The 71,292-nt window shown below is 39.2% G+C and overlaps 7 protein-coding genes across 11 annotated transcripts in view; 3 read left to right on the forward strand and 4 right to left on the reverse strand.

Moving 5' to 3' along the window:
• Positions 1-17,734: 17,734 nt before the first annotated feature.
• Positions 17,735-20,188, forward strand: LOC147868715 (uncharacterized). Its single transcript, XM_087322710.1, has one exon. The coding sequence runs from the start codon at positions 17,805-17,807 to the stop codon at positions 20,148-20,150; it is 2,346 nt and encodes a 781-aa protein (XP_087178836.1). The 5' UTR covers positions 17,735-17,804; the 3' UTR covers positions 20,151-20,188.
• Positions 20,189-25,484: 5,296 nt separating this feature from the next.
• On the reverse strand, positions 25,485-27,232 carry LOC147868716 (uncharacterized). Its single transcript, XM_087322721.1, has one exon. It carries the CDS (start codon positions 27,202-27,204, stop codon positions 25,765-25,767), a length of 1,440 nt encoding a protein of 479 aa, XP_087178847.1. The 5' UTR covers positions 27,205-27,232; the 3' UTR covers positions 25,485-25,764.
• A 7,748-nt stretch (positions 27,233-34,980) lies between these two features.
• On the reverse strand, positions 34,981-40,552 carry LOC147868717 (uncharacterized). 4 transcript variants are annotated; one of them, XM_087322761.1, is made up of 10 exons: positions 40,406-40,552; positions 39,407-39,469; positions 39,020-39,150; positions 38,807-38,944; positions 38,314-38,711; positions 38,118-38,234; positions 37,914-38,041; positions 37,363-37,792; positions 36,836-36,942; positions 34,981-35,524 (listed from the first exon to the last, which is right to left on the reverse strand). In XM_087322761.1, exons 2-10 carry the CDS (start codon positions 39,448-39,450, stop codon positions 35,518-35,520), a joined length of 1,500 nt encoding a protein of 499 aa, XP_087178887.1. In that variant the 5' UTR covers positions 39,451-39,469; positions 40,406-40,552; the 3' UTR covers positions 34,981-35,517. The 4 variants fall into 4 exon arrangements, with proteins under 4 accessions (XP_087178887.1, XP_087178879.1, XP_087178861.1 ...); XM_087322753.1 differs by having other exon boundaries at positions 38,118-38,231; positions 38,807-39,150; XM_087322735.1 differs by having other exon boundaries at positions 38,807-39,150.
• Positions 40,553-44,398: 3,846 nt separating this feature from the next.
• On the forward strand, positions 44,399-49,963 carry LOC147868718 (uncharacterized). Its single transcript, XM_087322774.1, has 6 exons — positions 44,399-44,548; positions 46,143-46,274; positions 46,362-46,500; positions 48,422-48,544; positions 48,631-48,736; positions 49,362-49,963. Exons 2-6 carry the CDS (start codon positions 46,174-46,176, stop codon positions 49,514-49,516), a joined length of 624 nt encoding a protein of 207 aa, XP_087178900.1. The 5' UTR covers positions 44,399-44,548; positions 46,143-46,173; the 3' UTR covers positions 49,517-49,963.
• Positions 49,964-50,701: 738 nt separating this feature from the next.
• Positions 50,702-53,166, reverse strand: LOC147868719 (uncharacterized). 2 transcript variants are annotated; one of them, XM_087322787.1, is made up of 3 exons: positions 53,016-53,166; positions 52,696-52,790; positions 50,702-51,139 (listed from the first exon to the last, which is right to left on the reverse strand). In XM_087322787.1, exons 1-3 carry the CDS (start codon positions 53,092-53,094, stop codon positions 50,975-50,977), a joined length of 339 nt encoding a protein of 112 aa, XP_087178913.1. In that variant the 5' UTR covers positions 53,095-53,166; the 3' UTR covers positions 50,702-50,974. The 2 variants fall into 2 exon arrangements, with proteins under 2 accessions (XP_087178913.1, XP_087178921.1); XM_087322795.1 differs by having other exon boundaries at positions 52,696-52,787; positions 53,016-53,159.
• Positions 53,167-61,264: 8,098 nt separating this feature from the next.
• LOC147868720 (copper ion binding / methyltransferase) lies at positions 61,265-67,432 on the forward strand. Its single transcript, XM_087322807.1, has 12 exons — positions 61,265-61,482; positions 62,170-62,429; positions 63,291-63,364; positions 63,674-63,768; positions 64,113-64,213; positions 64,466-64,549; positions 65,025-65,105; positions 65,187-65,288; positions 65,884-65,979; positions 66,069-66,148; positions 66,234-66,319; positions 66,412-67,432. The coding sequence occupies exons 1-12, from the start codon at positions 61,338-61,340 to the stop codon at positions 66,960-66,962; spliced, it is 1,755 nt and encodes a 584-aa protein (XP_087178933.1). The 5' UTR covers positions 61,265-61,337; the 3' UTR covers positions 66,963-67,432.
• Positions 67,433-68,973: 1,541 nt separating this feature from the next.
• The window catches only part of LOC147868721 (uncharacterized), a 4,180-nt gene continuing 1,861 nt past the window's right edge, over positions 68,974-71,292 (reverse strand). The window contains exons 4-5 of the mRNA XM_087322820.1: positions 71,281-71,292; positions 68,974-70,468 (exon numbers count right to left, since the gene is read on the reverse strand). The exon at positions 71,281-71,292 is cut by the window's right edge and continues 555 nt beyond it. Coding sequence (XP_087178946.1) covers positions 69,227-70,468; positions 71,281-71,292 — 1,254 coding nt within the window. The 3' untranslated portion in view covers positions 68,974-69,226. The remainder of the gene's footprint in view (positions 70,469-71,280) is intronic.

Below are 71,292 nucleotides of genomic sequence, written 5' to 3' on the forward strand. Positions count from 1 at the left end.
AATCAGCCGGGAAGCGTTCGGACCCACAGAAGGATAGAACGCCCGCAACTCACGCCAAGGGAGGCACCGAAACCGGTTCGGAGGGAACTGGTCACAGAAGTCCCTGCACAACAGGCAGCACCAGTTGTCATGATATGGCAAGACTCAAACCCATGACCTTATGCTACATGGGTCGAGCTCTTACCATTAGACTATGAATTGTAATTTGTAGGATATTATTTTCATTTATGCTTTATCATAGAAAACTGATGTATATTCCAGATCTCGCACAAGGCATTGTTTTGAACCAAATTAGTTCAACGCCAGTCTTAAGCCTCCTTTTATAGTGTTTTTAGGAATAATTCTGAAGCTTCTAGAATGTTCCAGAGAGATCTGGAATATACATCAGTTTTCTATGATAAAGCATAAATGAAAATAATATCCTACAAATTACAATTCATAGTCTAATGGTAAGAGCTCGACCCATGTAGCATAAGGTCATGGGTTCGAGTCTTGCCATATCATGACACCGGCAAGTCCCGTAACTCAGGAGCCGGATATACAAAAACCAACCGTCCCAGCCGGCCAAGACCAAGCAGACAAGGGGCGGCTAGCTGAAACACACTCAAAGCCGGAACGGCAAAGGGGTCAGCTAGCAGAACATGAAGTGCAGCTCGACACAGTAAGGCGGGACTAGCCACCGGCGAGTGAACCCATTAACCAACCCTCCGTGCAAGCGCAACAACAGTGCACCGGCAGCCAATGGCTCCGGTGGATAGGAGAACAAATTGCCGGAGTAGTCGGATGCCATAGAGACGGAGGAAAGAGTGCAAACGGAACGGTTGCTCGTCACAACCGATGAACTGGAGACGGCCCGGTCAAGGATCCGGTGCCTCAAACAAGACTTGGATCGGATCACGGGAGACATGGCCAAAATGGCCTTAACCGCAACGCATATCCATGCACCGGTGACTCGGTTGATGAACAGAGGAATAAGACCCCAGAGACTCAAACTGTCCCGGAGAAAGATGCGGCGCAAGCCCAAGAGCTTGCGGAATTACGAGATGAGCTCGCCGCACAAGAAGCATTACGGAGCCGCGAACGCGACTTGAAGAAGGCGGTCGAAGAAGAATTAAAAAAGACTGTTGAAAACCTTCACCGGGCAGAGGAAAACCTACGTAAAGGACATCATGCTTACGACCGGCTGAAGGAGGAAAAAGAGAAATTGCTGCAGGAAAAAGACAAGCTGAGACGGAAATCGAGAGGCTGAAGGAAGAGCTCCATCAACAGAAGGACCGGGAGGACCGCGCGCGCCGGCAGATCAACCAAAGGCTGAAGCAGAAGACCGATGATTTCAATCATCTGCATCGGGACTACTAGCAGCTGGAGACGGAGTATAAGCAACAACAGGAACGGATGGTTGAGCTCCAGCAAGAAGTTGATAGGGCCACAACGGCACTCACCGAAGAACGAGCTGAGAGTTCCAAGCTATTGGAGGAAGCGGCGAACGACCAGATGGAGCTCCACAAACAAAACCATGAAGACAAGGAAAGAGCGACAATGGTATTACAGAGGTTGCAAACAACCTATCAAACTCAATTGTCGCATTATAGGGAGCAGGAGGTGGACACGGTCCGGATCATCAAGCAATTGAAAGAAGAGCGACAAGCCGCAGAAAATAAATCACGGATGGGAGCCGAACGGATCCAGTGCATCCTCCGGTCATGGCTCACTAAGACCAAAAGCTTGATTGACGACAGCTCTGTGCGTTGGTGGGCGAAATGGGTGCAAAATACAGCGGAACTCCAACTACTCAGGGCGGACGTGGAAAACCGGCGGAAGGAGGGCGACGACTGTTATACGCTGACCTCAGAGGACTTCACCACCATAAGGGATGAGCTGGCTAAAGATTTCACAGCCCTGGTGGAGAAACAATTGGTACAGGTTTGGCAGCTCGTAGCTCAACTGGACGACGATCAGCTGGAGGCTCAAATCCAGTTCGAAAGCTATGAGCAGTCCCGGCTTCGAGAAGAAAAAGCGAGAAAGGCGGCAACGGTCAACCTTAGTGATGAGGAACCGTCGTTGGTACTAGGACCAGACGGGGACCAGGCCTGGGTCAGTCAGCCAGAGACAAGTTCAACGAAGGAAACGTCGGTGCCAGAGCAACAAACGGAGCCGCAGCCCCAAATGGAGGAGGCACAAACGGAGCAGCCACAACCACAAAAGGAACAACATCAACAACAGATTCCCGACGAGCCATTGGAAATTTTGGAGCAAAGCATTCTGGACATTTTGGACGAAGCGTAAAAGGGCCGGATAATGGGTTCGACGTACAAGGTACTGTCCCACGGGCGTGCCATGTGTTACTGGCTGGCAAGAAGGCTTAAGGAGGTCCAAACCAAAGTGTGAAAGGAATAGTTTATTCGGGAACTGTTGTAATTAGTAGTCTTAAAATATATAGTAATTTATGAGAAGATATGGACGGACGGACCGGAATCGGTATGCCGATCGGGATCCGGACTGATCCCGAAAAGGTGCTTGTTGGCACCATTTTGTATTTCGCACCGGAGACCTATATAAAGGCCCGGTTACAATGCAATCAAGAGCGGATAATTAATAGAACTTATTGCTTTAATCTTTCAGCATTGATTACCGTTCTGTGCTTATTATTGTATCTTGCGCATGTTAATGATGTGTTGCTAAGTAATCGATTAAGGTCTCATTAAGCGTTGTGTCGTAAGTCATTCTGTCGTACCACCCTTTGGTGAAGTGTCTTAAGTGGACACCCTGTGTTAGGCTGTTGTCCGGCCCTAGGATTAATAGTGGCTGCAGATTCTATGTAACCTTTATTGATGATTGCTCAAGGAAAACATGGGTGTACTTCATGAAAGAGAAAAGTGAAGTGTTTGAATGTTTTCGTAAGTTCAAATGCATGGTAGAAAAGCAGGCAGGTACAAGAATAAAATGTTTAAGATCTGATGGAGGAGGAGAGTATTTCTCCAATGAATTTTCGGATTTTCTATGCAATCAGGGAATAAGAAGATAGTTCACATGTAGATATACTCCACAGCAAAATGGAGTTGCTGAGAGGAAAAACAGAACATTGGTGAACATTGCAAAGGCTTTGATGACAAAGAAGAATATGTCATTGTACTATTGGGCAAAAGCTGTAAATACAACAAATTATATTCTAAATAGATGTATAACATCGGGAGTACATGAAGCAACTCCTAAAGAGTGTTTCTATGGAAGGAAACCTAGTTTAGAACACTTAAAAGTGTTTGGATGCCTTGCATATGTACATGTGCCTGTAGAAGTAAAAAGTAAGTTGGATCCAAAAGCAGAAAAATGTATTCTTGTTGGCTATTCAAACGAACAAAAAGGGTATAGATGTTATAACCCTATAACAAAGAAGATTGTGACAAGTAGGGATGTAATCTTTGATGAGTTAGCCAGCTGGTACAGTCCAAAATAGAATCCAGAGACTGATGAAGACAATGAGATTGAAGACAGAGACAAATTTAAAAATGTAGAAGACTGCAACAGAGATGGAAGCAAGGTTGGACAGCAAAGTCCAACATCAACAAAATGTTCTGGACCATCAAAAAGCTCAGATGGTAAATCTGATTCGAATTCTTGGAGTGGAAAAAGTGAAGGACACAAAAAATATGATGATAAAAAAGGAAAACAAAAAATGCCAGAGTATGAAATGTTGGATGACTTGTCTAAAAACATGGAAGATGAGGATTCAGATATGTCATTGGATGATTTTCTTGGTATAAGAAGATTGAAAATCCCTGGTATGGTAAAAGCATTGAAGGATGCAAATAAAAAACTGAGAAGATCAGATAGAGAGAAAAAAATTGTTGAAAGATTTGGTTATGATACATATATGTCTATGCATTATGCATATATGTCTAAGGTGGTACAGATCCCTGATCCAAGTAGTTTTGATGAGGCTAAAACTGAGAAGAAATGGGTGGATGCAATGCAAGAAGAGATTGATGCATTGGCTGAAAACAGAACATGGGATTTGGTGAAGTTACCAAAAGGAAAAAATGCGGTAGGTTGCAAATGGGTCTACAAGACAAAGCATGATTCCAGTGGGAATGTAAGTAGACATAAAGCAAGATTGGTTGCAAAGGGATATGCCCAAATGCAAGGAATTGATTATGATGAGACATTTGCACCGGTTGCAAAGATGGCAACATTGAGGACATTACTGGTTGTAGGTGCAGCCAGAAGATGGTTTCTTCATCATATGGATGTAAAAAATGCCTTTTTACATGGTAACTTGGAAGAAGAAGTGTATATGTGTCAACCACTAGGTTTTGAAGATAGGAAGCATCCAGATTATGTATGTAAGCTGAAAAAGGCTCTCTATGGACTGAAACTGGCACCAAGAGCATGACACAGAGAACTTTCAGATTATCTGAAAAAACTTGACTTCAAAATGTCAAAGGTTGATTCATCATTGTATGTTAAAAGGAAAGATGATTGTATTGTTGTGATTCTGATTTATGTTGATGATCTCATCATTGGAGGTGATTCCATGGATGAAATAAGTAAGTTGAAAAGAAATTTGGAAATGCAGTTTCATATGAAAGATTTGGGAGATCTGAGATATTTTTTGGGTATTGAAATCACCAGATCTGAAAGTGGTATATATGTGTTGCAAAGACAATATGCAACAACTATGTTGAAAAAGTATGGTATGCTTGGATGCAAACCTATTGGAGTACCACTAGATAAAAACTGCAAATTGAGGGCTGATTTGGGAGCCAAAATAGAAGATGTAAACATGTATAGGTCTATGGTGGGCAGCCTTATTTATTTGACCATAACAAGACCTGATTTGAGTTATGCATTTGGATTAGTCAGCCAATTTATGCAACAACCAACAAAGCCGCATTTGGACTGCATTAGAAGAATTCTGAGGTATGTAAAAGCTACTCAGAACTATGGATTGTTTTATAGGGCTGATTTGGACATAAATCTGGAAGGATATACAGATGTTGATTGGGCTGGAAGCCAAACAGATAGAAGATCCACAAGTGGATGTATGTTTACATTGGGAAGTGCAGGTATTTCATGGAGTAGCAAGAAACAAGCTATTGTTGCATTGTCTAGTACTAAAGCTGAGTACAGAGGAGTTGCCATAGCCACTTGTGAAGAGGTATGGATCAGAAGATTGCTTGCTGATTTGGGAGAGTATATAGATGGTACTGTCATAATCTGGTGTGACAATATGAGCAACATTCAGCTTGCAAAAAACCCAGTGTTCCATGCAAGAACAAAGCACATTGAAGTGCATTATCACTTTGTTAAAGAAAAAGTGATTGAAGGAGAAGTTGATCTGGTGTATGTGAATACAAATCAGCATGTTGCTGATATTCTCACAAAGGGATTGAGTGTGGAAAAGCATACACAGTTTCGGAACATGATGGGAGTTGTAGACACTGATATGATGGCTGAAAAGCATCATGGAAAAGAAGTTGTAGATAACCCCAAGAAAGGATAAGTTGAGCTTGAGGGGGAGTGTTGAGAAACAAGCTCAACATGGTATGTGATGCTTATTGGGAAATAAGCTATAATAGCTATTTAGCTACTTGTGAACAAAAAGGAGAAATAGCTAATTAGCTACTGACAGCTATTTAGCGACTGACAACTAATTAGTTGCATGTGTAAGTAACTTATTACTTAGGTTAAAAAGTAAGAGAGTAGGTAAGTAAGAAATATACAGGAAGTAGAACTCTGAGAGAGAGTGTGAGGATAGAGAGGAAGAACTCAGAAAGTGAGAGTAGAAGAGAGAAACAGACGAGCGCAAGTAGAGCTCTGCGTGTAATGAAATAGAAGAAGTTTTGGTTGCTACAGAGGTAAGTCTCCTTCCCCCTTCCCTTCTGTGTTTGAGCACCAAACGATCCAACACACCACGATCCGCCGCGCACATAAGAAGAGCCCGAGTGCCTTCTTCACGTTGTCTAGATATTACGCAAGTGCGTGTGGAAACGAGGCGGGACCGCGGGGGTCTCGAACCAAAGAGCAAGCGAGGGAGGAGGAAGAGAGAGAACCGGCTACGCAGGACCGGGGATACACAGGGACACGGCCCTTCAGCACGGAGAACGCGAACAGACACCGACACAGACAGATGCGAATGACTAAATATGTATATTAACAAAAATGGCTAACACGACTACAACCCTCGATGGGGCACAGGTTGGCTACAACCGAACAGGCCGGCGAACAGATGCCGATGCTTGTTCGCTTCGACGCACAAAGGGGGAGCAGGTCGGAGGTGCTGCCGGAAGCACTCGGGCGTTCCTCGAAACAGCGCGAGCCTCCTCGGAACCCTGCACAGAAAAGCTATGGAGCTCAAGAAGGAAGGAAACAGAGAGAGAAGCGTCCAGAAACGGTCTGGCAGCACTTCGTCCTCTCTGCGCGAGATGCCTGCAACAGCTCTTTCTTGCTCCTTATATAGGCTGACGAGCAGGCCGTCATGTCAGCTTTATTCCCTGTCCCTTTTGGACAGGGATCCGCTCCGTTCTTCACGCATCCGCGTAGTTACGCCGCCGACTCGTACAGTTCCTTAGCTCGCGCGCGCGACCGAAAAGACTGTTCGCGCGGTCTTTGTCTCCACTTGTGTTAGGGCCCGTTCCTGCCGATTATCCTCCTAATTCGCTTCTATGTACAACTTGGAGCGTGCGCGCGTGAAGAACCGGTTCCCACGCCTTGGTGCGCTGATTCCGCCTATGGACGGTTTTCTTCACGACATCCGCCCCCACCTAACCGCGCATCCTCCGGTATGCGCCAAGAGAGTTGGGACGGAGAAAACCGGCCCGTCTTCATTCCTCACCCGTCGGTTCTTCCTCGTTTTCGGATCGTTCATCACTGCTGACTAGGAGAGCCGGGTCTGGCTCGTCGTCGTGTCGCTTCTTGAACGCTTTGATCCGCTTCCCTGCAACCGGTATCGCCATTCTCGTGCCGTCTAGTTCCGCCAGGTGATATGTCCCGTTGTCATTGGCGCTCCACACCACGTAAGGCCCGAACCACCTTCGTGCGAACTTCCGTGTAGCTCGGTGCTGGTTGTCGAGGCTGCTGTCGTAGACGAGCACCCAGTCACCTTCGTCGATTTTCTTCGGTCGGAGCCGGTGCGTTCGGTCGAACCTGGCTTTGTTCTTTGTCCTCGCCACCCGGAGCTTCTCCGCAGCCAGTTCCACGTCCTCCGGTCTCCGCTCGAGCTGTCGTATACGCGCGGCCAACAACTCCTCCCGGCTCATCTCGTCCCTCCAGTCGACCGTTGCCCACGAGGAGATCGTCCGTTCTATCGGCATGATCGGCTTCTGGCCGAACATGAGCTCCGTCGGCATGTACCCGGTTACCGAACTGTGCGTGGTCCGGTCTGCCCACAAAGCATAAGGTAGCAGCCGCGGCCAGTTACCGACTTGGCCTCCGCATGCTCGAACCAGCGCCTTGACGATCGGTCCGTGTCCGCGCTCCACCTTTCCATTCGCCTCCACCTTGTACGCAGTGGTGAGCGAGAGCTTGACTCCCAGCCGGTCGAACAGCTCCGCGGCTTCTTCGGCGTCCAACTCCCCTCGGTCAACCACGATCTTCCCGACGCACCCGTACCGGCATATCACGTCCTCGATTAGGAACCGACATACGGCCGCGGTCGTTTTGTTCGGAAGGGCCCGGCCTTCCACCTGGTTCGTCAGATCCTCCCGCGCTAGGACCAGGTACCGCATCTGTCCTACCCCCATTGGCATCGTCACCAGATCTACCATCCATTTGAAGTGGATGGTCGGAGGGTACGTAGGGTGAAGCTCGTCCCGGTGTCGGACCACGGAGTGCATCTGACAGCTCTCGCAAGTTGTCACTAATCGATGCACGTCCCGGTACAGTCCCGGCCAGCAGTACTTCTCCTTTATCTTCTCGAACGTGGCCCAAGTTCCACGGTGTCCGGCCCAAGGGCTGTCGTGGTAGGCCGTCAGCAGCTCCTCCTGTTCTTCCTTCATCGCCACCACCCGGAGCGGAGCGCCGTCCCTCTTCTTCGGGTGCTTCCATAGATAGCCATCCCGGAGAAAGAACCGGTACGCTTTCTTCCGGATCCGGTTGGCCTCGTCTTTCGTCCATGACGCATCCGGCGCCATTGTCCTCAAGAACCCGCCGATCTGCAGCCACTCCCCGTCGTACTTGCTCGCGTCGAAGTCGTTAAGCGCCGGAGTGCTCGTCCCGCCGGTTGTTACGTATGCTGCCTCGAAGAAGTCCACGCCGACCTCTTCGTCCTCCGAAACCATGCCGCCCTCGTCATCGAATCTCGCCCTTGAAAGCATGTCGGCCATGGCGTTGTCTTTCCCGGAAATGTGTCGTATTTCCGGGTCCAGGGACTTGATGTACGCTATCCACCTGAGCATTGCCAGGTCCGGCGTCGCGCATCCGGAAACCATGCCGAGAATCGGCATGCAATCCGTCTCTATGATTACCTCTGTCCCGATCAGATAGTCCTTGTCGGCCTTCACCGCCGAAACGATACCCCAGAGTTCGCGTTTAACCTGGGCGTATCCTCGCTGCCGCTCACTGAGGACCTTCGCGCCGAATCGGATCGGGAACCGATTGCCGTCCTCGTCTTCTTGGTTGACGACCCACCCGATTCCGGTCGGACTCGTGTCAACCGTTATGTACACTGGGGTGCCCTTCCTGTAGACGGCCTTTCGGAGCGCCGGTGCTGCCGAAAGAGCCTCCTTCAGCTTCCGGACCGACTCCGTGTGCTTGTCTAGCCATTCGAATCTTCGCCCTTTCTTCAATAATCCGTACAGCGGCTCCGCGACGTGCGCGTAATGCGGGATCCATATGTGGTAGAAGGCGCATGCTCCCAAGAATCTTCGTACTTCCGTGACCGAGCTGCAATCAGGCTTCATCGCGGAGATGGCTTCTACCTTTGCCGGAGACGGTTTCCGGCCATATGGTCCACATAAATGTCCGACCACCATGATTTCCGACTGCCCGAAGGCTGATTTCTCCCCCGAGAAGGTGAGCCTCGCAGCCTCTAGCCTTTGCAGCACCTTCTCGCAGTCGTCGATGTGCGTCGCCACGAATCGCCGGCATCCGTCCGGCCCGATCGTCTCGTCCTTTTCTGCTACCGGGCATCCCTTGATCGGGATGTCGTCCAGAAACGGCATGGTGATGTCCGGGATGCAGTCCCTCAGAACCTTGTTCATCGCATTCACCATGTGGGCCACCGAGTTGGTCCCTCCTTGCGGCAGCGTACACATCCGCACTAGGCCGAGGGGAGTTCGCATCGTCGTAATGTCTCTGCTCTCCACGGCTAGCTGGAACTGGTCGTACCCTGAGTATAGATCACCGACCGAGTAAATCGACCTTCCGGCGAAGGCCTCCGCGAACTCGTCTATGGTCGGTCCAATCCCTGCGTTCCGAATGGTCACCCTATTGACCGGTTGCAGGTCCTGAATGAAGCGCAATGATCCGTTTTTCTTTGGTACAGTAAACCATCGGTTTGAATACGGGGCGCTCGACGGCTTGAGAATGCCCATATCAACTTTCTGCTTCAACAGCTCCATCAACTTCGGGATGTGAGCTCTCGGAACCGGAATTGGCTTGAGATTCCACGGTACATGCGGTACCGTGAATATCACCATCGGCTCTACGATCGTCGGGTTTACGCACCCGATTTCCTCCGGTGAGAATGCGAAGGCTTTCCCGTGCCTTCCGAGCATTCTCCGAAACCGGTCTTCCTCCGCCGGTAGTAGGAACCCGCCCCCACCGATTTTGAGCTCCCGGAGCGTCTCGTTGGTGAAGGTGTGTCCTATACAGGCCGGATCTCGTAAGCTGGGGTCCGATGCAACCCCTTTGATTCGCGACTCGCTGCCCTCCGGTAACGGTACCGCGACTGGCCTTACCTTCCGGTCCACAGTCTTGTACTTGGTGCTTACTCGGGCCGTCCGATCCGACTCGAGCCCCCGACCAAAGTCCGCGATGACTTCGTACATTTCTTCGGAACATACCGGTATCGTCCGGTCTTCGTTAAGGTCTTCTTCGACTACCTTCCCCAGCATTCCCAAGGTGTCGTCGAAGGAGACCGCCTCCACGGCGCCACTGATTTCTTCGTCAGGGCCGAGAACTCCGCACGCTCGAAGTCTCCCCTCCGTCTTTGTTTTCTCTCGGCCGGCGATGCCGACCATCGTACATGCTCCGCTGTCGGAGAAGCAAAATTTCCTACCTATTGTACACGGTTTTATCGTACAGATGTGGGGTTTTCCCGGAGCATCCGGACTGTCGCGGCCCCACGCCTTGGCAGTCCTCTCTAAAAATCCTCTCGGTTTTCGGAACCGAGGGAGTCGCGGTTACGTTCGTGGTTCGGCCGTACCGTCAGAAACTGGACCGAATGGCGCCCGTCTTGGCTTTTGACCCTCGCGTAGGCCGAACCATTGTCCAGCACCTTGGTCTCCATTTGCGCCGCCGTGATGTACGGCTCTCCCAGTATGACCGGATGCGAAGACGTCTCCTGCACGAAGAAGTGCTGGTCAATCTCGACGTCGCCGATCTTGACTCGCACATTCGGACAGGCCCCGTGCAGTTCCTCGGTGGCGCGCGTTGCTGCCCTTATTTTCCACCCGTGCTTGGTGTTGATCGGCCATTTTCCCTTCTTATAGAAGTCCATGGACATCAAATTGATCTCCGATCCGTAGTCCACCAAAGCTATCACCGGTTCCTGGACATCGCCGATCTTCACCGGGGTTTCCGTGGTCGCTCGGGCCCAGTGTGGTCTCGAATAGTGGCTTTCCGCTCACTCGTCTCCCAGCGCCATGTCGTCTAGGTGCGTCGTCCGCACTTCCACCGGTCTTTCCGGTTCTGTCTCCGTTGACAGCCTCTTCCGTTTCACCAAGTCCACGATGGAGTCGTGGAACTCCTTCTTGGCGATTCCCAGCACCTCTCGTAACGACAGCTCCACCTTGCTATCGAGGATCCGTTCCTCCAGGACCTTTCGTAAGTCCGTGGTCCTTTCTATCTCCGTCCCAAGACGGTACCCGCCCTTCTGGGGTTTATCTTGCGTACCGGCCCCGCCGGCTTCGTCCCGTCGTGGCCCGGACCGGGTCTCGTATCGTTGTGAGGGCCCGGTCGTCCCGGGTTTCCCCACCCGCTTCTCTTCTACCAGAGCCTCGTAGTTCTGGCAAGCGGCTTCCACGAAGCCCGTCTTTTCCTCGACCGGGTCGCTCCACCCGGTCATCTCCCGTACCCGTTTCTCCGCACGGTCCGATTCCTCCCTTTTAAGCCTTGCACCGGCAAGGCCTTCCAGCATTGTCGGCCAGAATCCGGCTTTGCTTTCCCTTCGGGCCTCGCCGCCCCCGACTCGAATGCCGGCCGACGCCGAGTAGTGGACGGTTTTCGCGTGTCGGGCCGCCGCCTCTTCCATCAACCTTTTCATACCACCTCGCCCGTCGTTTCGGCTCAGGGCCCTTCGGGTGTCGCTGGCATGCACCCGTCCTTCCCACAGGTACACCACCCTGTTCCTCAGCGCCTCCGCGAAGTCGCCGCAGTCCTTCCGAATGTGGCCGACTTCATCGCACCACATGCACCTGTTTCCTGCCGCCGGCCGTCGGTCACGAGCCGGTTCGCCACCTTCCCTTCGGGCTTGCGCGATTTGGAGGTCCTTTATCGCCCTCGTCAATTCCTCCAGCGCCGCTCCTCCGGTTGAGCCTCTGACTACGCCGGTCGAAGCCGAACCGGTTTCCAACCATTCTCGGGTCTCTTCCTTTCGCACCTGTGGCGCTGGTTCGAGCTTCCTTGCTGCGACCGAGCCCGACCCGGTTGCCCCGTTATCCGCCCATTCTCGCCGTTTGTCGAAACGGCCACAGACTTTCTTGACAGCCGCCCAGTCGGTAGTGAGCCCGTCTTCGGTTTCCAGCAAGAGGCCCACTTGCTCCCGATCCCGCTCGTCGACCGACTTCACAAACAGCAAGACCCGGCTCGTGTCCAGGATGGTTCGGTCGAGCGCCGAAAGGCGCGCAAAGTTTTCCTCGAACTCCCGGAGGAGTGCCGACGCGTTTCTTCCCTTCCCCGGGGACTCCACCCATTCCATGAACCTTCGCTTCGAAAGCTGGAGCGCGTCGTCCAGCCCGTATTTCTCTAGGAGCCGACCTTCGAACTCCTCCCAGGTACGGCTCTCCGCCCGCACCTCGAGCACCTCCGCATGGATGCTCGGCATCGCCACTCGGGGAAATCCGGCAAGACGCCTTTCTTCCGGAATGTCCCGCATCAGCATCTCTGCACCGTAGGACGCCAAATACTTCGTGGCATCCTTCCCATCGAACCGGCCGATCGTGCCGACGACCGCCTCAATGGCTCTGTCGAGGGCACCGGTGCCCTCGCGCGCGTTTACAATCCGGTCCACGGCCGAAGCCATGGCCTCTGCAAGATCCGACCCCCTCATCTTCTGCTCTTCTGCCGCCTCCTTCACGTTGGGTTCACCAGAGATGTCTAGATATTACGCAAGTGCGTGTGGAAACGAGGCGGGACCGCGGGGGTCTCGAACCAAAGAGCAAGCGAGGGAGGAGAAAGAGAGAGAACCGGCTACGCAGGACCGGGGATACACAGGGACACGGCCCTTCAGCACGGAGAACGCGAACAGACACCGACACAGACAGATGCGAATGACTAAATATGTATATTAACAAAAATGGCTAACACGACTACAACCCTCGATGGGGCACAGGTTGGCTACAACCGAACAGGCCGGCGAACAGATGCCGATGCTTGTTCGCTTCGACGCACAAAGGGGGAGCAGGTCGGAGGTGCTGCCGGAAGCACTCGGGCGTTCCTCGAAACAGCGCGAGCCTCCTCGGAACCCTGCACAGAAAAGCTATGGAGCTCAAGAAGGAAGGAAACAGAGAGAGAAGCGTCCAGAAACGGTCCGGCAGCACTTCGTCCTCTCTGCGCGAGATGCCTGCAACAGCTCTTTCCTGCTCCTTATATAGGCCGACGAGCAGGCCGTCATGTCAGCTTTATTCCCTGTCCCTTTTGGACAGGGATCCGCTCCGTTCTTCACGCATCCGCGTAGTTACGCCGCCGACTCGTACAGTTCCTTAGCTCGCGCGCGCGACCGAAAAGACTGTTCGCGCGGTCTTTGTCTCCACTTGTGTTAGGGCCCGTTCCTGCCGATTATCCTCCTAATTCGCTTCTATGTACAACTTGGAGCGTGCGCGCGTGAAGAACCGGTTCCCACGCCTTGGTGCGCCGATTCCGCCTATGGACGGTTTTCTTCACGACAACGTTTTCTTAACAAAGAAGTCGTAATTGGCTGGTGGTTGGTTATGCCCAAAGTCAACAACAAATTCAAGATTTAATAGCATTCGAAAAGCAACTTAATGGTGACAAGTTCTTTCCAACTCCAAACCCCATGTCATCAACATGCAAGAGGATGAATGCAATACTATTCAAATTGACTTGATACTCATACAATGAATTCAGTAGCTTTGCAATACATAAGCCAATATGGTCACAACACTAGTTGTTCATTCAATTCCTTTGCCCATTCAGGATATCAACTAGGAATATAATCGGTATGTCAAGAGGGTTATCTATTCCCTTTTATACAATTTGACTCTTTAGACTCCTAGGTTGCTAAGTTAGACTCCTAGGGTTCTGACAAACTTAAAAGGATTTGGCACACATGGGACCATGCAACAATCGTGAAGCCTAAAGCGTCAATTTGAGCAAAAGGGATTATCTATCGTTTTGACACAATATCTAAACATGTTGCTGAGACTATTGTAATCAAGTAAAATTCTTGTACATGAAGATTCCTTGATTAACTAACTTCCAAACTATAAAATAGAACCCCATTAGTGACATCCCAATATGGCCTAATATTATAATTTATACTTACAATGTTATCCCCATTAATCCCCTTAAAAACGGATGGCACACTGAACTAACCATTAATCCCCTTAAAAAGATCTAACGTAAAGTTATCTAAGGTGAAATGGATTGAGATCGGTAGACATTATAAAAACGGATGACATCCTTTTCAAAGCCAATCTAGTTATTTATTACAATGTCTACCAATCTCAATCTTGCCTTTGGAAAACATCTTACACATATTGTTGCTCTTGTGTTATTTTCACGAGGAATGCAACATATTGTGTCATTTGAAAGTAGGAAAAGGCACAACTTAATACGCGAGGTTATAATGTACACAACTAATTTGAAAAGGCAAGTTATTTCTAAAATTTTCCAAGCACAAAATTTTGGACAATTCCTTTGTGTTTGCATTGGTGGTGGCTCACTAGTAAAGGAAAATCACTTCTCCCAAATACACCAATCACCAAAGAACGGGCCAATGTCTAAGGAACACATCTCTTATGTGCTTTATGTTGTAATTCAACAAAATAAATAAAGTAGGTCCCATTAGTCATACCGAATAATCTTTAAGTGCTTTAATCTACTCATTTTGGATGGGAAAAGCCACCCAACTAGGCCATTAGGAGTTTCTATGGAAAAAATATTATGTGCATCAATGATAGATTCTTTTGGTTTCAAATGTCGAATAATGATTGTTTGTGTACCCAAGAGAAGTAAACATCTTGATGAAGGTTTTATGTGGAATTCTTCATAAGTCTTCCAAGCATGCTAACTGTAAATGAATTATTGAATCCCCCAAAATAATTGGGGTCAAGTTACTACTACCTATACCTTAAAAGAGGGTCATATTGAACCCATTAGGGGATAGCATTATCTTTTGAGACCACAATCAAGGTACAATTCAAACTATCTAGTTGTGGAATTTACTATAAAATAAGTTGTCACTTGAACCACAAATCGTAGGAATCATTGTCTATGAAAACCTCACACAAAAAAAATATTAAATGGAAGGTGACAAAGAACAACGGCCAGGAAGATATGCAAGCATGACTTGCTTAAGCCGTCCACCTTTCCTAACTTCCCTAGAGTTAGAGATTCACTCTATGGATTACATACTCTCAATCTTCACGTGTGCTTTTTTCTTGGAGCCAAATCCTTTTACAACGTCAACTTTATTTCTAGATCCAACGTGTTTGGTACTTGCTTGTTCACATATACTACTCACAACATACCTAAACTTGCAAAAGGTAACTTACCCTTATACTCGAAAGTTCAAGGTCACTTGATGAGATAGGTAAAAACATCCAATATATTTATTGTCTCAATAACATTAACAATTACCAACGGTTCGGTTCAGTTCGGTTCGAGAGGGTCAAAAGCAAACCGGTTTGAAACCGAATTGTTTAAAGTTTTTGAAACCTGAAGAGAATTGAACCGAACCACGAAACTGTTAAACTGAACCATTAAAAAAATTCAAACTGTTAAGCCATTAAACCAATAAAACTGTGGTTTTGTGGTTCGGTTTCGGTTTTTAGCTAAGGTCAAATTTTAAAAATTCCATCATTTGAATTTTCAAAAATTTAAAGATTTTCCAAAATATGAGAATAAGGCATGAAAATGAAAACATTGTTTAAAAACAATTTTTATTTTTTTTTTAAATTAAAAAATAAAAATACCGTTAAACCGCGGTTTCTAACTTTTGAAACCAAACCAAACCGTTAAAAACACCCGAACCTAAAACTGAACTGTTTAAACCGTTAAGTTGTGATTTCACGATTCGGTTCGGTTCAAACCGACCGTTGCCGATTGTTAAATAACATCCTCTTTTGCTTTGTTCAAAGAAGAACTCCCCAAGGATGATATGCGTTTTAATATATATATATATATATATATCAATTGTGGGATTCTTTTTTGGCTTATGGGAGGCAAAACTATGTTGTAGCTAGAGGGCATTAGGTAACTCTCTTTCAGCATGAAGTTAGCAACAACCTTTTTAGCTCCATACTTTTAAGAATAAAAAGTGATAAGCTCATATTTGTCACCTACATCTCAAACAATTGACATTCCATCACATTATTGAAATCTTGTGATCAGAATTTTACAGGGCATTAGGTAACTCTCTTTCAGCATGAAGTTAGCAACAACCTTTTTAGCTCTATACTTTTAAGAATAAAAAGTGATAAGCTCATATTTGTCACCTACATCTCAAACAATTGACATTCCATCACATTATTGAAATCTTGTGATCAGAATTTTACAGGGCATTAGGTAACTCTCTTTTAGCATGAAGTTAGCAACAACCTTTTTAGCTCTATACTTTTAAGAATAAAAAGTGATAAGCTCATATTTGTCGCCTACATCTCAAACAATTGACATTCCATCACATTATTGAAATCTTGTGATCAAAATTTTATAAGGCATTAGGTAACTCTCTTTCAGCATGAAGTTAGCAACAACCTTTTTAGCTCTATACTTTTAAGAATAAAAAGTGATAAGCTCATATTTGTCGCCTACATCTCAAACAATTGACATTCCATCACATTATTGAAATCTTGTGATCAGAATTTTACATAACCTACATATACAACTAATTTGGGTGTCTTATATTTACCTTGGAAACACTTTGATGAGATCATGAGTGAAAGAAAGAGAGGATGGTAATGCTTATATTTGAATGCCCTCGCCTAAAATTTCAATTTGTAACGAAAGATACATTAGGTTCATTATCATCCTAGGGGGCCAAATATGACCGATTAGACCAAAGTGAAACATTTTTACTCAATCTTGATGTTCAAGAATTTTACTAACGACAACAATGAGAAGTGGAGGGTACTAGTAGCACAACCTATTATCATGTTTTCAAAGTTTTATAAGAAACACGTGCCCTTCAAACCAAGCATCTCTTCCATATAATAGGCAGATAGTCAAACTAGGTGCTACTGAGAATTTTACTAAAAAGCTAGTGCGAAATGGAGACAGCTTGTAGCGAAATCTCTTGTCACGTCGTCGAAGTTTTGTGGGAAACAAATGCAATTCAAACACTTCCAACCCTAACAGCTCGTACACACAAGAGGCAAACGGAGAGACTCATCGATGATCTTGTCAGCCTTTGAATATTGAGATCGCCAAACTAAATTAATCGTGTAAACAAAGATGCTTACAAAGGGTGCAGGAGTTAGCCTTATGATATGTGTGCACATGTTGTGGTTCGATCTATTCATTTGGCCATATGACCTGATAGTTTCCATTCGATCATGAATGAGTGAAGAAAATAGATGTTACATTTCATTAATCATTACGTTTTGCTTATTATTTGGACTAAAAGATGGGTACTAGCAGAGTATCTATAGATTAACGCTATTATTTTCAAGATGTGGTTGCATTTTTAAACCCCCCCCCCCCACCCCAATAAACTACCCTGTTATTAGATATTAGATGCTATATTTATGAATAGATAGATAGATAGCCCAAATTTAAAATGTGTCTTAATGTTGGATAATAGCCGAGACACTCAGAAAATTTATCAAGAAAAAGTAGGTTTTTTTTTTGTTTCCTTTTTCTGCAATTTTAAATAGCATAATTGTATATTTAATGAAAGCTAATGTGTGATGATAATTGAGACCTTCGAATTAACTGCTATATAGGGTATATTTAAAAAGGGCTAAAAAATCATATATGCATATAAAATCTATCTAATCATTAGTTGGAAAGTTGGGTTTCTGTTTCCCTTTTCTTCTTTTTCTTTTTTGATAATAATGGAATAAATAAAAGAAAATATTTTTGTTTTTTGGAATCAGAAACAGAGCATGCCATGTATATATATATGTACAGTATTGCTCTGTTTCTGATTCAATGGGATCTAGATTAATGAAAGCTTCCCAATTACAGCAATATTTTGTATCATCTATACATCCAAGCAGTTTTGCCTCGCTATATTTATAGATATAATGGGCAGATGCAGAAGGCACCCAAATCATATAATTGTCGGTATCTGCGCTTATTGCCTCAACAATCGCCTCTTAGCTCTACTCAAAGAAGATCAAGAAGAAGAGAAATATAATGAAAATCATGAAGAAGCAGGCAACTGCAATGACTCAGACTACGCCTGTTCTTCATCTGTTTGTCTCTCTCCGATGTATAGCAGAAGCATCATACAGAAGAGCAGGAAATCTACTACTGTTTTGGATGATTTCAGACAAATTGAGGCCAAGTCCAACAGTATGGGTTCTTCTTCAATCTATCATCCTTACTCTGTTTATTCATCGCCTTGTTATTTCAAATCTTCTTCAGATTATCACTTCTTCAGAGATAGAAACGCTGAAAGTCACAATGGTCATAGCAAGAAGAAGGACAAGAAGAAGAAGAAGAAGAAGAAACCATGGCTTCATTTGCCATTCTTGCAATGGAATCAAAGCTCTAATGAAAGATGTGATGGATCCCATGGTATGAAGCAAGCTAAGGGTAAGTCTAACTATACCATTTTCAACAATTCCTTGAGAGAAGTTCATGACAGTCTCTCCAAAGGTGATGTCTCTTCACTTCTCTCTTCTCCGAATGTGTCAAGACAATGTGCATCACAGCATCAATGCTCATCTCCCATCATCACAAATGCAAGGGGCTCTAATAAGATCCATAGAAGGAGCAGCAGTAACTGTAGTGATAGGAGGAATTGGTATGATAATGGAAGCTACATAATGGATGGGAATGTGGATATTGGAGGTCATAGCATCACAGGGTACATGGAGTTGGATGGCAATAGCATCAATGGCCATGTGGGTGTGGATGCAAATGGCATAAACCACATCAATAGACATGTGGGCATGCATGCTAGAGCCAATGGGCATGTGACAATGGATGCCAATGGGATCTATCACATCGATGGTCATGTGGGTATGGATCCTAATGGAATATACCTCGTCAATAAGCATGTGGGAATAGATGCTAGTAGTGGCAATGGTCAGGTGGGCATGCATGCCAATCACATCAATGGGAATGTAGGTATCAAAGCCAACCTCAATGGGCATATGCGTATGTATGGAAGCCACATCAACAGGGATTTAGACATGAATTCCAATGTCATCAATAAGAATGTGGGTTATATGGATGCTTTAAATGATGATTATCACGTCCATAGGAATGTGGCTATGGATGGTAATAATAGAAGTTTTGACATCAAGAGACATATGGGCATGGTTAAAGAAATGCCTCAATCTCCCCCTGGAACTCATAGGGATGTATCTCTTGACTCGACTCCAAGGCTATCTAGTGTCAGTGCATATTCTCCGGATGTATTTACAAGAAGAAAATTCCATCTTTCAGAGAAAGATATACCGTGGAATCACCGGGCAGCGTGTGCTAGTAATGGACGTTGTGTCTATAATCACAATGCAACCAAGCTCGAGGACAAGCAAACCAAGAGGAATGTACAAGGGACTTCTGACAATCCTGGGTTCAAAAAGGAGTTTGTCCGAGAACCTTACAGTAGTAGTATATTCTCCGAAAAGAGAGTGCCAATGGGGAAAAGCCCATTGTCAGCGGGATTATATAACTCTTCAACGAAGAGATTGCAATCGATCAACCTCCCGAAACTTGTCTCCAGTAAGAGGAGTGAGATGGTGTCTAGTGATTGTGGAAGAGATGTGAGGGTGTCACCAATACCTACTTCGACAATGCAATTTGATAAGGAATGTTCTCATCATAATCCACGAAAGCATCAGTATCAGATGGACGATCGGGCTCGATCAAATCATCGGGAGTGCTCGGATCCATCAAAATATGAGGAGATATCCTCATTTTCCGTGGATGCTGCACTGCCCTATGGTAGAGACGATGAACTGTTGAGAAGCCCCAAAATGGCTGCATTGAAATTAAGGTTCAAACAGAATTTAAATCTCAAGAGTCCAAAGCATGAGCATGCTTCAAAGGATGGTACTAAAGAGTATTCGGCTTCGCGATGGAGCAAAACATTGAGCAGAACCTTGTCGCCGATGCTAAGCTTAAGAAAGGCGAAGAATTTGCACAAGGATGTGTATCAATCAAATTATGAAAATGATGATGATGATGATGATGGAGATGATTATGAGTGCAAGAGAATTGATGAGAAACAATCTTCTCAGAATGGACTGGGAATCGGAAGTATTTTGAAGAAGGGGCCAAGAAGGGTGAATAATGAATCACAAACCAAAAGGAACCTCGTTCTTTCAGCATTGGAAGGAAAAGGGCCACCTCAAAACTACTCCTTCTTGAACAAGGATTATAGTGCTTTTACCTTCTACTTTAGCTCTAGAGGCTAAATCTAATATACATACATACACACATATGTGAGAGGAAGAGGGAGAAGAGATTTCCTCTTCTAAAACTAATTGATCAGCTAAATTATTCAAATATGAGATTTTATTTTTATTTTTTATAAGGTTTACATGCAATCTGAGTTTTTTACTGCAGACTAGTAATCCCCCACCCCTTCTTAGGAAGGAGTCACATACAATATGATTTGTTGATTTGGTACGACAAATTTGGCCTCCTCACGGGGGATAAACTATCTATGATATTCTATTCCGTTTGTCTGCGTATGTATCCATGCTTTTGAATAATAGCAATAACGATGATGGGGAAAAAAACAGAGCAAAAGACATATTCGTGTTTTTCTTCTATTTCTCATTCCATCGCCTCCCAAATTTAGGGTCAAGAATCAAGATACAGTTACTGTCTGTTTTTCTTATAATTTATTTTCATCTAATTCTTTTTACTCCCAATCTTGTGTTTCAAATAAAACTGTAGACTGATGCATGAATGCATGGATGGATTTGCATTCTCGTTTGCTTTTTGTGTGCTTATTTCAGCAAATTTATGAGCATTAAACTCTTTTTTTTGCGGCCTGAGAGGAGACATTAGAAATATCTGTACATACAATAATATATATATATAGCCATTGATAGCAGAGCATGTATATATATATATATATATATATACCTATTGATTGATTTAAGGCCCCACTCACATTAACTTCTCCAGAATTTACTAGGCTTCTCAAAAAGCAAAACAGATTTGATTGCGCAGCTCTACTCAGTACTCTCTTTCTCTAATGAGATTCACCCACCAAACCTAAATTTAAATGGAGTCACCACCATTATTAAATAAATAGTACGTCCAGTGTTAGGGCCATAGCCATGACACCTCCTTGGGGGGGCCCTATGCCCTACCAATAATAATAAGATGGGAATGGCTCGACTACTTGCCGATTATTGCGACGGAACATACATATATAGGTTTTTGTGGGGTGTGAAACTATCCTATCGACCTTATAAAAATTGTTATAATATCATCATATAGGAAGGGTTCTATGCATAGTCTTTCATCTTCAAAGGCATTGAGCGGTAGACCCACCCATCGTCCATTACCCAAGACACTCTAACTTTTGTGCTAGCTATTATAGAATGTCTCACACTTTTGATGCGACCAAAATATGTAGAGGCAAGTACATATCCAATGAGGGGTGGCCACTGGCAACCTTTGGCTAGAATATTGGTACAACGACTCTTAAACAACCTTGCATTCTATTCGCCTTTAAAAAATCAACGCACACACCATACTTGAAACTTTGGGATTTCATATAAGAGAAAGCATCCTAAAAATAGTGCTTGATATTTATCATGAGCCATTGTGGGATGAAACATACGTTTGAGATTAAATCAATTCGAAAGATCAATGGATTGTTATATTAATCTCCATACAGTAGAATTAGAATTAGAATTAGAATTTTTATCGTCCATAAAGAGGCTAGTTTTGACCTATGGGACCAGAGTATACATGTGTTCTTGATATGTGTGTCCTTCCTAAGAAGGGGTATTCATACATTGAAGCACAATGCCTCTATGCGTGAATAAAGCATACACATATGAGCTCAACCTTCTAAGTGGTGTCTTAAGTAGGGACCTTAAGTTATCACTCCCTCTTAGTATGTGAACATATCTTGAACGAATTGCACTATATGTCGAACATGTGAAGAACAAGTGGCATTCATCCTCTAGTGATGATAGCATGGAAATTGATCAAATGCACAATGTATACCATTGATGAAGAATAACACATAATTCAAATTGAGGTGCAAGATGAGGGGAGATAACACTTTTATGTGAATGAGTGTATAACATTTGATTTCTCTCAATCTCGTTATAAAGCTCAACTTCAATCCCCATTATTATTTGGCCTAAAGGGTCTGGCACAAGGATTAGATGAATTGAAGGACTCTAGTATGGAGACATTCAAGAAAGTTGACCTCTATATGTAAATAAAGTTGATATGGTTGTCCAAACTAGCAACCAATCATTGTAACGATCAAAGATTACACACAAACCTTATTCACAAAAAACACCCTATTAACCATGGTGAATTTGGATAAATGTATGAACCAAAAGATTGTTTATAAAAGTCAAATTTTCTAGGAAGCATTTTCAATAAAGGTAGTCTTGGTAAACAAATTTGTGCTTAACAAAGTTTAGAGTACCCTACAGTTTATGTTTCACTCCAAAATTTCAACATGCATATTTTTTCATATTTCTCCAATATGAAAATGTTGGATTAAACCATGACATGTTCAATGAAGTGGACTATTTTCCCCTATGTTTGTTATGTTGGATTACATGTTTGTGCATTTCTTAAATAACCTTAAGCTCTATACTTCGCGTTCTCCTCCCCACCAACATAGTAGAGCATCTTTTGGATGTTTACAAGAAATTTTTTCTAGAATATTTGTTGTTGGATCATAATTTCCTTCACAAATGCAATTCTCTATCTCTCGGTTGGATGTTGAATCTCATTACTTAATTAGAGTGGAAAGGGAGTTCCTCAAATACAATCGGGTTAGGACAGAGTCAATCTCGTTCTCTCTCTCTAGGGATCTCTACTTTGTTGTTGTGTACAGGGGAGAATATAAAGAAGAGGACTTTTATGCTTGCATCATCACCATCTTCCATGTCCTTTCTTTCCTACTTAATTCTTCCATGTCCCATGAATGAGCCTTACTAATGACAAAACTTTACTTTAACAACGATATACCAATGCATGAAAAAAGGAAGACTAATTCTTACAATTCCAAAAGTACCCCTTTTTGTTTTACCTGATACTTTTCTAACCTATATTCATATGCATTTATGTTACCATGTCTACATTATCGTGTGGCCAACAATGACATGTCCATGCTTTAATCAAATTGATTGGAGCTTTTGCCTGTCTTTTAAGGATACAATTGTGTGGAGTCAAGCAACTTGCTTCTTGTTTTATCTTCATTAAAAAATAATTGGTAAGTTTATTTGAAACTCGATCTTGACTTTTTACTAGAATGATTACTTTATGCATCGAAACTAACTACGACTTGAGCAACAACATCCCCATTGTTCATAGTTATCAATCTTCTCGTGGTTTTAAAACAAGCTTCGCATTTACTTTAATACCAAATAAATGTAGAGTCACATGAAGCTCATCGAGAAGGGAACATTGGTGCAAATCGTAAAATAAATAAAAACATGTATTTAGATCGAGGAGACTTAGCGAAAGATATTGTGATAGCTTTTTGATGTGATAAATGGTTTTTATCTTCAATTGGGATACCAATCTTGCCTGACAAATAAACGAAGTTAAGGTGTTGTATGTTTCTTTAAAAAGAGAGTGGGAAAAGGTGGGTACCAATCCTTATACCAACTTGTATCATTCACTTTGTTACATAAGCTTGTTGTTCAAGCCCAAACAATGAAAAAATAAAGTTCTCTACTAAAACTTGTTTGAGCCTTTAAGAATTAATCTTAACAATCCACACACACACCCCCCCCCCCCCCCCCCCGCCCCAAGAAAAGGATGTGAAAAAGTTCTGGGTTTTGGGCACTCCCCACAATAGAACAGTAAAACCTTTTCCCGTATTGAAAATAATGGGCAGCCTTCGTGGAACCCCTAGTAGTAGTTCCGACATTCGAACAATGAAATTACATGGTCATCTCCAGCTCATTGTACTTAAGTAAGCAAACACATGATGCAAATCTACAAATGACTTAGCAAAATAATCTCATCCAGCTATACATGAACATATAAAAATATTATATATATATATATATATATTCGTATTTTACCAAAATGAGCCCTGAATTTTCGAGAATATATGGCCTGTACAACAGCAGCAGCTAATATAACAAGGCTGTTTTTTTTTTTGTTATTATGTATGTACATATGCATATGGTCACTATGGTGTTTTGTTTTATGCGAGAGAAAAGAGGGGTCAAATCAAACAGCGATGGACTGTCATATAGAGACAGACAGACACACAGACAGAGTAGAAATTTTTCTGGTTTGGCAACAGATAACAGATCTACTTCTTCCAGAAAGTGGAGGATATTATCCAAAAAAATGAGATATGTATATATACGTCGATTTTTCCTCGCTTTTTGTCGCTAACCCACCCAATAGCACCTTTCTCACTCTTCGCTCTTCTTCTATTTCTTCTTCCACAGTACATATACATATATATATATATATACATACATACATACATACACACGTATAGTGACAGTAAGTACGACCCATATATCTGCACAGATTTTAACTCGGTGGATGTCTTCTTTCTTACATTCTGCTGCCACGCCCAGACCTTCGAAAACAGTTCTTAACAAAAAAAAAGAAGGAAGAATCCTACCCAGAAATATAAGCATCAGGATTCAGGATTTGTAGATTTGTATGCAAAAGGCGGCTCTTTATTGCTCTCTCTTTACTTTCCACACAGATAAACATGAATCTCACTTCTTCGGGCAATGAAATATATTACATGGATTCCGTTAATTAAGTCCAATGGGGAAATGGCAGCTTTTCCAACCATATTCTCCAACTCAGTTACAAGGAACAGAATGGATATGATTCCATTAGAAGGGAACCAGATTCTGACAGCTTTACGGCAGGATAACATCATTAAAACAAACATTGATTGATCCAGTTATGGAAGAAGTCACTAAATTTTGCTTCTATCCATCTCCTTCCTCCATACCACTTCCTATTAAGTACAGATAGACATCACATCACGGCTCCATACCCCAATGAACCAAACCCTGAAACATGAAGACAGAACCATGAAAACAGATGTGCAATAACCTAAAACTACGGCCCATGTCTGCAAAAATATTTGCTTATATCTTTACTTAATTAGGAACAATCTCTGTATTAGTATAGTAATTACGCAGACATGCCAACCGAGCTTCAAATCATTCCAAACATTTTACTTCTAAACTACTCTAAATAAACAATGTAGCTGGAAGGGAACTGCACAGAATTATAAGCACCGAATAAATACATACATAATCTCTGGATGCAAGCCACACAGCAGAATGAAACAGAATCGCTGTACTCATGCATTAATATCGATACACGCAGTCGAGAAGGGATTAGAAGCGAAACAGCCCCAGAACGACTTTGTCTGCAGATAGTGCGTACGTATCTGCATGTAATGGCTCGCGCTATGAACGGGGCTCAATGGGACGCTCTGCCTCACTCACTCTCTGTCTCTCTCTAAAATACACAGTCAGATTACTGCAAACTGGAAGGCCAAATGTTTAATAATTTCCCAATTAATGGTAGCAGAAAAAGGCAATTTCATATATTTCTTTAACAAACACAACAGATCGAATACAGAAGAAAGATCCTACGTTAACTACTGTTTTCTGTATCTTCTGACTTTCAATGGCCTCAGCCAATACAAGTCATCAGGTCGTCACAATGATGGTAGAGATCATTCGAAAAGGTATTCTGTGGTCACCAGCTTTGGCACATTTGCTACTTTCATGAATATGTTACACGTTACAAATCAGAACACAGTAGCTAATTGCAATAAAATCTCTTCATAATCACGAGGATAAGCAATGTCCACAGCTGTTAACCTCGTATCGCTGCTGGAGACACCTGAGCTCTCTGGCAGTGCCGAACATGGCAGGGTGGCCCAAAGAAGGCATCAAAATCTGGCACAAGAAAGAACGCATGGGACCTCATTCGTTGCGAGGATCTATGAGGAATACTGAAAGTTGTTGGAGCATGACTACATCCATAGCTGCCTTTTCTCTTCCTAGGCGCTTGAGGACACAGAAAAACCTCAGGAATTTTGAACTCTTGAGCTCTTGGTGTCGAACATCGATCTGTAACATCTCCAGATACATTCGCAAAAGCATAAGAACGTTCACCAGAAGAATTAGTCTCAGGAATTTTGAACTGCTGAGCTTTAGGTGTGAAGCAACAGTCGTAAATGACGTCGGAAGAGCTCATATTTGCAGAAGAAGCTCCTCTTTCATTAAACATTAACCTAACTGCAGTGGCAGATACACCTGTTGCATCAGGCGTTATACACTGTTGAGGTCGTGGTGTGAAACACTGTTCAGATCCCTCCACTGAAATTACACCAAGTCCCCCAGAAACTTCATCTATTGCTTCATCATTTGAACCTGTCCTCTCTTCACCTACAAAAACAGAAGCCTTTTCCAAATCTTCCACGTTCGCAGAGAGACGGCCAGGAAGTGCTTCTTGTTCTGAAATGCCTACAGAACCGGATGAAAAGGGTGCAACTGTCTGCGGACATTCCCATAAACCCACAGAAGTTACTATTTCTCCACTGTTTCCAATGGTGCATTGACCAATTCCATTTTCATCGCCTTCTTCTGTAGGGGCAATATCGACAGAAAACGAAATCTTTTCTGTAAATATTTGAGCAACGCCTGCAGGGAGGATTAAGCCATTCTCATCGTAGCCATTTCCTGTAAGGAGAGGAACATGAAACGCTTCAATTTCTTCTCCCTGAGAACGGCCTTGTTTACCATGAAAGGATTCGCGTTTGTTGACTAACTGAACATTTTCTTTCACCATAAGCACCTCGCGAGGGTTTAATCTTGGCGAACCTTGCGATCTGGTGCTGTAACGCCTACCCTGCAAAGCCAATGTCACTGCATGTCTCTGTCTAGTTACTTTCCCCTCCCTGATCTTACAATTCAGCTTCTCCTCGTATAGTTTACCATTTACTTCTGCATTACGTTTTCTATTTTCGAGCTGGCATTCCGATAAACTTCTCTGTAGGGATATTGGCAGACCCTGAGAAATTCCATCAAGAGCTTTTGCGCCTTTTCTTGAGTTATTCATCAGTATCCTGTTGAAATCTGAACTGTTGAGCTGATGGTTTAATTTATGACCTGGATTTATACAGACGAGAGGTTTATTTGCATTTTGCCTGGTTCTACGACATGAATGTTTAGGCTTATTTGCTACTGCGTTTGTCGCCGGAGAGGCAGCAGCTATTGCGTAGCTTCTACTGCGCGTGCGCACAGGCGACATTTTTCCGAATCTTTGAGATGGAGGAGCCCCCAAACTACAAGAGAAACAGTGACTTTCAACTCAAAATTAATGAGAATGATGATGTTGGTGAAGGTTAAGGTGCAGGCAAACCTGTGAGGGTGAGACCGAGGGTTGATACTGACGACCGCAACGACGATGATTGTGCTGAGAGAGAACAGTCACGATCTTAAAGATATTGTCATAGATTCAGGTTATAAACAGTCTAGGTTGAGAGTGAGGATCAAAGTAACTATTGTCTCGCCAAACAGAAAAAAAAATGGAGACGATGATGAAGCTACGGAGATGGAGCAGAGTTGATAAAAGAGAAGAATCCTTGTTAAAAATGGGATTGGGGATGCAGCAGCTATTGTAGCATAAAATTGGAGTAGGAATCAGAGAGAAACTTTAAGCAGATGATATGGCGGCGAAAAATTAGTCTAGTGATTGTGTAGATAGGAGCTGGAAACGGGCGTAGCTAGTAGGGCAATGGGAATTAGAAGTACTAGGGATGAACAGGCATTGCTTTTTATTATTAGTTAAGCTCCGGGGCGATGGAATATATTAGGGTTCAACAGGAGAAACAAACCTGTGTGGAGGAATGAATATGGAAGGAAGAAACGGAGGAAAGGGGGAGAAGGTGGAAGAGAATTTGTAATGCGGAAGGACGCGCAGTTTGATTTTTATATGTAATGTATTGTGTATGTATGTATGTAATAATGTATGTATGTATTGTGGGTATTTATTATTAAACGTAAAGAAAAGATATTTAATTAGGTCTTTCTAATTATTTTGGGTTAAGATAAAGAAGAGTTTTTTTGTTTTGTTTTTTTTTTGGCCTTCGTCCTGGTCCAGACTCCAGACTCCAGGCCCATTCACTCATTCATGACGCATTTACCCTTCTTTTTATTTTTATATGTATACCTTAAATATTAATAAGAACAAGTGTTTTTTTTTTTATATATATACATACATATTTAAGGCAGAATGCTATACATACATACATACAGATAAATATATTTATATGTTTATACGTATATACATAAATGTTTTTTTTTTTTTTGTAAATTAGACGTATGTATGTATTGAAGTAATGAAATTGGAGCTATATTTTTATTATTAATAATATTTATTATCTCTGTCACTTCCTTGCCATAACCCCCCCTTCCCAAACACAAACACACAGAATGTATGTATGTATGTATGTATGTATATGCACGTATGTATGCAATGCATGTATGTATACATATGTACATACATATATCATATATGTATGGAAATATATAAATTTATGTGTATGTATTTTTTTCTCTATTACTGCCGCTCTTTTTCTGTGCAGAGAAGATGATGACCGAAATTAAATAACTCCATCTACATATATATATATGTACATATACATCATCCTATGTGTATACGAAGAAATAAGCAAATTACATATATAAAAGGAAATTCTTTTTTGCAGAAGGCAGAGAGAGAAGGAAATAGTTGGTTTGTTTTACTGCGCTTTTGGCCTGATGTCGTACTCGAATTTCTACATCCTTAAAAAATAAAATAAGAAACTAAGATGATACATTACATACAGACTTGGTGCTTTTAATTCGCTTAATCCTTAAATCATTTAATGAGGGAGCTTGAAAGATGTGTTGTATTTTTATTATTTAGTAGTAATTATTAGTATGGGTAATGTTCTTTTACCCTCCCCCCACTATATATGTACATATATTATGTATAACTCTCTAACATCTGATTCCTAAACAATCTCTCTCTCTCTCTCTCTCTCTCTCTCTCTCTCTCTCTCTCTCTGGGGTGCCATCAAAATAAATATATGACTCGTTTTCTATGTGCATTCTTTTGTATATGGTTTGTATTATGTTTTTCCACACATACATGTCACACATGCACGCAATACATATATACATACCAACATACATCTCCATATCCTTAACTACATGATACATCTATATGTATATGTATACTATATTATATATACATCATGTTCATGTGATTGGAATTATTATTATTATTATTACTATTATTAAAAAGAAATCCCTACCCCCCCCCCCCAAACCAACAAATTCTATCAGTATGTGGGGGAAGAGTTTGTATAATGTTGTTAAATGCAATGTGAGAAAGTGAGAGGAATGTATTAAATATATGTGAGAAAAACAGTAAAGAAAGTGTCACAATTTTGATGCTGGAACCTAAGTGACGAATAAATATAATGTGCCCTTTCTCACCCCCCCCCCCCCCCACTCCTACCCATCATTCCTAAGACTTCACTAACTCCTTGTGCCACATTTATATGCAGCTTTGTAACTCCAACTCCTCTTGGGGAATCTACCATTGCCCATACTCAAATTGTGATGCCCCTAGCTACTAAATGCCACTTTGTCCGACCACTAGCTGTTCAGTTGCCGGGTAAAGGTCATAGTCACCCAACCTTAGAGCTTCTCTCTTACCGGGAAGAAAATAGTTTCTTTAATGTGGTCACATATATTTCGTGTGCAAACTTGTTTTCTATGAATATAAGGGAACTCCAAGGAATTCTCCTAAGGAGGTCTCAGGGTGGATATGATGCAAGTCATGACCATTGGGTTTGAAAAGCCGAAAGCTTCAACTACTCTAGAGCCATAGTAAAGCGAATATATCCTAACCATGTCTTTAAAAACAATATGAAATATGTTAAACTTCTGCCTTTTTTATGCCATTATACCAAACACAAAAATAATGCAACGGATGTGAAGCTTGGACCTTTTTTATGCCATTTTACTAAAGCGAAAGGAGTTTCTCTTGTTTCCATTGAGTTAGGTGTGGTTTTTATTAATACGAAGAAATTAAAGAATGTTACTTTGAGGTGTGCAATAATATATAGTTAGTGTGTTCTTGTGGACTACGGCACACAACTGAAAATAGGTGTTTATTTTGATCCAGTTAGAATCAATGGATAGTTTTTGAAGGATAAGATCAAATAGATTTTAGGAAGGTTGGTAATAACTAATGTGATTGGGTTGTATTCACATCTCCACAAGGAAAAATAATAAAATGCAAGTTGTCCAACAATTAGGCTTGCATCATGCCAACAAGAACTTCACTTTGTCAAGTTTTACAAATGTTGATGCCTCGTAATTGGTATGGTTGGTAGAAAAACGTTGTCTCAAAACCTTTCATTTGGGAAAGGTTAAATGCTTGTTTTTCACGCCAACATGATGTGAACTTGATCAAGTTACTATTTAGAATTGCATCGTTCTACTCTAGGCTCGCCCCATATATGTTGGCACTATTTTGGGCGGTTCAAGGGAAGGGAAACCAAACATGCTCTCATGTTTCAAGGGAAAAGAATCAAAGAGATATAGGGAACTCTTTAACGACCGCATATATGGGCTTTTAAGGGCAATGTGTTCTACTAGATATCGTGAACAAGTATCACAATAATGAATAACAATTGTAACCATGCTAGAAAACATGAGCAATTTGTGTGGAATAAGAAATGGAGAGTATGTGATGGGTATAATTGAAACAAAATATTGATAGATGCAACATTGCAAGTATAGATATATCTGATGCCGCATGTAGAAAAGACATACATATAGATGTGGCTAAGATTGAGGCCGTTGTAAAGTACAAGTCTCTCAAGTTTAAACTCATAGATTTGTGATAGATATGGAACATACATAGAGATCATAATGATAAGTCTAAGACGATGCATGCATGTATGGAATAAGAAATGAGATCCATGTGACGGATATAAAGGAACCCATGGAAACAAAATTCCATACATACATACTAACACATGTAACTTAAAAGGAGTAAGGACATCACAAATAAGTATGTACATACATACATACATACATGGAATGGATGTATGGCATGTAACCTGTATGTGTGTTGAACAACATAATGCATTATAATTTATGAGCACAGAGTAGCAGCAGTATGTACATAGTAGAGTGAGTGACGATGACACCCATGCACATGCAGACAGATATAGATGATGTGCATGGGAGTCATGCATGAATCATGATGAATTGATACGCATGCATAGAAAGCATGATGCTCATGATGAGATGGGGGGCATGATGGGCCATGGTGATTGATGCATTCAGTCACACACACACATGTGCCAGTGTGTCATGATGGCACACACACATACATACTTATAAGTTATACCATCCATACATTCAAGGAAAAAAAAAGAGCTTTCATGAAGCATAACGCCAAAAAAAAAAAAAAGAGAAAAGAAAACGACGAACAAATGATTATTTATTTAATTTTGAAGTCGAGGTGGCAGGAGTACGGAAAACGCCAATTTATGTATTTTATTTAAAAAGATAACATCATAATAAATCGTTACCATCTATCTAAAATACATATTATATATATATATATATATATATATGTGTGTACATATCATATATGTATGTATCTATAAGGAAATATGTACGTATGTACATATTAGATGTTATTTTGAAGTATTTTTGTTTGTTTATTTTATTTAATAAAACAGGGTTTAGTTTTTCGTCGCTAGATTTGGCGGCGCCTCCCCTCCGTTGCTTTTTTGTTTGTTTTTCTTTGTGAGCGAGAGATAGGTCGCGAGATCGAAACCGCTTTCTACTACTATATATACGGATAACTGGGAATTCTTCGTTTTCTCTCATTTATTTATTCTAAGGACTCCCTTTTTAGTATTTTGCTAGCTACCTATTATCTTTATTTTTTAGTCTTATTAGTCCTTTTACGGGGGTCTATTTAGCCCCCCCCCCCCCCCCCCCCCTTTCTACATCTCACGTGCAAAACATTGCATCTCTAAATGGCAGAAAACACGATGTGTGGATATTTGGATTTCTGAAAGCCTATCTATGATAAGTTATATGGATGCAATATACTATTCACTTGGGACTGTTTTTTTAATGCATATATTATGCAAAGCATTCAAAGACATGGACACATCTTTTGATTTAGATATGTATTACTAACCCACCTTTCCTTTCCAATGTGGGCATGACATAGGTTTTCATAGGCTATCCTTGTGAATGTGTATATATTGTTATTGTGCCTTCATGTGTAGGTATTTGTTTTAAGGCCACATTCAGATCTTGCCAAGTTTTTCCCTCTTGGGTTAGAGAACCTTCTAGAAATATCTCTTTTTTGTACTAAAGAGACGAAAGAGAATGTGTACAACATAAAATTAAATAAGATAAGTGGTATCTCATTTCATACTAGTTTGTGTGAGATAGTAACAAAAAGACAACTTTTCACTTTACAAAAGGCCAACAACATGCAACCGTTTGTCATCGTCGTAGGAGACTAGCGTAAGTGATCCAAGTATGACAAATGCGATGTAAGAATATATGGTTGGCTCAATTCTAGATGTATATGTGATGCCATCAAATGATTGATCTATGTGCCAAAATATGAAGTGAAAGATGCAAATGGAAAAGGTGAACGCATGTATTGAAACGAATCATTGGGTAATGAAGCATATCCTCATATTCTTATTGCATTGTCAAGCTTATTATTTTTTAATATCATGGCAGTAGTGTCAGGGCGTCTATTTAGTTTCTTTAAAAGATATTGCCCATGATGATTGTGTGCTCAACACTTGTGCAAAAGTGTAGAAAGTGTTTTCTTATGTGGGGATACACATTAAGCGATAATTGTAATTGGGATTCACACATGATTATCTCATATTTCTCCAAAGAAATTGGAAGCATTTGTTTTCATGACGAATTTCAACCCCACTCAATCATGTGTCAAATTATCTCATCGTGTAATTTCTATCATGGTTAACTCTTGGCTAGAGATAAACCTATATTAATAGGTGTTTATTTATTAAGCTTGATTTTTGCACACATTGCCCATAGTGGTTTGATGCTAGGATATCACCACGTTTCTTAGGGAGGCCAACTTGTACTCAAACTTGCCCATACCTACCACCCGAAGTAAGAAAAGACATGGATGACATCAATTTTTGAACTCCATCTAAAAGAGTTTATGAGTGAACTTCCTCAATTTGTTTGGAGAACTTTATGTAAATGATGAAAACGACTTATAAAACAAGCCTAGAATTCCCAAAGCATCATCAACAACATTGCCATTCTTGAAAGCTAAGAACTCTCATGGTAATGTGATTTAGATGTTAATCAAACACATCTACCTTGATTATTACTTAAGGAGTGCCCATTTAATTAAATGCATCAAGTTATTTTGTCTTACTTTGTGTTTTGATACGAATAATGCAAGATTATCCCAACTCAAATTGAAAAAAACAAAAGCTAGATGGTCTATGTGACATTTTGTATGCCCAATTCATTGTAGTGCCTTCCACTCACTGATAGGAAATAAGAATATTAATATGATGCATACAAACAAAAATGGATGTGTTCGTTTCCCCGTAATTATGATATTGTCAATGAATGGGGCAATGTAATATGAGTTACCAACAAAATAGGTATATGGTTGAAAATACCAATAAACCATGGGTTGTAAAAATGAAAATACCTCCTCACTATTAATATATCAAAGTTCAGCAACTTCAAGGTTTATTTTGAAGGCATCATCAATACATTCACTCACCATGCTATACTCGGTAGTGCAACTATAGCCAATTTTTAAATATTTTCTAATAGAGCTCTCCCCAACTTGCACAAATTTGTGTTAGTTGGATTTGTTTGTGGACCCATAAATAAAAAGATTAGGAAATGCATTTTAATTCATCAATCTATAATTTGAAATCATATTAGAAAAGAGAAAATTACATGCATGATTAGCAAATTGTCAAAATCATGTGAATTACAGGATATTTTGAGAATCTAAAAATAATGTATGATAGTGCATCCTTTAGGATATGGCATATAGAGATTGGCAGATAACAATGGCAGAATGGTTGGTGTCTACATTCATAGCACAAGATCTACATGATCAAAAGGATGCAACGGGTAGCTAAGTACATGTCTAAACCATAGCTACAAAAACTAATGTTCAAAAGGACGCTTAATAATGCGTCAATCTCTAGCCTAATACAGAATATCATTTTAAAGCTCTCTAGCAGTGTAAAGAGAAAATGATTCATAATCGTGACATGTTCAAAATAAAATAGAGAAGATCCAACCAGACAGTAGATACAATAAGAGTCACGTGTAGCTGTTGGCAATATCTTAAGATTCTGTTAAGGACCCTCTATTTCGAAGTACACCCAGGATTAAAACTTAATACATTCAGTTTGACATGATCAACAAAGATTGACACTTTCTAAAAGACATTGCATGGAAAAGAAATTCAGTTATATCTAATGCTGCAGTATATGATATCTATTGAATCTGTTCAGTTCAACATGATTAGCAATAACTTATATTATGACACTTCATAAATAAACTTGAATAACTAAACTGCAATAAAAGCTATCTTTAAAGTACCTTCCAGACAACATGATGATGTCATCTGCAATACTACCAATTTACACTCTCAAATGACAATAATATGATATAATTATCAGATTATGAGGAAAAACTTTCTTACTACTGATAGGAAAGATTCTGTATGGACTTCACTATATTGAAATTTATGACAGAACTTGAGCCAAACAACTTTTGTCCTGTCGCAATTGAATATACCAGATAATAAGAGATGAAACCACAATGTTAGAGTTCATACCACGAAGGTATAATTAGTCAATGGCATAGATATAAAACCTTCAATTTCCCTTGCATAACAGTAAGAAATATAGAAATTTGCAACTATATTGACAATGATTATCTGACAATTTCGTGCTACCTTCATGCATGAGCAAACTTGTTTAGAAATTAGCGAAAAATGTCCTAAAACATTACACATACCATAGTTAGGAAGCATGCAAATAAAGTTGACATGAGGTACTGTAAGTCTAGATTCTCCTATTAATCAACTAGCATGATTTCTACTCAATAATGTACAGATACTTTTTCTGCTGGCCCTTTGGAGCCACCTCAGTATCTATGAATTTAGTTGAAACTTAGTAACACCCAGTTAACCTGAGAAAGTGTTCAGGTTCTTCAATGGAGACCAGAAACTAAGTTTCAATATCACAGAGAGAGATAGAATATCATCAAACCTTGGCAGGCAATGTGGCATACAAAATAGTTTCAAGGTCAAGAGAAATTCCTGTAGCAAATTTCAATTTTCAGTTACTGTTAGTTAATCTAAGGAGAAAAGCAAATACTTTTCCTTGCTGAAGCCATCATCAATGGATGTAGGAACACTCAGCACTATTTCCAATTGTGTTTCTTTCAGGGTCTTCAATCCTCGAATAAAACTGAAATTGTACTATCCAGTTTTGATGCCCTATATTCTGTCACGTTAAAAAAAGAAACTAGAATCAACAGCTATAACATTTCACACATGAAACATCAATATTTAACTACTAGAACCTCACTTCCTTAAATTATTTCTAAATGCCAGATTTTTTAGTCTTAGACCCTCATTTAACTAGAGTACCAGAGTTCTCTCTTCTATTTTCTTCATCAACTACTTGACAGTTTTGATGCCCTATATTCTGTCACACTAAAGAAAAAGGAACTAGAATCAACAACTATAAAATTTCACACACAAAACATCGATATTTAACTACTAGATCCTCACTTCCTTAAATTAGATCTAAATGCCAAATTTTTAAATCTTGAACCTCATTTAACCAGACCTAAATACTTGCGTTTTCTCTTCTGCTCTCTTCATTTACTACTTGACTCTTTAGATCTAAATAAGAACTTTTTTCCTTCGACTGTTTCACTACTACACACTTATTATACTACAGATTTTTTTCTTCTTATACTACAGCCTCACTTTTTGAACTAAATTTCATATTTTCTTTTCTATTGTTTTTCCTAACTAAGAATACTACTTCCTGAACTAGATCTAGATACCAGTTTTTTCTCTCCACTTTTGTTTTACGCCCTTGCTTTGTGAATTAACCACAATACTAGGTTGTCTTCTTCGCTTGTTTTTTCTAACTAATAACATCACTTACTAGAGCCTTATTTCAGGAGATAGACTTAAATACTAGTTTTTTCTTATCACTTTCTTAATTTGCTGAAAATGTCTAAATAACAACCTTTTCTCTTCTATTTTCTACTAGACCTTCACTTCCTGAAGTACATCTAAAAAGCTGCTGCTTCTCTTCTATTTTGTTTCCTAAGGTTATCATTTACTAAAACTTCACTTCCTAAACTAGAACTAAATGGCAGATTTGTCTTTTCTACTTTCCTTCTTAACGACAGCTCCTCACATCCTAAACTCGAACTAAATAGCAGCTTTTAATCTTCTATTTCTTTCTCAACAACTAGACCCTCACTTCCATGAACTACATCAAAATACATGCTTTTTCAATTCTATTTACTTTCCTAACCAAGGTGTAACATCATAAACCCTCACATCCTGAACTAGATCCAAAGACCAACTTTTCTCTTCTATTTTCTTCCTAAACTACTGGATCCACACTTCCTGAAATGGAGTTAATACTAGATGCTCACATCCTTAACTGGATCTAGCTACCAGCTTTTTCTCTCCTATTTCTTTCCTAACTACTTAATAGTTCCGATTAAATTAATTTTGAATAAGTATATTTCTAGTCTTTTAGACCTAAGAGAGTTTAAACGACCATAACTGTGCTGGTTTCTCCTCTGCAGCTTCTGTAATTTGGTTTTCCTGTACCAATATTGGCTGAAGCTCGTGCAACTCTAGTTCTTCTTGGTCCCCATCTTCATACTTAACCTGGATAAATTACAAACTTGAGGTAGTTTCAACAGCCTACCAGCATAAACACAACAAAAGTTCAAACACTAGCTTTTTCCTTTTGCAGATATATGATACAGACTCGGCATACCCTATGCCCAATGAGGACAGAAAGGCCAGGAATTCCATTAAATTTTTCTTTATTTACTCAAATGCCCCTGTTTTTAAGCCACCTCTCACGCAATATATGTGTTGTTTGAGCAATTATATGGGCAATTTATCCCTCTTTAGATTTGTTATTTGAGCAATTAAGTGGTCAATTCATCCTCTTTGTCTCTCTTTTGGGGGTTGACCGATGGCAATTGACAAAATAATGGATATTGTGAGGGCATTTGGGGAACTAAAGAAATTTTTTGGGGAATTTGGGAATTTTTTCATAGACTAAATTATCGTTCAGACCTTATAATATTGTGTCTTTTTGTCGAATTTCAGCACCACGCCATCATAGAATTTCCCATCAAAATCCTTCTTCACGTGTTTCCCTACATATATATCATCCCCTGAAGTAATAGTTTTCTGATTGGTTCCAGATTCAGTAACTCTAGCCTTGAGCCCGTCTTTACCGACTTCTTCTACCTTCTCTTTTGCAACAGGTTTTTGTTGCTTTGCAGTAGATGGGGACTTCGAATTTTTCTTTGATGAAGAATTTTGCTGTTTCAAACTTCTTGAAACTTCACTACTTTTTGGAGTGACTGATTTCCCTTTACTGCTTTTTATTGTACTGGGCTTCTTGGAATCCTTGAGCGATTTTGAAGGACTCTTCACTCCACTTTTACTCGCCTTCTTTGCTGTACTCTCTACCCCTGCTTTCTTCAGCCTCTTGGAGCTTCTGCACAAATTATTAGGAAGCTCCTTGTTACTCTTTATTTTAATGCTTATTTTTTGTTTTATATCACGCAAGTTTTTTCTAATATAGTATTCTAAATATGCAAAACAGTTAAAACTGTTACTTCTGTTGTTCTTCATCCTCAGCTCGGGACCTCTTTTTGTTTGTGGAGGGTGTATTTTCTGAAGAAGCCAATATTTCCCTCACTTCCCACAGCTCCAAATCTTCTTCATCTCCATCCTCATATATAACCTGACCAGAAGGTTGGTTTGAAAAGTTTCATCTAACCAATGTTGCTTATATAACATATGTACAGGCGGTACCTCACCTTGAACCATTTTGATTCAGGATCATAATCAACAACATCACCTGAATAGCTTTTCTTCCCAAATCTCTTTTTCACCTTCTGACCTTTAATTGACTGAATATCCTCTTCAGTCACCTGCTGGTTGAAGGTGAATTTTGTAAGCATGCAACAACTATCATTTTTCCTTAATATTCAATATTCAAAAGCTACTACTTACATTGGTTTCTCCAACAGATACAGCTTTCTGACTATCATCTCCCACTACAGAAGGAAGATTGCTATCTTGAACACTGTTAAAAACTTTTGGATTTTCCTCTTGAGCATATTCTCCACTCTCATCCACCACCATTGGTTGAGTTTCAGATGAACAGACAATCGGTGTTATGCCATCTTTACCTTTCTCTTGTGTCAAAGGAAGTTCAATATCCATTTCTTGCTTAGTTCTGGCATCCAAATTTTCTTCCACAGGATCCTTCTTTTCTACTTCTGTGTTTGTTCCACTCAAACAAACACCTTCTATTCCCATTTGCTTTGAAGCATCTTTAATTTCAGCAACAGCTTCCGATCCTACAGTTGATGATGGAAGCACAGGCTGACACGCTTCAAGAGTCTTGGCTAACAACATCAAAGCATCAAAATAAGGTTTAAAACATCACAACACAGAAACGTGTGAAATGAAACAACTTAACATGAGGTATGAGAATAATCACCAGAAGAAGCACCAACTCCTTCTCCAGATAAACATGCTGAGGTAACCACACCATCATCTAATATTACCATATCATCAAATCCAGATCCTTGTTCATTGATGAATTCATCCCGAGGATTATTTTCCGTACCAACAACCTCTGCCACTTCAGAGGGAACACTATTAAGATCTCTTGATAAAGAAGGAAAACTGAAAGTGGAATCTAAACCAGTGCCTTTATTCAAATCTTCTGAATTGCTTAAAGTTTCATCTTTTCCTTGTGCATTACACTCCTCTACTGGTATTTGACTTGATTGTTGCGCTGAAATGCCTTTTAGTTCAGGATTGATACTTTTGTCGGTCCCTCTATACAATTGCACAAAATACAATAATGTTATACAAACATATTTAAAAATATAGAATGAATATCATCAGATATAATTCATCCCCAATTTGTAATAGCAAATAGCATCTCCAGAAGTCGTGTATGAAATTATAAATGAGAATATGACTATCCAGGAACTATACTATCCTATGGTAAACAGAAAATAGAAATGCATCCTGAAAAACAACATCAAGAGAAGGATTCAAAAAATTAACATCTAAAGAAAAAACATCATACTTGTTGACTCCATTTATTTCAATTCCATGGCTTTCAAGCTCCATTTCAGTTTTGAAGTATCAGCTGCAGAGCCAAAACAAAATCCATAAGTACACAACTTAACTACTACAAGAATTGTGAATGTTAACTATCATCTATTCATAATTTTACATATTAATTATTGATTAAAAAAGAGCACATCAGAGAAGCAAAAACCATGAAATGTATCCTATGAGAACATATAGTCAGTTAGTGACAAAACTAAAGGGGACACAATGGGAGAAAGGCATACAAAAGAAATTCTTTATTAATCACCTAAGTTTCTGATTTGAAATAAAAGGAAAGTTTGAGAAATCATCTGAAATTTACAAATATTCAGCAGAAAAACTATATATTTTAGTTAGATGTTGTTTCATTGCAACAATTCCGAACAGAAGGTTAAAAAGCTCAATCAAATTATGAGAAAATAGCACACATTTAGGATTTCAGTAGAAACTTTACATATTTCTGTTCTTTTATGAAGATTTCAGATTTGGTTCCATTCCTGAACGGGAAGTTAAAATTTTCAACCCAATTATAAGAAAATACAACAAGTTTATAGGATAATGGTAGGAATTTGTATATTTCCTTCGAATTTTGTTCCATCAAAAAGATTTCCTACTGGTTAGATCAAAATCTATTCTCTATGTACAAGAGACTATGCTTCTATTTCGACGCACTTAACTATGAAATACAATGTTCCAAGCCTATTCGACGTACTTACCCTCAAAAATCCTCGTGAATACTCTCTGAATTCCTCCATATTCACAAATACTCTCAACATTCCTCTATACAACCCTCTCTACTTCCACTGTTTCCTTTCTGAGCTTCAAGAAACTCAAGAATTTCGACCCAACAGAGAAAATGGTGGCAGATTTACCCTAACCCATTTTGTGCCGAATTTTCCATTATGTTACAAAATGGTGGCAGATTAGGCAGAAATTTTGAAGGAATTGAAATTGGAGGACCGAAATTTTCTACCTGAGATACTTCCGTGTTGAACCTGTTCTTCTTTACGGACGAAGATCGAAGCGAAATCGAAGCTATGGCGATCTTCACTGTGTCTGTGTGTGTGTGTGTCTGCTGTGATTTTGTTGTATTTTCAGGATGGGCGCTTTCACACTCGTCCGGACAAGATATATCATACCACATGGTTGTGTGTGTGTGTGTGTGTGTGTGTGTGTGTGTGTGTGTGTGTGTGTGTTCCTATGCACTTCCAGTGTTGAGTTGACACTTGCTCAAACAAAATATATACCCCATGGTCAATGCCCCGTGTCCGCCTCTACGTTGGCTTCCATGTCTATCTTTCTGAGCTTTTGTGACTTTGTGTTTCCGAGTAATTTCAATCTAGACATTTTCACACTCTGGCCTGTGTTGTGTTTGTGTCTTTTTTACCTTTGATTTTTTCTTGTATTTTTCGCGCGGATGTTTTCAAACTCATTTGAAGGTGTGAGATTACACCCATCACTGCAAACATTATTTGGGCAAAGAAAACTCAGCAATGAAGCGACGTGCTTTGGTTAGTCAGTAGATTAGTGTACTCACCAAGTGCAACAATGGATGAGTATCGATGAAATCAAAATCAAAACTTGTGACATCCATATACCGCAAGGTAGTATCATTTCATTAAGGTCTTGTGTTTGTTTTATGAGTTTCTTGAGGGGTGCTAGTCTTTATATGACTTTGTTGTGCTTTTGATATGGACATTTTCACAAATATTCATATATATGTAGATAGATTGCAACATATTCCCATATGCTATTATGTTTCGTGTTATTGTGTTTTTCTAGATATGTGTTTGCATTTGAAGATTTTCACCCTTGTTCAAAACAAATATACCACTAACATAATGTGCCTTTGTGTTGTTTAATAAGGACATTTTCACACTTGGCACACGATATATACTTTGTTTTAACACTTCTTATGTCTTTCCAACTCATGGGTATTCAACATGGACAATGCCACACATGTTACAACTACAAGTATATATTGTTGACTTCCTATTATGGTATGGTATGGTTTGATATGGTTGTTTGGGTTTTGTGGGATGGTGTGTATTTCCGGTATGGACTATCACATATACCTCTAGAGAATTCAAACGGTATGGTTTTTATTTCCTTGTATTGTTACTATGAACATTTTCATAATCATCCGAACATCTTCCCTTATGCACATTAGATATCACCCCACATATTGTGAGTGGGTAATGTTTGCCATACGTTTTGAAAGTTATGGCATGTATAGTCAATGCAATTTATATTGGATTAATCTTCTACCTACACCCACAATCAACAAATGTAGACACTTAATGCATAATTGTTTTATATTTGTCTATATACTTTCAAAATCTGCACAATGGACATTACATTTATCCCACTCTATTCTCAAAAATCATATAGACAAGTCACAAGATGTACCAAACATCCTCCTCCCATCAAAGATCGTTTGATATCTTCTTTAAGCTTCCCCTTCTAAGTTCATGCAACTTACTCACACTTATAATCAACTTGAGACTAGAGTGATACTTGTCCACTTTTCCTCTACATTGTCTCATATATAGTTTCATGTACATGCAATTATCTTAACCAAATTATACATATATTGATTATATTCACACCATACATGAATTGGACTTGGATATTTTTCCCTACATTTATACAACTATACAATTATATATAATGTTAATTAAATACCATGAATGAGAATAGATGCATTTTCTGTACAAAGAAGACACTCCTACCACCCATTTCTCAGGATACCAAGTCTTACATGAGTACCATGAAGGAAATCCCAATCAACTCGATTGTAGACTTTTCAAAATCAAGTAGCAAAATAACTAAATCCCCTTGTTTCTTGCCTCACAAAATCAGAAGATATTATCCATAAATATTTCTTTCTTGAATGAAACCTGTTCAGGTGGCACGAATCAAATCATGTAACAAAGGTTGCAATCTCAATGATAATGTTTTTGCAAAAAAATTACTTATTGTATCAAGCAAAGTTATTAGTCTCCATTTTCTGATATTGTCTAATATACCCTCACTCATAGGTATTAAATCAATCAATCCAATTGCCATACTACGAGGCAAACACCCGGTATAAAAAGAAAATTGATAGGCTTTCGTTAAGTCTTCCCCCATATATTCCCAATATTTAAGGAAAATTGTTTGTGGAGTTGTGATTTTGTGATAGAAATATGGAAAAGAATCATAACGTTGTTGCCAGTATATCCTCAAGCAATGTGTACATGGAGAGCAGTATTATGGGTGGTGGTACAAGATAAACCAATGGTGTATGAACAAGAGGATGTTGTAGATGCTATTGCTATGAGACATGGTTTGATGCAAAAAACATTTATACCTTTGAATCCACAAATAGAGACTGACAAACCTAAAATATGGTAATTGATGAGTAGTATCACAATATGGTATATTTGGAAGGCTTGATGTTTGAAAGTACCCAAAATGTGATTGAAAGACTTGCCCAAATAAATTTTGGGGTTTAGACTGAGATTGTGCATAATCTCAAAGGTTATTTGGATGACATAAAAGGTAATACGCACCAGGTGGAACTCAAATGATTGGAGTTTCTTGCCATCTAGGACAAAGACATATTTTACAAGTGGATTTCTGACAAGGTGGAGTGGTTCTACTCTACACCGAAGCATGCATTTTAGCAGATGATTATAATTTAGAAAAAAGGCTCATTACTACAAGGTACATCTTTTATTTATAGCCTTAGGGTGTTTCTTAATACTAATGTAGTACCCACTTTTGGGGGGAAAAAAATGAAGGCATTTTTTTAAACTTTAAATAGCAATCATGGACATTTCACGCCTTCTTTAATACAAAAATTGTGGGAGCATGTTTTATGTTTGCACTAGAGGGACTAAGAATGGTGACCACAATGACACGTGTGATGCCGAGGAAATAATCTAATATGTCATCAAGATCAACATGACACAAGGAAAACGATTCATGATGCCTCTTAGACAATGTAAAGATTATGCTTGAGAATAGTTACCCTAGGGAAAGTTATGGAGAACAAAGAATGTAATGTGACAACCTTCATAGAAATGAATCCAATAGGCGAATTTTTGTTTGATGCTCCTTAATGAAAGTTAAAGATAGGTGAACTTTGTCATGATCCATAATAGACAATTTCTTCCATGATTTAGGAGACTAATGTTGTAGTTGGTCACAAAATGGTGGACATGCATAGCAAGGAGGAGAGAAAGGTGGCCCTTGATTCTTGAAAATTTCACCATTGAATTGTTAATAATTGTGAGGAAATTTTAGTTCACTCTAAAAATAAATAACATGTAAATATTTGTATGTTTTTTTATTAACGGTTCATATAAGCCAATACCCAAGTTGTCAAAATACTTGCAAATGAAACAAATAATAAGTAATATGTGTTTTAATAGCATGCCAACTGTCAAACTAATATAAAGTGGGATGGGAGTCACTTTAAAAGTCAACAAAAGGCAATGAATGTTAATGTTTTTCGGCGCATGGAGGTTTTGAAAAATTGAATTCATAACTCTATACTTTTGAGGAGGAAAGATTTATTTGCATTTCTCAGATCACATCATACATGCATCCCAAAAAGGAACGGTCATGGACGAGAGGGCTAAAAAAACGCACTTTCTAAAAGCTCATTGTTAGCATGCATCCAATGAAGGGTCACGAAACAAACCCATTTGCACCAGTTTAAAGGTCACTGAAGTAGGAAGAAAGAGTCGAGCATTGCAAGCACCACAGAAATGTCACGACTGCTCGCCTTCGAAAATCTCATCTCCCAGACCACGCTAAGAAGCTCACTGACAATCTCGCTTTCAAGAACACATCCGATGCAAAACGAAGGGAGTCTGTGGGTCTTGAATGATATGTACACACACCCCCCCCTTGTCCGGACAAGTGTGAAACGGAACCCTCAAAAATATAGACCAATTCTCTCCGGAACAAAAAAAACAACGACAACAAATGCACACAAACATCCGTCTGTCTCTCTCTCTCAGAGAGATAAAAAACACACAGAGAAAATCGCCATTGCTTCTTCGAGTTTCCCTTTCGATCGTCGTCTCTGTTGAATCGCTTATTCATCGACGAGACAATCTCTCGGGTATTTATCTCCTCTATCCTTATCCACGTTTCTTGAAATCCCCGATGCTTAAATCTTTCCACGCATGTACATCAGAATCGAATTTTCTTCTTCTTCTTGTTACTAGTAAGATTTTTTTCTCTTTTTCATAATAATGATGAACTGTGATTAGAACAGCACAGGATCGCAGACACCGATGTTGTAAAGGTTCTTCGTTTTCACGAATGAAATAATGGGAAATTATGTGAAAATGCCGAATGTGTACATGCAGTGTCCATTATTTTGGAAGGAAGATAGGTTAATCATACTTTCATACACGAAAAAATAAGAAATTATGAGCAAATTTTATGTTTTGGGATTTCTGTTTGACCGATTAGTTTTCCTTCCTTTTCGTGCGTGAATTAATTTGGAACTGTGAGCAAACGAAACGAATTTGTAGGGAGAGGAGAAGAAATACCCTTCACTAATTGGTCGAATTCCCCTTTCATGTTCGAAATAATAGAAAATTGTGAGAAAATTCAAAACTTTAAAGCCTAATGTTCTGAAAATTGACAGAGTTTCCTTTTTGTACACGAAATGATTCTAAGTTAAAAAATGCCAAGTCTTTATCGGAATGTAGTCAAAAGGTTATTTCTGTCACTAGTGCATGAGAAAAAGGGACATGTTTACGAATTTATGAGAGAATACCATAAGTTTGTTGGATATTATTAGGAGGTTACCTCAGCTTGTAGTCTGATTCAGATACCGAACTATGATTGAGAAACATTTCTGTACTTATAGGTCCCTTTTATTGCTTAAAAAAATAGGAAATTATTAGAAAATACCACAATATTATAGAATGGAATGCGGCATTGGTTTATGGACAGAAGTACTAGTTGGAAAAATTATTGTTGCCCAAGTGCCCTGTGAGACATGAAATAATAGGAAATACCACAAACTCATGGAAGCTTAGTAGTAACGTGTGTGTGTTGGTTACAAATATTTTCCAACATGGAAAGATCAAAAGATCAATCTGTGTATTATTAAACAAGGGTAAATTTTTTGAAGCACAGTTTGAAGATAAAGTAGCCCAAAGATCCAAAGATGGCCGGATATATTTGGTAGGTTGATTGTCATTTTCCTTTATCTGTCCCACTTCTCACTTACACACTTGATTGCTTCTTGAGTAAGTTACCCAAAATCTGCAATTTATTGTAACTTAAATGCAATTTTATTTTAGCAAATCTATAGTTTAATGCAAAAACTTTGCATATCAATGGGAAGTTGATTTATAAGCATGCATGCTGTAATATCTTGCTACATTGTTTGCCAACTAGTCAAAGCTGGTAGATTGATGTGGAAATGCAAAGGTGGAGATTTACATTTAAATGCACTTGTTGTAACAAAGTCTTTGTAATGAGTCAAGAAGATAAATGCCCTTTGTTCTTAATAAACATTATGCACAAATTTAACATTTTGCTCATTTGTAAGGCTTATATGTGTCTAAAAATTTGCATATAATTGGAATATATGCCAGAAATTGGAACTTTAGTTAGCCCCTTCTTGATCATTCTGCTCTGACTTTCCATGATTGCTGCATCTTGACATGATCTTCATCGATGACTACTTTGTACAGGCCTTAAATTGCACTGAGAGGATAAGAAACCATGGCTGCAACATTGTCATTCCTTCCACTATTTTTTGTAATGATTGAGGTAGCTCAGGCAGCTGCTGCAGGCGTCAGAACTTTTGATATTCTACCTTCAATGTACGCAAATACTTTACATAACCGATAAGAGGTGACTATTGTTCGATACAATTCAATATGTCATCAAATTCAGGTTATGTTCTACAGGCATGATTGGAGGAAGTTAACAGTTGGAACAGAGTTGTTTGGAGAGAAACTTGATTTGCAAAGGGGTCAATGCATCTATGTTTTGGAAGGGCTTGAGCTTCCCAAGTCATATGAAGTGAAAATCTCCTATCCAGCTTCAGTATGAACTTTCCCATTTTCTGATGGCTGTATTTTTATTATGCTCTTCATTTAGAAATGTTTTAGTTTTCTTTTGTTTATTTTTTCAATGTTGTATGTCAGTAGTTCTACCAGAACTATGAATCTGGATAAGGTTCACCTCATATTTTCTATGAACTCCCTGGATCATCCACAAGACAAACAAAATCGAGCTTGATCACAACCATTTTTACTTTCTCTGGGTTCACCCAGGTGTCCATGATTGATGGTAAACCATGTACATTACTTTGACAAAGATGTCCAGCTCTTATTAAGTTCGTAATGGTTGATGGTTGACCACACACAGTACATAGATGAAGATGTCGAATTCTTATCAAATCTGCAATCTATGCTTAATGGAACTTGAGGTTTATCACCGCATCAATGTTTTGGGGTCATTAGGTAATCATCCTTCTTGGTTGTAGGGAAATATGTGCAATAACATTTCTGAATCATATTATGGATGTAGCTTCCTCTTTTTTGTTTATGAAAGAATAGGTACCATCAAACAGGAAACTAGCCAAGTAGCACTACTTATCTATGTTGATCAATCCATTTAGCACTAGGACATTTTTGGATCTAGCCATTGGAGGAGTGAAGATGTCTCACAAATCCACTTCTATACATGATGGTAAGCTAGGGCTAGCTAGGTCAAGGGACTATGTAACATACCTTCATTTATAGGAGGCATGATCTCTATAGGTACTTTTTGTTTACAGTCCACTTTTTGTACTTTCATCTTGGTTCTTGTGCTAACCTAATGCAGCACCATCTCTCACCATCCGTGCTCCATTCCTTTCAGAAATTTTGCTAGTTATACTTTCAAATGCAATAGTTGTTTCTATTAACCTTGGAGAGATGTAAGGGCAATTCCAGGATGCTCAATGCAAAAGCTTGATTGAACACTTAGATACAAAACCATGGGAGTAAAAATGGAGTCATGTAATGATCCTGAGGCCATACTATATTGGTTCTTGTGCTAACCTAATGCAGCACCATCTCTCACCATCCGTGCTCCATTCCTTTCAGAAATTTTGCTAGTTATACTTTCAAATGCAATAGTTGTTTCTATTAACCTTGGAGAGATGTAAGGGCAATTCCAGGATGCTCAATGCAAAAGCTTGATTGAACACTTAGATACAAAACCATGGGAGTAAAAATGGAGTCATGTAATGATCCTGAGGCCATACTATATTGGTGTGGTGCACTCTCACCACTGATGCCCTTGGACCTCATGGTTCACTGCATTATGTATTGGGAATGCAGTCAACCTTGATGAGAGAGTTATTGATCTATTAAGCTCATCACCAATGCCCTAGAAGGAGACAAGCTGATCCAGTCCTCATCTCATGCTTCCAGGAGGGCATTCTAAGACTACCTGCTACAGGCCCTGGATGAGGATGAGTTTTTAATTACCAGGTACTTCAGATATGCTTACAGAGCCACTGTAAATGCTTTACGACGACTACTTGCTAGTTTCTTGTATCTCACTTTGGTAGTGATGCCGTATATAATTTCTGTTTTAGTTTTGGCTGTTGGGGGAACTTATTACTCTTCAAGTAAAGGATGCAATCTTTTTACACTGTCTTCTATTTAGTTTATTTGAATTACTTAACATTTTGTAGAGGGCTTCATGTATAGTTTATTTGTGTTCAACAGCAGAGATAGCTCAATATTTCTCATAATTATTGTTTGATTTAATTGCTTCCTAGATTTTCTTTTTATGATTGTGCAAATGATGCAGTAACCATATGGTTGCGATACGGGTTGAAATGGGATGCACGTGTCAAGATTTTTGCCATGGAAAAGTTTAAAACATATTTCAGTGTCAAATAGAAACCTTTCCTTTGATTTTTCTTTCGATTTAGTTTCAATTAGAGTTTGTTTTGTTTAATATATTGTAGATACCAGCAAGTTTCACCATTGATCTTCTCAAAGGAGGTCCTCTTCAAGCCATACGTGGTGGGAGGAGACTTTTAAATACAGAGAAGTTGATGTTCAGAGCTGATGAAAGCCAAGGTGCAGAGGTATGATTTTATACCTCCTTTGTACTGATAATTAAATTTCGAATGAAAACAATATATCTTGATCCAAATCCTTCAGTAACTCACAGGTGTTGAATGGGATGCTTTCAGCTCGTGTATTGGTTAGTGTGGAGCCAGCTGGTGTTCTTACTAAGCCACACACAAGAGATCAAGCTTTTGTCATCTTCAACATAAGTATGTACTCTGGTTTTCAATGTCTTTAATATTTGTGGACTATTATTCTCTGTTCGAACATGGGGAATTTTCTGGGGCTTTCTTTAGGCTTTCAGCACCATTGCCTAATGAATGCTAGAATTATCAGCTGATCCTGTTGTATAGCCTCATTTAGCTCTATGCTGTGCACATACAAACTCTGTTTCTCCTTTTGAATGGCTAGTTAGTTATGGGCTCTTCTGGTGTATAGATATTGGACCATATTCATTTTTACCTCTTCATATTGTGTTGTATTTTTGATGATTGTCCCATGATCATGACCATTACTGGCGGAACTATTCAGACTAAATAGTACAGGAAAACTCTTAAATACTCCTGAGTTTTTCTTTGCTTCCCTGAATACCACTTAGTTTTCATTATTTTCCTAAATGCTGATGACCGGCCCTAAAGGAAAACAAAGACCAAAGTACTCTTTGAAGAAATAAAGAAAAAATCAGGTCTTTTGAAGCTGGGGTCATCATGATCCACCATTTGATCTTCAAGACTGTATTAGGCTCACTCTTGTGAGCCAAGTATATTGGAACTTCTATGAGCTGGCAGTCCCCATTAATGTGTAGAACTGGCTAATATAATCTTCTTTTTACAGTGTGTGAGGAGGTGAAATTTGGCATTCCACGACAAGCGTGGTTGATGGGTCTTCTTGGAGCAGCAGCAGTATTGATGGCAGCACTAGCTGTAATGTTACTCCCACCACACTTGCTCCCAAGGAAATCAAATGACCAAACCAAGAAACCTACTTAGAAAAGAAGTCGAGATATATATTTACATATTAGGGATGAGTGGCTACATCAAGCTTCGCCTTTGTACAAAAGTTGGTGTCAAAGTGCAGCGCACGAAAGTGAAATGATGTTGCACATGTAAAAAAAACAATTGAGCTGAAGTAGCGAGTAATTCCTAGTCTTGACAAGTCTTTCTTCCAGAATTGTACACAAGAATATTGATTAACAAAATGTAGCTGCAATGGTTTGGCTCACCAAAGCAAATAGGGGCCAAAAGCAGCCAAACTTCCTTTCAAATTTGTATGGGATCCAAGATGTTTGTGGAGTTTAGTTCACTCAAATGATTTGTGTGGCTGAATAAAGCATGGTTGTATAATGTTTACAAGCTGAAGCATATTGAATATTGATGGTCATAATTGTGTTAAGGATTTCAACAAAATCACAGTAATCTAGTCTTCATGTTCTTGTACTTAAATGCCTTCATGATAGATGATAATTGATGAGCTTTGCTAATATTAAATGTTATGAGCACGGAGCTTAAGGTGACTATTTTTGGTACCCTTGTAATGAGTTTGTGACAATTTTCGGATGATAATGGATGTATCTGCTGCTCTGGGGCTCTGGGACATGTATATTGTTTTGCTATCATTACATTTTATATTTACCCAAGGATACAAAAACATAAATTCTAACATTATGTCTTGTTCCTTTTGTCCCTACTATTCAAACCAAAGATTATCCAAAAGCCGTTTTCTATTATTTGTCTTAGCCAAATGTATATTGTTATGCATACAGTTTTCTTGGAGAGAACACCTCATACATTTGTACTTGAGTTGGTAGCAAAGATAATCATTTCATTAGGGTTTATAGCATGCCCTTGAGGAACAAAACTTCCTATAATTGGATTAGAGGTTGATTATTTACAAACCAAGGCATTTTGATTGTACACTAATGCTAGATAATGCTTGGGAAAATTTCAGAATTTTGATAAATCCACAAATTTTTCACAGAACATTCGGTTTTTTATGTAAACCCACAATGTTTGAGAGAACTACTAGTTACTTCAGAATAAAACATGGAGTCTTTCTCTATTGTGCTTAACATCAGAACCATTTCTCAAGTCTCGAAACCAAAACACCAATATTTTTTAACATAAGAGTCAAGACTGCATCTTTATACAATTGACTTACATGTAAAAATATCAAAAGCCCATCCTACATCTCTTGTATATGTAATAATGTATAGACCCACTGCTTTCACAATGTAGTTTAGATCATTGTGTCTCGTTACATAGGATTGATTGCAATGACCCTTACAAAAAATAGCATAATAGAATCCTCGACATTTCTACATATAAATAAACATTGTTTGTATTCATGGGATATAATATGCTACATTGATAAAGACAATTTGAGTAGTAACGGTAAATTTGTAATTTACGAGATGGGTTAGTATGGTTGTTTAGAATGGTATTGTAGTATCAAAGACCCCTTTTTGTAGGGGTTCTTGGAGATGAGTTTTGGTTGGCCATTGGACCATAATCTTGGAGGAGGGATCGTCGTCTCCTGAATGGGGGAGGAGCAGCCGTCACCGTGTTAGGGATTGATGCATAATCTCCTTCGTAATCCGTATTAGCCACTAAATCCTATGAGATAAAAACCAAATGATTATATATGCTAACTTTCTGTGAGACAATTCTTCACGTAAAACGGTTGGAACTTAAACATTCGTAGTTCATTCAACTTAATAATAATAAATGGTCTTTATTATCGTAAGCATAACATTTTATGCATTATTGCTTTTCAGTTAACTTAAAGTTATCTATACAGAAAATATAAGCTAACCAAATGACAAATGTTTCACATCAGCACAATATTATCATGTCATAATGCAAAGCGGTTTTCCTAATCACAATCAAAGACTTTATGTACAAATTGATGACTTTATGCTAATCGTAACCATGTAATAGTGCAAAGAATTACCTAAGATAAGATTGAGTTTGTGTATTGACCACATATTACTGAGATATTGCATAAGTTTAACCACTTCAAGTTAGACATGGGGAAAAAACCCTATATGGTGCGGAAAATGAGATTTAAACCATCCTAGAAATGGTTGCAAAGATCCATGTGGACAAAAAGTCAAAAGAAAGCATTTTTGGGGGAGATCACCCTACCTAAAAAGGGTAAGTTTTTTCTAGTGATTCCTACTGAATGACACGAATTTTCTAACCTTTCTAATTTATAGTAGAGTTTCAATCCTTTCTACTAAGTTGTGTTCACCTGATGTGAACAAATACATGAAGACCTTGTTTTTCTAGCCTTTTGCAAGTTAGGCAACAGAAAGATTGAGTTTCTAATCATTCCTCACAATTGGTTTTTAAGCAAGCATTGCAAGCAGACGATATAATATCTCTTATTAGAAACACTTAGGTGTTTTGTAAACTCAGGTTAGGGAGGCATCTGTCTCACTACACAAGGTAGCTTGGCTCCTCCTCCCATTTCAATCTTAGAAGATGACTAAATGTCAGTTGACATATTTCTTCTTCTGCTGTCTTGTTTTGTTTTTTGAGCTGAGGTTAAGAAGTGTGTATCATTCATCATGCAGATTAGTTTGATCTTCTGACTATCCACTGATGTTGGATGACTAAATATTATAGAACATATATGTCCCACTATGCACAATATGTATAGTATGGTAATTCTTCTTCTAACCAAGCTTACGAAGCATCGATCGTCTCTCCGGCCAAGTACTCTGGTTTGTTAGTTTGTTCTCCAAACTTTTTAAACTTGGCCATATGTTACACCATGCCCAAAAAGTTCCACAGAACCAATCAAAACGCATACACTTTAAACCCTAGACTTATGGATTGGCCTAACTTGATCAATTGCTAAGCTTATAAATTCGGTGCGCAGCATGGACTGAAACATCTAAATTGGAGATGGTGATTTCCAGGGGCCCAAAACACTTTTATGTGTGGACAGTGACAGCAAAAACCAGATTGACCAGCACCCTCAAAAGTACATTGGTTATATAAAATTGGGATGTTTGCTTAGCACATCCTTCAATTCACACGTGAGAGCGAATTAGCAGATTGATTTAGTATGGTAGGATGTACAAATGGCCATACATTTACTCACATCACCAATCACCTTGCATTAAATAGAATAGCGTAAATACGTTAATCAGATGCAAAGTTACCCTCTTAGAGATCACGCCCTTCCACTTCATGTATAATTCCTCGTGGTGATCATGAGCTGCCATATTAAGTTGCTGGTGATGATGGTGATCCTCTACTGTCCAGAAACGGGCAAAAAACAAAACAAAAGAAAAACAGGGTGAATTTGTATCGATCATCTTTAAGGCAATGGAGCAATCAAAAACACTTAAATATGAAGGATAAGGGATGGTGGTGTTTTGGACAAAAAGGATCACGAGGAAGCGACTGATGGATCTTATCTCATCGTATAAAACCCTAATTTTGATGAGGGGAGAGGAAGGAGAAGGATTAAGATGTTTACCATGAGCAAAGGAGAGGGGGAGTAGGATAGAGAAGGCGAGGGCATGGAGGCAGAGTAGGCGAAGGTGAACAGACCACATCTCCTCCTCCTCTTCTTCTTCGTGCGCAAAACTAAGGTACTCTGAGAGAAAGAAAAACAGGGGTGGGAACAGGGGAAGGTAGAAGAGGCAGAAAAACAGGGGAAGGTAGAAGAGGGTCGCTTTAGTTCTTCTGTTGTTCGGCTTTGGGTTGAAGAAGAAGACAATGAATAAATGAATGAATTGACAAATAAATAGAAAAGGCAGGAAAGAAAAGAAGAACCCTGTCTCTCTCTCTCTCTCTCTCTCTCTCTCTGTTTTCTTGGTCTCAAGTCAAAAGGTAAGAAGGGATGGATTCTTAATTTCTTACACTAACATTACAAATTACAATCATCTATGTATGTTCCATTCCTGTTCACACTTACCGTCCAACTGACTAGCGGTTTACCACGTCATTCGTGAGCGCACGCGTCCACATCCACACACATTGGTCTCATGAGAATGCCTCCGAGACATTCTCCATCGGCAGCTCATGAATTGCTCTGCTCGGGCTTTTGTTCATGGTAGGCGTCCCCACCGTAGTGAAGTCAATGGTCTGCATACTTCTTCTTCTTTTTTGTCGAGCTTGCCTATTTGTCTGTCTCTAAATTGACCGAGGTTTACGCTTAGGTATGTATATATCCGGATCGTAGCACATGCTCTCACTTTTAACACACACACACAAAGTTGTCCTTTAGCACCATTTTCGAACCTTTTATGCCTTGATTCTCACAATGCATGCGTGGAATCGATCATGTTCAATGTGTCAAGCTATAATAGGCAGAAGAAAACAATTCGTGTGCCGAATGTCATGATGAAGGATCACCAATAATGATGTAATGCCATTATAAATACTAAACATATTGATACAACTTTCTTCGAGTTGTTTTAATGAATTAGCAAACCGTAGCCATTCAAGTATTGCCTATCATCCAATGTACTTTATTCCACGCAAGCAATGTAAGTTGGCAAGATTTTGACATTTGATCATTGATATGTGACCAATACCGCTCAGAAGTTACTAACACCAAATTGGGGCTTGGCACCATTATGGAATGATGAGCAATTTTTTTGACATTGTGAGATAACTTACCAAACAAAAGGTCAAACAATTGAGAGTTATCAACAAGAATATGAATTATCAATATTGTGAAATGAAACACGAAGGGACAAGTACATTGCCGTCAACATTGAAAGAAACAAGATACTCGTGTGCAAAGCATCTCTTTTCTAGAAATGAGTCATAAATTGTATGCCTCAACATCAATATATGGTCAGCAGTAATAAATCCTCATGATAATGGAAGAAAGAAAAACTATATGTGATGATGGTTGGTGTGTAAGATGGCGGAGAATGATTCACGGTCGTTGTTTTGATATAATAAATTAATAATAAGTTATAAGACCATTAATTACACCCTCCACAAACAATTACTTACACCTTATGTTTCTTCAATACATATTATTCATAAACTAATGAAGCAAGAAAAAGTATCTTGCTCCCCAAAGGTTGATGTTCTACACCTACTTGTGTTGGTATATTTTATTTTCTTTAGGAACTTGCACAAAACATAAACCAAAAGGCCTTGGCTTATTAAAGCGTGACTTCAAATTATATCTTGAATACATGTATCCATGCCTTGACTTCAGATTGGCGACTATAATACTCTAATTTGCGGCCGAAAATGACCTGGAACCAAAACACTCGAGCATTGTTGATGTATATACTTTTCAATTACTTACATTGATATAGTTCGATACCCATTCATTTGACATTTGAAAAAAGTTTTGTAAAGTGTTTCGCATGCTTTTTCATATTTCCCATTCATGCTTTGACCTTATTATCATAACTTGGGGTGATTCAACATCTCGAGATAGAGGAATCTTTTTTTAAAAATATTGTGATTATAGACTTATTGCGGTTCATTCTTTTTATGAGCATGAGTCATATTGCTACTTTGCACAGACATAAGTTGTGATCTATTAGAAAATGCACTATTATCGATGCAAAAAATATACACATGTTATACCTTCTCCCTAAACCTTAGTTAGATTAAAATGAGCACCAAAAAATCTATACATGGGATCTCAAATCCTCATTCTTGGATGACGTAGCAAGAAGATTCTTGCTTTTCACTCAAGGTTTTTTATATCACATTTATATGTTCTCCAACAACCCTTATAAAGGTATTCCTACTAATCAATATCCATAGGCAATGACTTCATTTCCATTCCACACTTGTATCACAACAATACCCAAAAAGGCATCCCACAACTCGACTCCTTGAGTATAATTGTGCACCAGCCCCTAACCATTTTTAAATCATACTCTAGTGAAGCTCGCAATACTTAGATGGATAACTATTTTCTAAAGGTTTGATGCTCTTCCATATATTTCTAGTGTTTCATTCTCACTAGGTTCACATTCCAATGTTGGCATTCATCAAGTTCACACGAGTCCATACATGTTCATTCAAACATCATACCCACCAAATGACAAGTGAGTTTGAACAAATAATTTCACTTCAAGTGTCAAAAACTTAAATTATTGTACAATCTCACCACACAACTAAGGCATTAATAGCTAGATATCATTCAAGATGTTTGGTCATTCGCATGTTGTAACATATTAAAGTGGCCAAACTATATATATTTTATCTATGTGCACACAAAAAATTTGCATTTTGAAGGCACTAAAGGTTTGGTTCCCATGCTTGTAGAATCAGCCTATTGATATCATGTTTCACAAATCACACAACTTGTCATGAGGATATTGGCACCAAGGATGCACATCTATGTGTGACATGAGAAGACACGAGACGAAAAGATAAAATCTAAAACCTTGTGTACACACGTCGTAATGACATAATTGCTTTCAGACATCTCCAAAATCCATTCCTCAAGTTGATGTTCAACAATATTTGCCTAGTTGTTTAGCTATCCAATATCTCGCCATAAATGTGTGATAGTTGAGCCAACTTCTCTCCCCCCTTTTTACTAGCATATTGGCTCAATTATCTTGCCAATCTTGAGGAAAGCTTTCTATTATTTCCTTATCAACTAATGCATACACTCGGTATAGAGCTATTGGGCTCATCCGTTTTAAGATTTATGAGCATATATGAAGTGTATCTACTTAAAACCTTATGAGTTCAAGTGGATTCACACTTTTCAATTGCCTTCACATATGATTGAAAACTTCCACTTGCATTGAAATTAACGAGGTGATGAAACACATGAAGGAACTCCTAGTTATAGGCCAAAAACCATGGGCTTTCTTCCTACAATTTTTATAATTCTAGTTTTTAAGTAAGGTTGTTCAGAGAGACCAAACAGTCGCAATTCATAATGACGTCTAGAAATGAATGCGACTACTTGATATTTCAATTGAATTGGACATATATCAAAACCAAGAAAACCATGCACTTGAAGTTGAAGCTAATGAGAATCAAAGAGAGTTGATTAGAACAAGATTGATTAGAGAAGAACCAAAGTGGCAGAGGGAGGTTGATTAGAAGATGAGGAACCAAACATGAAGGAGGGGATGGGGTTGAGGCTTTAGACCAAAATCTGAATACATATCCAAGGAGCAAATGAGAACGTTCACCTGCTCCAGTTCCTCAAGCTCTTGCCACATCCATTGCTCTTACTCCTACTCCAATCATTAGAGCATTTGGAAGAAGAGGAGAACTATGAAACTACATCCATTACATACATACATACATACATTACTTACATCCATTACATACGTTCGTGTCTATTATATACCAAATCATATATAGGGTTGGGGAGGGAATCACGGCCACGGACAGTGCAGGTTGCTCAAAGGAAGGCGCGCGAGATCTGCACCATCCGATTTGGATAAGAAAGAACGCGTGAAAAAAAATCTGTCAAAGGTCACCCAACTCTGAGTCCTTGGTTGCCCAACCCTAACTGTTGTAGGTCGCCCAATTGCCCAACTATTTTAGAACAATAATGATTACTTAAAAGTAATACTAAAAGGTAATGGTTTAGTGGTTAGAGTTATTCTTTCTACTTAATAAGTGCAAGGTTCAAATATCTTTTCCTCTCTTATTGAGAAGAGGGTTTATAGTGCTTATTGGTCAATTTTGGGGTCATTTAGGTTTTCTTCTTCTTCAACTTCTTTCTTTTTTAGGGTTTCCACATCTGGTTTGGGGATTTTAGCAAGTAGCAATTGATTCTTGCATGTATATTAATGTATTCCTCCTGTCAACGAGGAAGAGATTAATATATGATTTGATTCAATATGTGAAGCTTATCGATTAATATATGTGCTACATATTAATCACACTAAATATTGGCAATACAACATTTCTATCTAGTGCACCTTTTCCTTAGATTATATAGTTTGCAACAAAATTACGAATGGAAAACCAACTCACTATAATAATGAAATATGTTTCAAATCAAACCACCATTACACCTAAGGTCCAAATAATGTTTCAAAAAAACAATAATTCATTAGACTAAAGGAAAATAATGGAAACAATTCTACATTAGGGTTTAGGGTTTAGGAAAGCAATGGAAACAATTCTAACTTATTTCACTTAGCAGAATATGTTACTAAACCCCAAAATGCTTTCTTCTTTTCATATTTCATCTATCTAGTCTATATTGTACCTCTTGTTACATGCAAATGAACACAAATTCAACTATGACATACTTCAAGCATAAAACATAAAACATAAATCGACATATGACATACTTGGAACATAAAACGTAAAACATAAATCAACACATGACATACTTGAAATGCCAAACTTAAAACATAAATCAACATATGACATCCTTTTAATAGAAATCCACTTTAAACATCAAACCAAAATGCACTGGTCTGCAAAACCACTCAATGACAAGCTATGTTTATGGCTCATCCGGAGATGATGGCAAGATGTGACCACAATTCTTGCAACAACCAGCATTTGAGTCTGTTGATCTAAATGTCAAGGCATCGCAATGCAAGCATCGAATCTTCTCTGTCGCACATATTGGCAACTGCCTCCTAGCTCGACTTGCACCTCTTTGCATTTTTCGGGTGTGTGCCAATAAGATCTTGTGAAATGTTGTCTGATGCGCCTCTCTTCGCACCAATCGCTTGCTTCTGCCTTATGGATCCACCGTCTTCTCGATTGGTTGGTTTCAGTGCACCAACGTGATATCCATCCTTGTAAAAACTCCTCGACCAACATTTGTATAGTTTTCATCACGTAAAAGCCACAATCCCAACCATTTGGCCGAGTTGGGATGTGCAATTCGTGATATCGACCCTCAAACACAATGGCGCGGTCTAACAGTTCACTAGAAATGACCCGAATCGCGATCTCTGCAAGACTCCGCATGTTGCTAGTTGCCACGTTGTGTAGTAGATCGCAAAAGACTACTTTGCTGGTAAGCTTAGAAACTTTGTGCCACATCTTTGTCCACAACACCCAATGACCCTGAACCACGATCGGAATGAAGATGAAATCACGCTCATCCACCTTCCCAAGGATGTCTTGCTCCTTCGTCGTTTGCTTGTGTAGTTGCACCCATAGTGGGTCGACTACGGTGAATCGTTCTGTCACCTTAGGTGGTAGTGAGTACTCCATCCATATGGTGAATAATGTCATCATCCATGTGGATACCATTTCTCCATCCTTGCACATTGTCTCAAGTTCTGACTCTATAACGTCAACGGCCATATCGAGTCGTGCACAGGTAAGTTGGTACATGTATGCATAGAAACATGCATGCATCATGGATCTCTCCACACGTAATGTCGATTAGTAGGATACAATTTGACAAACACAAATAAACAACTTGAAAAAATGTTTGTCTGGTGTTTGGATCCATGTTTTGACGGCCTTGGCATGCTCAATTTGTATCGTGGCCACATCCCATGCAACGTCATCTGAATCTAATGTTATGGGGACAACATTAATGTTTGACTCGACCTCCTTCTGTCTAACTTGCATTTTCGGCGGTCTCCGTCTTAGTGGCGTGGACACATCAGATGGGTTTAAGCTTCACCCACATCAGTGGATACACCACCCTCTTTGATAGATATCCTCGCCTTTTTACATTGTTTCAGCACAATAAGACACGTGTTATTATCTAAATTCTACCAATAAACCCTCCAACACATATCAAGAATGAAATCCTTGCACATACTTACATAAGAATCCAAACCAGATGCAATCTTCTTCTTCAACATCTCCAACCGCTCATCCTTTCTGGAGTCGTACATTGCCATCTTGTGCTCCGTAAATTGTGCCATAAACTCTGCCTCAGTGTAAGATTGTATGTAAGTCGGAGTTCAATAGAAATAGAGTTGAACCTTGAAACAACCCTAACCTTCAACGTTTGTATGTAAGATTGTCGATTTCTATGGTACTTGATTCCGGGGTCCATGAATCTTTTGAGTGATCTCTGACACTCATAGCTATTGAAGCATGCCCCCGGAGTACCCTCCTCCTCTCTATCCGCATCCCTCATGATAGAACTATGCTAATTCCATGTGCCCTGCGTAAATGTGTTTCCATGTCGCATTTTTGTGATGCCACCTTGGTGAGAGGCGACAATACTCAGTCACGATACATGCATGGGCCTTGTTCCCATTTGCATTTCTTCCAACCTTATACAACGAATCTAAAGCTAGGAGCATTTGTTGTTTATGTATGTGTTAGATACGCCAAACCATCTGTTACATAAAGATTGACATAATACAATGAGACCAAATCCACATACCATTTGGAGGAGCATCTTCATCGAATGATGCCATGGCATGTAAGGGCTCAATCTGAGGATGATGAACCACTAGAGCCTGATCCATGTTCTCCCCACCCTTATACATGTCAGCTATGCAACTTCTGGGCCAATGTCTTCTAACGAAAACCCTTTAACAAATCATCAGTCAACATACACCTCTCTTGAGTTGGATATATGTCACTATTATCAGAATCCCACCACTCTTTGTACTTGGACCTGGTAGCCATCTACCACTATTCAAGGAAAAGAAAACATATAGAAATGACGCAAAATTTTGTAAATAAGTAATCATCCATAAACAATTAATAATCAATAAGTCTTTGCAAGTCTATTCAATGATCAATAACCTAAACATGTTCTAAACCATCACACCTTCTTCCTAACATTCCTTAAATCTCAAGCCATTATCATAATATCAACCAAACTCTTGTCCCAAACCCTAATCCCTTGGTATAAAAACCATTAACATTCTAATATCAAGCATAAAAATCATAATATCAACCGTAAACCATTAATAAGCAATATTAAGCTAATATCATAATATCATTAATAATCAATATCATGTTAATATCAACACACTCCAACTGTAAACCATTAAGATTCTAAGATCACATATCAATAAACTAACAGTTTCTGAGAATAAACTTATTCACTGTACCAACCAAACCCTAAACAGTTTCTACAATCATACTATCACGCTAAACCCTAAATCTTCTCCCTATCTTTCTAATATCAAGCCATAATACACATTAAAATCCTAATATCAACCAAAGCCTTCTCCCAAACCCTAATACCTCGACTTGAAAAGGCCAAGCACATAAAAAAAAAAATCAGAAAATGTAGACACAAACACAAACACATAGATGGGAAATAGTAGGGCACCGATCGCAGAAGTGATTGTTGGGGGTTGGGCGACCACATTTAAACTTGGTTGGGTGACCAAACTTGAATGGCAGGTTGGGCGACCAAACTTAAATGGCAGGTTGGGCAACCACATTTTAACTTGGTTGGGCCACCACATATGTTACAGAGGTTGGGTGACCACTTTAGTTAGGTTGGGCAACCACAATAGGTAGGTTGGGCAACCAGAATATGTAGGTTGGGTGACCACAATAGGTAGTTGGGGCGACCTCTGACAACATTTTTGGTCGCGTGTTTTATTATTATCCAAATCAGACGGTGCAGATCGCACCTGCACCGTCCATGGCCGCGATTCCCTCAGCCAGCCCTATTAATGATTTGTGTCATAATAGACACACGTCGATTACACACATCCATCCATCCATCCATCCATACGTACATTATACATAGTACATACATACTGATACATATGTACATTGTTAGTTGTAGGAAGTAGCCTTAACAGACCGCTCGTGAAGGGGAGAGAGAGAGAGAGAGAGAGAGAGAGAGAGAGAGAGAGAGAGAGAGAGGTCATTTTTGTGAAGCGAGCCTGAGATTCTGGGTTTTTAGGCAGAGGGAGTGAGGAAAGAGGGAGGAGATATGGCGATCGTACCTTACGCGGCAGCCGCCGCCGCCGCCCAGAAGACCCTGTCTCCCTCAGCCCTCCGTTCCGCTTCTCGGCAGACAGAGGGCATGCTGCGCATCCCTTCCCGCCTCCAATCCGCCATTGACAACTTCCTCGGAGGTACCCCCCCCCTATATGTATATATGTGTGTGTATGCTGCATTTACTCGGATTGTCTTCAAAATATGTGTGCTTTATGCTACATATAAATGTAGATATAGAAAACCAGAGTAGAATTCAAGATTTGCCTTTGATATAGCGAATGTGAAGTGACAAGGGAAAATATCCCCAGAAGTCGTTCTTTGAAAGATCGTGCACTATAAAACTGGATGTTGGAGTGGAGAAAATGAATATGGTATTTGAAGAGGGTGTATAAGTGCAGGAGGGTTTGTGCAGGACTTGGTGTAGGACATGGCTCCATATCGCGCACTCAATTTGGTTGGCTAAAAATCCTTTTGTTTTCTCAACCAATCAAAATTTCGTGAAAAATTAGTGTCTATAGATTGACATCTAATTTCTTACCAGTTTAGGTAAGATCGAAGATTTGATTTCTTCAAAAAATTTAGCCTGTTAAAGTACAAGACACCATGTTTTGAGCTTCCGGGTTGATGTGTCTCATGAATGAAGGGATAAGTAGAGTTTACCAGCAAATGTGCTTAGTCATGGGGTTTGCAGCACATTAAGTACTCAGAAATCATAATTAGATTCACATAAACTGCAAAATACACATGTGCCTTTGTTCAGTGTAGGGAAATCATGCTGAAGTCCAATGATAATGTTAGGGTAATGGGTTATGCTAATTGTGCAGAGTATTCAACGAACGAGGTCAAGAAAAGTGTATCTCGCTTGTCAGAGGCTATGCGAAATACCAAAGTTGCGTTGCAACAGCGGGAAAAATCAGAATGGTCAGCAGAAGAGAGAGAATTAAATAGAAACTCGCAAAAATGGCTTAAGAAATTAGAGTTTCGAGGCCAGATTTTTAACAAGTACAAGCAACGGGACACCTGTGCTTATGTTGCTGCACGTGTGCCTGCTGTATATTGTGCTGTGTATCGAGTACTCATTGAGGTACACTTATTTGCTTTCTACTTTTATTAGGCTGTGTTCTAATATATGATATGTAGGCATGAGATGGGTTTAAAGGCATATTATTTACATCTATATACTGTAGTTTTTTAGCTAAAGCCTTTGTGATTGCAAAAAAATAAAATCATTTAAGATACCAGAGAAAAGGATTGTAGGATCCTAAACTAAAGACAATGTTTCAACAAAATTGTTGTGAAGTGGCTTAATGGTATACAGCACTGATATAACATCTGATCAACTAATTAAGCATGAGTGCTTTCGATATAGATTTCTTAAGATATTAAATTTCCTGTATGAAGCACCGTATCTAATCGAGAGAGGTTCTAAAATCGAAAGCACTTGCTTTTAAGTGTTATTTAACTTCATAACCATAATCATAAACGTATGAGAACCTGGAGTGACCATGTGTCTATTCAAATTCCTACCTTTAACATCTCTCACATGAGGCAAATCCATAAAGGAAAGGATGTTTGTTGTTTTGCGTTTGAAGAGAATTGACGAGGAGGCATGTTGGTTGGTCAATAAAGGAAACCACCATATTTTTCTCATATTTCAGCCCATTGCAATGTTCAGCTCTCAAATTGTTTCAAACTGGCACACTAGTTTAAAATGTAAAATAGATAATCTTGAATGACTTTAGAGATTGTAGAAATAGTTTACTAATTTCAACTGGATTACCCCCCTCACGAAGTCTCCTTACTTTTTCTTTTACCCCCTTCCCCAAATCATTCCTTATCCTTTTGAGCTATATATTATAGGTTAAGCAGCTTATGAATATGTGTAAACGATATAATTATTCTATCATTCCTCTATAACAAACAATGTGATCGACTTCGTTTGCAGATTTCTCGCCGATTGCCAGACTTCAAACCATGCCAGATTTTGGACTATGGCTCAGGCCCTGGTACTGCAATCTGGTAATGTAGGGAGTTTTTTCGAATTTGCCAATTGAGGAAGTTAGTGTTTCTGGGAAGAAATGGATGTTTCTATCATAGTCTCTGTCTTCTCAAGTATTTTGATTTCTTTGTTTCATGTAGGAAATGTGAATGATTCTTAAGTAGATCCCCTATGGCTTAATCAACAATTTCTTCAGCTTCTTTTGCTATGTGCATCTCACAAATTTGGAATTGAACATCTTCTAGTCAATTCTAGGAATTGTTAACTGGATCCTGAAAATGCATTTATTTCTGAGATGTTTGATCTCATAGTTACAATTCTTGTTTAAGGTCGCTTTGTGAAGTATGGCCAGGAGTAATTGAGCATGCCAACTTAGTGGAGCCATCTGAAGCAATGTCATTTGCAAGGCGAAGCTTGTTTCAAGGTGACTTGTTTATTTTGCTTTTTATTATAGAGTCTTAACAATACAAGGAATTCAAATTTATGAAAATTTGCTATTAGCCCTACTAGAGTTTGCAACTTCGGTCCAAGATGTCTAAATCTGCTCTTTTCTAGCTTCTGCCTCAAATGATGATTCATACTGGTGATAGAACCTTTGAGTGTCTTAAAAATTGTAATCATAAGTGTATAATTCTCAGATCTTGCACATTTGTTGTCAATGCATCCTGTATTATTGTGTTAGCCATGTAAAAGAAACCTTGGTTTCTCCAGAATTTTTTGCGTTGATTGTTTGTTTATTTTTATCATTCATGGCTTACTATATTGAAGGTATGAAGGAGGAATTGCCAAAAATAAGAAACTTCAAAAGTTTTGAAGGATTTGTACGTGAAGTCCGACCTACAGATCGAGAACACAACCTTGTCATTGCGGTTCGTCTTGCATAAATTTTACATTTGGGGATATCACTGGAGAGTAGAAAGCCCTTATTGTTTTTTTGAGTTGTTGTGTAAAGCTAGGAGTGCCACGCATAGTCATTTATTTGATAATAGGCAAGGTGTAGAATATATCTATGGTCTCTGCATTCTAAAGAATGGTAATTTAGTTGTTCAATGTAAATGAATGAAATGGTGCTTTTCTGTTAGATATTTGGAGATTTAATTTCTGGAATTTCATGTGATTAGTCATATTCATTGGGGGAATTGCGAACACAAGAAGAGAGAATAAGCGTTGCTCGCCAGCTTTGGGGCCTTACAACTGATATACTGGTAAGATTTAGAAGAATATCTTGAATGTATTATTTACAATGATTTTTCTTATGGATTTCTCTAGTATTGTATTAAGAATTTTAGAAATAAAATATTGGAGACTGTTGTCATTGCCAAGTTGAAGTAAGCTCACATTTTAATCAAGCAATTATAGAAGTCTTTATGTTCTAGGTTGTGAAAATTTTCGGTTTATATTATTAATCACGATTATATGCAGTGGATGATTCTCTCATCATGACTTTGAATATACTTTTTGTATTTACTGCTTTAATTTGTATTTTGTTTCACAGAACTGGTCAAGGTACAATGACACAAGCAATTGTACCTTTGTAACTTCTAACCCAGTCTAGCACTTCCACTTAATATAAGTCAACGTGCATTTGTCTCACCTTTATCTGATCCTTACATGAACTTTTGACTGGGCTTATTGATATATTATAACGATTTATCATTCTTCTCTTGTGAAATATTTCAGATTATTATAGAACCTGGACATCCACAGGGTTCTAATATAGTTAGAGAGATACGGTCTCACATTCTCTGTATGGAAAACAAGGTAGGATATCCATGCTTTTTATAAAGCCATTCAGGATCATCTTATCTTTGGCATTGCTAATTCTGTTTCTACCTTTTGAAGAGGCTTTGGCGTCAAACAAAGAAGTCCAAAGAAGCTGATACAGATAAGACGACTTATTTGACATCCCAGGGAAAGAAAATTGGTGCATTTGTTGTTGCTCCTGTGAGTATTTCTGTTAGGCTTTCTTTCATTTTAATATAGTCTATATATCTGTTTGTATTTATGGTCATCTCTTCACATTGTAGAAATCTGATTTCAAATATGAATTGTCTCATCTAAAGATATGATTGCATATAGATTTTGTTATGCTACAGAATTGCTACACTCTAATTGGTTTTTCCTGATTGTACACATGTTTCCTTTGATCAGATATGGTGTTGTGTATGAGTTTAAGCCTAATTGACGTGAGAGTTCCAATGATTTCTTAGGGATATGAGTAGTTAATGTGGACTTTTAAGGGAGGAACGTAACTGACACTTTTTGTGGTGGGCATAAGAATAATTCCCTATTTGTTTGCCTCCAATGTAGTAAGGGCATTCATGTTTGTCCCATTGTTATGAGGTGAGGTCTGCTGCATGAAATCGCTATCAAGGTGTGTGATGCTTCCTATGATCAAGATGCATTGAAGTTTTCTCGTAAAGCACTGGACTTGTATATATTGAATGCCCTGTTTTCAATGAAAATGGACCTGAAATTAACAAATTTGATTCGTTATTCTCCAGAAGTATTTTTACTGACTGTGGAAGTAGTAAAACAGTGCGCACATGATGGAATTTGCCCGATGGATGGAACTGACAAATATTGTCATTTCAGTCAACGACTTGCTCGATCTTCGTCACAATTGCTATACAAGGTATTAATACTTGCATGACAACGTTGTGATTGTGTTTTGGTGTGAAAAGCTGGATGTTACAAGTTAGTAATAGGTGTGCTCTTATACAGAGGCCTAAGGGTAAATCATTGAGAGGTTACGAAGATGAGAAATTCTCATTTGTTGTCTTACGAAGAGGAACTCGTCCAAAGTATGTTTGTGACCTGATGTTTTTGGTGGAATATATATAGAAATAGCTTAGGGAACGAAAATGATATGGTTTATTGTTCTAGTAGGATGGAATGGCCACTGGACAGAGTCAATCCAGCTACACTAGATGTCAACAAGAAAAAGAATCGGAGTTTCTATGGTGTTATTATTGGTGAGTGTCCTGCTTTTTGGGAAAGAATGCTCTTCATTAATCTTATGAAAATCTCTTCAGACTGACTTTTTATTTCTTTCTTTTGCATGTAGAGGAACCTGAGGGGGCTTTTGATAATGATGAAGAAGAGGATTCTCAAGATTTAGATTCCAGATCAGAAGACAGTGAAGAAGTGGATGAGGAAAGCAATGATGAAGAAGAGGTAGATGAAGGTAGATCAAACGAAGAATATGAGGATAGTGATGTTACAAGTACATCAGAGGATGATCTGACTGATGAAGGAAATGATGTCAGCAGTACAGAGGAAGAACTCAGTGAAGAAAGCAATACAGAAGCAGAACTTTCAGAACAGAGTAATGATACTGAGGAAGAGGAAGAGGAAGAGGAAGAGGAAGAGAATGTTGTAGCTGATATGGGAAGTGGATGGGGAAGGATTCTGTTCCATCCTGTACGTAGGGGAAAGAGAGTGATTGTTGATGTTTGTTCATCAGCCAATAAGAATGGTTCAAAGGGTTCACTTGATCGGATCACTCTTAGTAGTACTACAAATAAAGTCTTGCATTTTCAAGCACGTCGATCACGATGGGGAGATCTTTGGCCTTGTGGTGGAGCATGTGGTAGAGTTTGTGGTAGAGCTAGATGAGCTTTTGATTTTGATTTCAAGAGTTTTGCCAAAAAAAAATCATAGCGAGTCATGTAAGTTTTGAATTAAGAGTACCCATCTTAACATGAGACGAGTTTCTGCCATCTTTATGATGTCTAAGATCTCAAGGGTTTATGGAAATGCATCATTTTCGTCATTGAAAGTTGATGTAGAGAATCACAATACAAACTGTTTGGAGCAAAGATTGTATAAATTGCTGCTTGACCAATCAGTATGCACATCATTGCACACCAAATACTGTACACTGTGAGGTTATTCATGAATCCCATATTCTTCAATGATATATACACCAGAAAAGCTTGTTCTTTGTATGGATATCAAGCAACCCTATGCTGAAATGCTATATATATGATCAAGTATCGAAGTATTCTAAACTGCCACAAATTCTGTGCTGTCCTGTAATACCTGCGATTTATTGGTACAACCAAGGAAGAACCTTTTTTCATTTTCCTGGTTATTAAAATTAGTCACAAAACAATCGTTTTATTATTATTATTATTACTTTCGTGAACTTGAATAGTAGGTATTTGCAGACCATTTGATTATTAAAGCTCATGCTCAAGTTCTGCCCTAGCCTCACACATGAACTTTGTACCATCATGATCTTTTTCTTGTTTTCTGGCATTCCTTCTGCTAAAACGTATCAACCTTGTGCATCTACTGGTGAAAATTAACTATCAGATTCACATTATTTATAAACTTATTGTCAATATGCATTTTTGGTTCAGTATCTAAAAAATGCTGTCTATTTTGTGAAAGTGTCACAAGAATGCTGGTCCTGATTGATCAGTTGGCACATAAAAATGCATCCATTTCTAATATTTATACAAGAATGTTGGGTGTGAGTGATTACATAGGAAAGAAAAATACATCTAGTTCTGTTATCACAAGAAAGTTGGGCATAATTAATCAGTAGTTATCACAGGAAACACGTCAATTTGTAACATTATCAGAAGAATATTCAGCCTGATTTATTAGTTACTAGTTATGGCTACGAGGCAGCATGGGAAGAAGGAAACCAGCAAACATTGGAAAGAGAACTATTATTGTTGACCAACGGGCCCACACAAGCAGTGATTAATTCGACCCTCCATGAAGAACTTTTGCCAATTGGAATTCTTTGAGAAAAACGTTTAGGGCCTTCTGAGTAAACCAAATGCATCTATTTCTAACATAATCACAAGGATATTCTGCCTTATTGATAGGTCAAACACACATTTACATTTTGAAATTACATTTACTGCCCTAGCCAATTGAATCATGACAGATAATTAGGAAAATCTAGTTTCTTTAAGGCTGCAATATCTAGAAATGCAACATTGGTTCCTAACATGGAGGTCAGAAATATCACCTCCAGGTAAGCCATATCTTGGCTCTAATTTTTAATATTTTCCCTTGCATGCCCTATCATTCAGAGAGTGAGCAGTTGCAAAGACAAAAACACATAATGGATCCTATATTGACCTTATTCATCAATGTGAATGCAGGCCAAGCTAAGTTCAGAAAAGGACCAGAAAGAAGTTATAATTAGTCTTTGCAAGTTTCAATGTCCGATTCACACATGAAGTAGCTATAACACAAAGAGCTACAGATAGATAAGCCCCGTATTCTAGTCATAAACCTAAAGACCTATATACAGAGAAACACCAATAAGATAAGCCATTGCCACATACAGAAAAAGCCACGTGGCTATAACCAATATATTAATATAGCCATTGCAAGAGAGAATTTCATAGCTAATATAGACAGATAGCCATAGGCAATGAAGCAAGAAAAAAACCTAAAGGCTAATATAATAGGCTGAAATCTCGTTCACAATATACTCTTCCACAATTCATTTCCATGGTAATTAGTGCTCACAGATGCAAACAGCAGAACGTTATGAAACACTTTTAACATTCTGCAGCAAGATTCTATGAAATATTTGACGCCTCACGAAAAAACCTTATCATAGTTCTTACACCACAATCCTGGAAAGACTAAAAAGCCATTTATAGAATAATTCCCTCTAAAGATGTATTAATAATGAAGAATAAACAGGCTAAAAAATTACAACCATATGCATTTGCAATTATAACGACCTAATATCCAGTTATAACAATCTTCACTGACCCAAATGATTCCTTTCCTCTACATTGTTGCTAGTGAAACTAAAACCATCTTAGTTATCAGTCATCTACATTATAATCAAGTCCATGTATCAGCAATGAATCAATTCGCCATGTTACTACTTTCTTCAAATTTTAGCCACCTCTTGCTGATGACCCTTCTTTGGATTCACCCACATCTTCATAATCAGCTTCTGGAACCGGCTCCTCATAAGTATTACCATCACCTGCCTGACCTGATACAGCTTGTTGCAAAATCAATGTATTTTGAGTTATTTCTTCCACATTCTCACCAAACATAGACTTCCTCAATTCATCCATAGCTTTCTTTATCCGATCCAAATCCTCTTGAGGAGCGCCTTTCTCTTTATCTTCTTTCAACGTCTTCTCAGCTAACGCAATAACTTGCTCCCCGCTTGCTTTCGCATCGGCCACACTCTTTCTCTTTTCATCTTCTTCAGCATACGTCTCTGCATCCTTCACCATCTTTTGTATCTCATCCTCTGTAAGACCCCCTGAAGATTGAATTGTGATGGCTTGTTCTTTTCCTGTTGATTTCTCACACGCTGAGACTTGAACTATACCATTGGCATCAATGTTGAATGTCACTTCTATTTGAAGTGTTCCTCTTGGGGCAGAAGGGACATCAACAAGCTCAAATTGACCTAAAAGTTTGTTATCTCTAGCCATCTTTCTCTCTCCTTGATAGACTGAAACACCTACCACTGTCTGCCCATCCTTTGTAGTTGAAAAGATCTGGCTCTTCTTAGCTGGAATTGTTGTATTACGTTCAATAAGTTTAGTAAAAACACCCCCTAAAGTCTCCAAACCAAGTGACAATGGAGTTACATCAAGAAGCAATATATCTTTAACATCACCCCGTAGAACACCTCCTTGTATTGCTGCCCCCATAGCCACAGCCTCATCAGCATTTACTCCTTTACAAGGTTGTTTTCCAAATATTTTAGATACAAAATCTCGCACCTTTGGCATACGTGTCATCCCACCCACTAATAACACTTCATCTAGCTCACTTGCACTCATTGATGCGTCACTAAGGCAATCCATACAAGGTTTCCGGGTCCTTTCAATTAGATTTGATACTAATGACTCGAATTTCGATCGAGTAATAGTGGTATTGAAATGCTTGGGTCCTGATGCATCAGCAGTTAAAAATGGTAGTTGAATGTCTGTTTGCATTGATGTTGATAGCTCTACCTTCGCTTTTTCAGCAGCTTCACGTAGCCTCTGTAGAGCAAGCTTGTCCTTTTTTATGTCTATACCTTCCTGTTTGTTGAACTCTTGGACAAGATCATTCAACAGCGCATTGTCAAAGTCTTCTCCTCCGAGAAAAGTATCTCCATTTGTTGCTTTAACCTGCAAATCACAAATATTCATTCACTACAAAGCCCAGGAATCAATCAATATAGAGAGGAGAAAATGACCAAAATTTTGGCCTACAACCACCACTACCTCTACCCTCAGTAGTAGAATATGCAAAAATCTGATACTCCTTATCCAGTAATATACATGTGAATGTATTTCAGAAGTTAACCTAGGAAAAACCTCATAAATATCATCCAGCACACTAACTCATTAAGAGATACGAGAAAAGAGAACTGAAGCAAATATACGGTTTGGTTTTGCATCTCATGGGAAATATAACAAAAAAGAGAGGGTAATGATGAAAACAGTGATACAAAGAAACAGCTCAAAGATATTGTCTTCCTGCATTACAAAAAAACAGAGAGAACAAAAGAAAAGGGATCAGCGGTAAAATCAAATGGACTCATAAAAGAAAAAACAAGCAAAATACCTAAAACAAACACTAAGAACCACCAGTGCCAAAGAAAGCTAGAATTGAGCACAAAGTAAGACTTTGAATTGAATTCAAGAAAAAAGGCATTAGAGGTAACATCAAAAGGACTCATAAAAGAAAACGCAAGGAAAAGACCTAAAACAAACACTGAGAACCCCCAGTGCTAACGGAAAGCTAAAGAATGAGCACACACATAAGACTTTATGGACTCCTGGAGACCTCAAAGAAACTCATCTCCAAGGTCTATCAAAGGAAGAAAGAAAAAAAAAGAAAAAAACATTAAAAGAAAAGCACTTCAAAGACACTAATGGCCAAGAGCCCATTAAAAAAATGAAGATATAGCATATAACAAAAGTTAAGATATAAGGACCTCAAAGACACC

The sequence above is a fragment of the Azolla caroliniana genome, unplaced genomic scaffold (genome assembly GCF_043228905.1).
Source record: "Azolla caroliniana isolate FFs.n. ecotype wild unplaced genomic scaffold, voAzoCaro1.0.p SCAF_1, whole genome shotgun sequence".
In the NCBI taxonomy this organism is placed as follows: domain Eukaryota; kingdom Viridiplantae; phylum Streptophyta; class Polypodiopsida; order Salviniales; family Salviniaceae; genus Azolla; species Azolla caroliniana.

What these genes read in the sequence shown, in the direction of transcription:
- LOC147868718 (XM_087322774.1), top strand. Translation starts at nt 46,174, where the DNA reads ATGGCTGCAACATTGTCATTCCTTCCACTATTTTTTGTAATGATTGAG. An exon ending in TTTGATATTCTACCTTCAAT is followed by an intron (nt 46,275 to 46,361) that starts GTACGCAAATAC and finishes TATGTTCTACAG; the next exon opens with GCATGATTGGAGGAAGTTAA. An exon ending in AAATCTCCTATCCAGCTTCA is followed by an intron (nt 46,501 to 48,421) that starts GTATGAACTTTC and finishes AATATATTGTAG; the next exon opens with ATACCAGCAAGTTTCACCAT.
- LOC147868716 (XM_087322721.1), bottom strand. Translation starts at nt 27,204, where the DNA reads ATGTCGCCTGTGCGCACGCGCAGTAGAAGCTACGCAATAGCTGCTGCC.
- LOC147868720 (XM_087322807.1), top strand. Translation starts at nt 61,338, where the DNA reads ATGGCGATCGTACCTTACGCGGCAGCCGCCGCCGCCGCCCAGAAGACC. An exon ending in GGCCCTGGTACTGCAATCTG is followed by an intron (nt 63,365 to 63,673) that starts GTAATGTAGGGA and finishes TTCTTGTTTAAG; the next exon opens with GTCGCTTTGTGAAGTATGGC. An exon ending in GCCTTACAACTGATATACTG is followed by an intron (nt 64,550 to 65,024) that starts GTAAGATTTAGA and finishes GAAATATTTCAG; the next exon opens with ATTATTATAGAACCTGGACA.
- LOC147868717 (XM_087322735.1), bottom strand. Translation starts at nt 39,450, where the DNA reads ATGGAGCTTGAAAGCCATGGAATTGAAATAAATGGAGTCAACAA. An exon ending in GAGGATGAAGAACAACAGAA is followed by an intron (nt 37,793 to 37,913) that starts GTAACAGTTTTA and finishes TAATTTGTGCAG; the next exon opens with AAGCTCCAAGAGGCTGAAGA. An exon ending in AAAAGACACAATATTATAAG is followed by an intron (nt 36,943 to 37,362) that starts GTCTGAACGATA and finishes TAATTTATCCAG; the next exon opens with GTTAAGTATGAAGATGGGGA.
- LOC147868719 (XM_087322787.1), bottom strand. Translation starts at nt 53,094, where the DNA reads ATGTGGTCTGTTCACCTTCGCCTACTCTGCCTCCATGCCCTCGCCTTC. An exon ending in CCCCCTCTCCTTTGCTCATG is followed by an intron (nt 52,791 to 53,015) that starts GTAAACATCTTA and finishes GTTTCTGGACAG; the next exon opens with TAGAGGATCACCATCATCAC. An exon ending in AGGGCGTGATCTCTAAGAGG is followed by an intron (nt 51,140 to 52,695) that starts GTAACTTTGCAT and finishes TTTATCTCATAG; the next exon opens with GATTTAGTGGCTAATACGGA.
- LOC147868715 (XM_087322710.1), top strand. Translation starts at nt 17,805, where the DNA reads ATGGGCAGATGCAGAAGGCACCCAAATCATATAATTGTCGGTATCTGC.